The sequence below is a fragment of the Hakea prostrata genome, chromosome 7, assembly GCF_041222555.1.
Source record: "Hakea prostrata isolate BN-2017 chromosome 7, UWA_Hpros_2, whole genome shotgun sequence".
Classification (NCBI taxonomy): Eukaryota; Viridiplantae; Streptophyta; class Magnoliopsida; order Proteales; family Proteaceae; genus Hakea; species Hakea prostrata.
Window position 1 is genome coordinate 13,811,198 of NC_142606.1, and position 70,523 is coordinate 13,881,720.

Sequence of the window (70,523 nt, forward strand, 5' to 3'; positions counted from 1 at the left end):
AGAACCTGATTATGTAAGGCATGGCAATGGATTAAAAAGTTTCATTATCAATGGACTAATAACAATTATATAATCATTAAATTGTCTAAACGTATAGTCTTAGAAACTATACAGAACCAACGAATTCAATTATTTTTCTTTTGTGGGGCAGAAAGCGATTATGCTCCATTTAATTTGATTAAACTAACTAAAATTTTCGATTGCACAGTTTGAAGCAGATCTATTTGAATCTAAAACAATATTTAATAAGTGCAAAGGCATTTAAGTTGACAAGCATTTAGATTTGTTTAAATATATTTAGAACTGAGAAAAAAACATGATAATGAAAGATTACAAATTACAAATTCACTTATATATGAATCACTTTCATATACTCTGAAAAATATTTTTGTCCACTAGTTTGTATTTTTGATAGGACCTATATAATGCTCCAAAGTGCAAATCGACTTCACAGAGTGACAAAGATTTGATAGCATGCAAGATTTGTCTCACTTGTTTTGTCTTTTCCTATGATTTTTGTATTTTTGTTGCATTTGAGTTTCTCCTCATGCGTATCCAGCTTGTTTGGACCTATTCTTATTCACTTGTTTTGTCTTAATTGATTTTTTTTTCAACTTTAATGTCACTTTTCAACGTAGATATAGCACCAACCCATTTATATGTTTATTAATTTGTGGATTCTGGACTTAATTGAGCATTGCATAGCTTTTCTGAAGTTTTTCTATTAAAAATTTGATGCATTTAGAATTTAGTATCTTTGTCTTACTTCTTAAAGTTTTTTAAGATAAAATGTAAAAGGGTTTTTAAAACTAATTAAAAATAAACTATTTAAAGTTTTTTAAGATAAAATGTAAAAGGGTTTTCAAAACTAATTAAAAATAAAATATTATAGTGATCTATAAGTAAATCTCTTATTTGAAGAATTACAGAAACAAACTCCTAAGTTCTTCTATGGAAAGAGTAAGTAAGAATTGTATCTGGTTCTACTTTCATGTGTTATTAAATATCAATTATACCTCCTATCTGGTTCATTATAAATTTAAAGTCAAAGATTTTATTTTATTACAAAATATATAAATAAAATCTTTGACATTAATATTAATTACCAAAAAAAAGAAAAAATAATTGTTTTTTTTTTAATTGAATGTTGTTTCATACCAATAAAAAAATTATTTATGATTTTAAAAGCCCTTTGGTTGATCCAAACTCTTAACTTTATTCCATTTACAAGTGAGAAAAGAATTTATAAAATCACTCATTCGAAAGGAAAACAGAAAAAAGAAAAAAGAAAAAAATAATAATTAGAACTTGATTGAGCAACATAGGGCCCCGCCCACAAAGCCTCTAAATGAGTACAAGGAGCCACACATACGAAAAACCGAACAAAAATCCTTTGTTGTGCATATCACAACGCCATATCCTTCTGCTGTGCACATCAGTGCATTTTTGTACCAAATGATTGGCTAAGATTAAAAATTTAATTTTAAATTTTAAAAATCCTCAATAGTCTTGTATTCACTTTGTTTTCTTTGCCAATCATTTAGTATATATGTGCAATGTTGTGCACAACAAAAACTTGGCACAGCAGATGATGTTTTCCCATGAAAAACTTGACTTCCAAGTCCACATCTTAAATAACCTAGCTCAATCAATATGACCATAAATCAACTAGAACCTTCACTTTTATTCGATCAAATCCATATTTTTGAATTTCATTGGCAAATTGCTGGTTGGGTTTCTATTTTATTGATTGAATCAATATTTGGGTGGCCTTGAGGGATGTTCCAGCTTTTGATTAGTTTTAAGAATTTGAAAGAAATCTATGGCTTAGAATAGAAAAGCAATTATTACCAAATAATAAGAAGGCAAGTTAATTTACAAAATCTAAGCTAAATAGACCACTGTATACAGGGTAATAGAATAAAGAATGGGGCATTTGTAGCAGTGGTAGAGCTAGTACAAGAAATGAGAGGTTTCCATAAATCATGGTCATGGAGTCCTCTGTTCTCCTATTCTGATTTCTCTTCTTTTTAATGACTAAGGTTGAACTGTCAATTTGTTAGGTAATCAATCTCCATGGTCAAAACCACTTGCATCAAAACAAATCTTCTCTGATCTCGCACATTGACAGAAGCTTCTGACTCAACAACTCGCAGTTCAACCCCTGTTGATTTTCTCTGATCTGTTCGACCAAATATGAGTTTTAATTAGATTCCAACACCAATAATGAATGTGTAATTCTATCCAGAGGTATTCAAAGATTGAGAAAGAAAATATACCTGAAGATGTAGATTGTAAAACACCACTTCCTCCGATGGAGTAGAAGTAGAAACATCAACCACTCGAAGGCCCTCTTCCTCCAAATTAAGCAAAATCTCTGATAGTGAACATCTCATGTTCTTACATGCGCATGTCTGAATCATGACTTCTGTATCTTCAATTCGACTCACAGAGACAGTAGGTAATGATTTCCGAAGAATCCCATTACTCTGTTTGTTCTTACCTATGTGGGTTTGATCTTCTCTCTTGTAAATACTCGATAAGATTTCCTGTTTCCGCTGTTTCAGCTTCTCAACTTGGTTTTGCAGGTCAGGTATGTATTTTAGAACACGAGAAATCGTCACCGGAATGCTTAGTTTCCTCTGCAGATTATACCCAATTCAAGAATGTTCAGTTAGAAACTTGTAATTAAGGACTATAGCATAATCAAACGGAATTAGATTAAAGAAAAAGCTTTAGTAATTTCTTTTGCAGTACCGTTTGATCAGCCCCTGGAAGTACTGCTCTAAGCGAGGCATAAAGAGTGTTTAATTTCTTGCGTCGATCACGTTCACTGGCATTATGGTTTAGTTTCTTGATTAAGGACGGATCATTCGTGACAGCACTGGAAGGAAAAGAATCCAACTGGGGTTGTAATTGTAAAGAGGATGGTGAATCTAAAGCTTCGGTTTCTCCAGAATTGGAATTCAAGAAAGGGGCTTGGCTCATATTTTTGTCTTCCAAATAAGGCCAGCAGCCATAGGAAGCTGGATACAAAGAAGAAGGGAGGGCCAACATGATTGGATGTGTTGTTGTTAAGGGTTGAAGTTTCTGTTTTAGCTAAAAGAGGTTAGAAGATCGATGCTCTGAAATTCTCGATCCCCTGGGTGGAAGATGAGACATGGAATAGTGGATATTTATACCCTTTGATAATCAGAGATATCTATCAAACATGACGTGCTGATGATGAGAAATTTAATGGTTGAAGATGATATGTACATTGAATGTAAACAATCTGACAATGGGTTTTGGTTTTTCTTCTTGTTTAAGAGTTGGTGATGCCATGATTGACCCCACTTCATTTAGCTCTGATCTTCCAGAACCTCTTGAACTCTGAAATTGACAAATGTGTAAAAGCTGTTTTATTGCGTAACCATTTATTTGAAGCTCAATATGCCGTGTTTGATATGTAGTAGATAATTTATTAGTCTATGATCTTGGGTTGACAATCTGCTAATAAATTTTTATGAATACAGAGATCGAGACCAGATCAGGCGAAACCAGACCAGACCATACTTAACTGGGGAAAATTTCTTCTAGCTAGGGTCACTAATCCAGAAGTCAACAATGGCCTTCCAAGTTTCACCATTCTTATGAAATCCTCCTCTGCACACCATGACCAACTGGCAGTCAAAGAAATCTTATTTGACTGGTAGAGCAAAACTGCAGCTTCCCTAATCAATCCTCAAAGTGCCATATAATTAAGTAATAACCAAGATTGATGAAATGTTTTGGTTGGGAGTTTAATTTTGTTTTGTTTTGTTTGATATGCATCAGTTGTTCGTCATCTTTGTTTCATCACTGACAGTGACAGCCTCTCCTACAATACAATGTATATATAAATGTATGAGCGGCTGACTTTGCCTTCTCAATGCCAATGGGTAGCGCTACCAATTAAGAATGGATGATTAAAACGTCATTCTATGTGTAATTGCTGACATTACTCTTTCGTCCATCTCTCGCCAGCCACTAGAGAGAAGTACTATCTTTGTGCAGCCACTAGAGAGAGAAGTACTGGTATGTCCTTGTTTGTTCTCTCTCTCTCTCTCTCTCTCATTCTCATTTGGAAATTAACCATAGCATCTTCGTTGACAATGAAGAGATAAGAATCATGGAGGAGTAAATAATGATTCAAAGTCAATTTTACACATACACTTACAACCAAAGACTTAATTTCTCAATCCCAAAAAAAATTGAAGGACCAAAATGAAAAAGCATAATGGTGCTAGTAAATATTGGTCTAATTTTCTTTTGATCATACACGTAGAGTCCTCAATTCTAAAGCATGATTACCCCTAATCTGTCCATTGAGCTCTTTAAGAATGTTTTAGGTAGAAAAGATGATCACTGAACGACAAGTAAGATAGCCATATCACCACCACAAATGCACTCAACAATCATGGAGATAATAGATTGATGTATTTATTTACCAGAAAAGTTCTCTACTACGTCTATACATGATCACCTTTTTATATACGTATTTTATTTTTCTCCCCCTTGTATTTTAACCATATGAACCTCTTATTGATGTTGTCTGCTGTGCCACCATTGACATGAATGAAGTAGAAATCCATGCATGACTTAAATGTAAAACTTCAGTTATCTTTGGACAAACTAATGATCTATCACCTATAAATAGTGAGGATCAACAAGAACACATAATCAACACTAGACATTGACCTTGTGTCCAAGCATAATGGCATCCTTTCTCCTTTGTAAAATTTTCTTTGTACTTTCGATTTGTTCATTCATGTCCTTGATGAAGATTGTGCATGTCGTTTTAGTTCATTTTAATACATGGAAGTTTTAATTCTCAAATTAATGTTTCGGATCATAGATCTCTCGGCATTGCAAAGCAGAGAGACATTTATTTATTTTCTTGATAAGAGAAAATGAGATCTCTAACCTTTTCGCGAATCCAAGAGTTTATGAAACATACTAATGATAAAGATGAATAATAATAAACCCACAATTAAGTAGTATCAATCTGACTAGATATGTAAACTCTAGTGTAGAAGACAATGTTTAGGAGGGCAAGCTAAGTAAACATTAGCTGGATTGGACCACTTAAGAGTTGTTGTATTAGAAAGGACAAGCATATACATATGTATGTATCACAAGTAAACGCCCATCTTACTTCACTCAAGTTTTTTATTATATTTTAGGATCTTTACTTCCATCATTTTCCTCAGTAAAATACAAGTCTTTCCCATTAACAATTAAGAGTAAGTATCATAAGAGAATCTATATTAATGATGTTGAGATTTCATAAGCGAAGGAGATAATTCATTCTTAATTTTGAAATTAAATGCAACACTAGCATTACAGCTGCTATACTAAATAAAACACTAGCAGCTTGACAGAATAATAATAATAATATACCCAACAGTGTATCTTATATATTCACACTCTCAACATTTTGTTCTTTAGAATTAAATTAAAATTTTAAAGAATATATAGACCCTTTCATAAGTCTAAGGGTGCATAGATGACAACCTTTTTAGTGTTCTTAAGTTAAAAGAGACTTGTGATTTTTTAAATTAAAATTGGTGTCGTTATCGCCATGTCATGGTGTGTTTTAGTAAGAAATTTTGTTGTTGTTACTTATGAATAGAGATTAAAATTGATGTCATTGCCCATGTCATGTGTTAATATATATAAATAAACAGAAGAAGACAATGTCTTGTGTTGTGCGTGTGATCTGAAATTACTAGGATATTAAAAGAAATAATTATTAGGATATACTTTGATGTTAAATCTTTTAAGGATCACTTATGCAGCCTTCGAAAACAATTGGAATTATAGTTCATACAAAAAGCATTTTGAGATGATTTTATTAAAAGACCAGCAGAGATGTCAAAGAAATTATTGGATTCTAATTATTCTTTTCATCTATAAACTATGCATGGTTCATGCATAAAACATCTTATTGTAACTTAATTGATATCCTGCATTTGGTCTTTGACTTATGGTATTTTGTAACTTAAGATTTTATATGATGGAAGAATTTTTCACTGATATCCGATATAATGACATCATATAAATAAATTCCTTAATTGGAAAAACTAAAGTTAAAAAAAAAAATGATATTAATACTATTTAAACATTTAACTGCAATTATTATTTTCTTCAATTCTTAATTTTTTTTCTTTTTCTTTTTCTATGGTAAACAAATACACTTAATTTTATTAGTACAACAATTTTGAGTTGACTGTCTACTATATATATTTTAGAATATATAGATTCAATGGTTTCTATTGTAAGCAACAGCAGAAATATGGTAAAGATGTAAAATATATTAATTGAAACCATTGGAACTGTCATCTGACTCGGTGTGTAAAACAAAACATTTCAGAATCCGGAGTTTATGACACTAATGTATTAGCTGGGAAAAATTCCCGGCTTTTTTTTTTCAAATGAGAAAAGGATAACCATGTATATGTCAGGCAAACCTTGGACTAAACTTTACTAAAATGATCAATTATATATTATATAATATAATTTTTACTATATAATAAAAAATCTGGATTGCATATATTTGGACAATATGGTTATCATGGGTATTTATCCATCTTGACTTGTAATGGAAAGGAAAAATAATAAAACCACTTAAAAAACTGAAGATCTATCTATACATTGAATGTATATAATCTAGTGCTTGGTATATGGACGAAGTCACTTTATAATTTATATTATAAGGTATTAATTGATGTATTTTTAATATTTCTTCTTCGCTTAATATAATGATCCTTTTAGCGGGAAAAAAAAAACTTTTATTATAAAATTTTTTTTTGTTGTCTCTGAAATTAATAATATAATGAATAAATAAATTATTATAAAAATCAGAATAAATGGAGTTAAGAATAGGTATGGTAACAGGTAGGAGATCGTTGAGTGGAGAGTATGGCTAACACATAAAGGTGAATGAGGATATATATCGTCAGCACGAGAAGTAAGAATTTTGCCTTTCTTTGGCGAAGAACAATCGCTAGATTCTTTTATGTCTGATTGAAAATAATATTTCACCATTGAAAAATTTTCGGCTTATGAACACAAAGATTTTCCAGCGTATGTCCAAATAAGATGCAAAACAATGACTCCTTATCTTCACACTTTCATCTAAAAATATTATAGAACATTAATATAGGTGGAAATTAGATTTTGACTCCTCCATAGTTTGACGCTTCCATTAGTCCTACAGTTATAGAATATAATTCTTTTTTTTTTTTTTTAAATATATTTTTTCTTGGAAAAAAAAATACCATTAATTGTTAGAAAATAAAATGGGATAATGTATACTAATTGAACACAATGCAACCATCAATCTGACTCAGCTACTAAAACCCTACTGTAGAATACAACATTTTTGGAAGACCTAAAAAGTCTAGACTGAACAGTTGTGAATTACAAACTAACGGATCAAGAATAAGTGGTGGTGTGGAACCCCATTAGACCTTAGAAAATTTCAATCTTGAACAACCGGAAGCAAAGAAATCTGCATACAAATTGTTAGTCCTAGGAGAGTGGCGAAACTAAACTTACACGAAGTCATCAACAAGCTGCTTTTACATGCTCCAAAATCAAAGAAGTCGCCCAATCTATTTGTACTTTCGCAACATTCAACCAAGATATGATTGGTAGGCAGTTAGAGTATATAGTATCAATACAATTGAGCCTTAGGGCTAATGCAAAATGAAGAACATTACGACAAGCTTATGCTTCCATTGAGAATGCCAATAAAAAAGACCTTAATTTACACTTAGCTGCCTCAAAACCTCCAGATGGCTCTAATTTTTAAATCATGTAAATATCACAAGGAAAGATATATCTTACTTCACTTAAATGATGATCTGAGCTATATGTTGCAAATTTGTTATATTTAAGGTGTTTCACGGTTTCAAGTATCATCATGCCTACTCAAACATAAACACTTCACTTTTTTTTAACTTATACATTATATTAGATAGGTTTTTTCAATAGGAGGTTTTATATACATTTTAGTTTTCGAATTTCGCTTCAAAGCAAGAAAGGTTGTTCATATATATTAATTAATTTATTTTAATGGCTTTCTACCAATCATAAGCTCAAAGTTCGACCACCGATCCTCTATTACATCAATGTATTAAGTCATATATATTTTTCATAAAAAAAAATCATATATACTATGATGTGGCAAATAAGATAAACATTATACTTCATTGATAATGATAGGAAAAACTCCATAGTGTAACCCATTACATTTTATAAGGATTTCTGATTCTATGCATTTTATTTTATTATTAAAAAAAAAAAACTTTACTATGACATTAATATAGAAAGAGGAATCTACACATGATGTTGTAGAGAGTGCATAAAATAACTAGATCCAAGGGTCAAAACCAAAGCTAGCATGTTGTGGTCCAACCCAGTGTTATAGTTGAACATAGAGATACGATGGTCAATTAGAGTGGTTAGACCAAGCCGTATGTTGTGGTCGAACCCATAGGTACGATGGTCAACCGGAGCAAGTCGACCAAGCCGTAACCACCCAACTCGAATAGGGATAAACCGGGATAAAATCAGGTAGATTAAACATTAAGATAAGTCTCCTAATCCCAAATCATTCTAGAAGAAAGGATAAAGACGAACTATCATAAGAAGAGGAAGGAGAGTCTATAGTAGGCTCTATCTACAAAGGTCGAGAAGGATTGGGTAATTTCAAAGAGAAAGAGTCCTGATACACTTCTAAATTCAGGATGCGATAAGAAACTGACCTTCTACAGCTATATAATCGAGTAAACTCATCAATATGAGGTATGCGCTCTTAAGTTATTTTAATAACTGGGAGATTTAGTGAGAGGAGGTTGATCCTGTTTATTATGAGTGAACTAACTTATTTGTTGAAGGCGATACTCGACCACATTTTTGCAGGTTCGAGCGATTGACCAAGAGAGTCCGAATTCTAAAACAACATTAGGTATTAGTATGGGAAGTATAAGTTATAACCTTAGCTCCTAGTATGGGTAAATAAAAGCTACACAAGACACAAACAAATAGCACTTTAATTATTTCCATTAGTTTTAACAAATACGGATTTATATTTAACTTAATGCTGAGGTTGGGATGACGACCAACTTATTAGAAGAATTAAAATATCTACTTATTAATTGAAAAATGATATGTTTTTTATTCATCTATTGAGACAGAAAGCGACACTATCAACCTAATTTTACCAAATAAAACACTACCAGAGTATCTTATATGTTCAAACTCTCTACATTTGATTTTTTTTAAAAAATATATTAAACTAGATAAAATCTGACCCTTCCGTAAGTCCAAGGTCCCTGAGATTCATTATTTAATTTGGGGATGTCGCGATCACCATATCATGGTATTTTGGTAGGAAAAATTTTGTTGTTACTTATGAATCTGGCTAAATTAATTAATTAATTTCATTGCCTTTGTCGCATATAATCAGTGAATTTAATAATATGATATATATGAAGTGTATCAATGAATCAGAGGGGAAAAACAAATCTGGTTGAATCTTCTGGAAGTATTACAAACATATCATCCAGATTTTTGCAAGAGAAGATGGATGCGCTGACGCCCACACAAAGATTAAAAGAATCTACCATATAAGTTACAGAAACTATTAAAATTTAAAAGATGATTGAGTTCTTATTTTAAAAGAAAGAAAAAGTTGGATTGACCCTTCTTTGAGAAGACCCAATCTTCATAACCCACTATGATCATTTGGTCAAATTTCAATTTCTCTTGATTTCTTGAAAATTTAATTTCTAATTCAAAATCAATGTATCATTGAATATTAAAATGAATAATCTAAGAGTTTTTGCCTACATAGAACATTTAAAAATATCCCAAAAGAAAAAGAAAAAGAAAAAAGAAGAAAGATTCATTAATGACTTAAGAGAAAAAGAAACAGCTAGCGTAGGTGTGATCAAAAACCCACCCATGCATCAATTAAATTTTATCTTTCATTTCACTTATTTGATACAAGTTGAATCTCTTTGTTAGCAAGCTCCATTGGTTGTCTACTGGCAAAAATCAGTATCTAACATGTCTTCTCTCTTCCCAAACATCAAAAGCAGCTTTTGAATCAATATCTCACACTCCGTTTTTCCATTTTCTTTCATCTGTCAAAAATCCAAGGGGAAAATAAATAAATAAATGAACAAATTTATCAAAATTAATATGAGCATAAATTAAAATAAACAGGAATATATATATATATATTACCTGAAGATGAAAATTATAGAAGATGGTGTCTCCAAATGAGGCAAAACCAGAAGCATTCAAGACTTGAAAACCTTCTTCCTCTAGATATGATAATGCTTCAGAAAGTGAACTCCTGGAGTCCCTATATGTACAAATCTGGATCAAAACCTCTCTTTCATCAACTTGACTGGCCGAAACTGTTGGCAAAGATGTTCCAACAGTGGTTTGTCTTTGATTTTCATTATTAGATAGAAGTTGATCTCCTTGCCTTGAGAGAATTGATTGGATCTCTTCTTTCCTTTGTTTCAACCTTTCCACTTGTTTTCTCAGGTCTGGTATGTACTTTAGAATCCGGGAAATTGTAGCTGGAATGCTTAATTTCTTCTGCAAAATTAACACAACCCAAATAAGATCATTATCAATCTAAGCTAACTAAATCAAATAATAGCATGCAGTGACATATATAGAAGCTAGCTAGCTAGTTGATACATACCGTTTGATCTGTTGCAGGAAGTAATGACCGGAGATTAGAGTATAAGACGTTCATTTTTTTACGACGATCACGTTCACTTGCATTGTGACTAAGCTTCTTAATCACGGATGAATCAATGCGAACTGTAGTTGAAGGCATTGATGAGTCGTCAAATTCTATCTGTGGTTGTGACAAGGGAAAGCTGAGAAATGACTCCATTAATGGACCTGCTTCTCCCAGATTGCAGCTCTCAATAGAATACCCCATGGCCTGAATCCTTGAATATTGAAAAACTTGCAACTCCCACCTGAAAGGTGTTTGAACTCTGAAGATAATAGCAGTGAAGATTGGCTGAAGACAAACAAGATCATTACTTGCCTATAAATGGCTAACAAAATACCCATTTGACCTAAGGGAGACGTCATTTTATTGTTTGATTTAGTAAGAAAGAAAATGACCTTTTAGTTTTCTTCCTTTTTCTTTTTTTACCCAAATTGTTTTTTTCTTTTTCTCTTTAGATTTTTTTTTCATATCTAGGTTATGTTATACCAAAAAAAATATCTAAGTCATGTTGTGTTCTAGAGATCTAAGGGGGTATGATGTTGATGGCTCTGATATGTCCAATTCGAACTTTTGTACCTAACATCAAAGATGATAATGCATTGATATATTTTAATGGACAACCCAAATGACTCAAAATGACCCAATTTGAAATTGCCTCAAGCAATCTTCTTCTATCACTAAGCTTGTTTTTATGGGGGTGTAGAGGCACAGCCCCAAAGGTACGATCGGACTAATGGGTCAACCCATTTATCCAGTTGAAACTCTATGTTCCTCATGTTCTCTTATTGAGTCATTTTGTTGCTGGGATTTTTGCCTAAAGTCATGTTTGACCCGAAAAAATATCTAGGTCATGTTGTGTTCCAAAGATCTAAGAGGGCAAGACGTTGATTGCTCTGTTACGTGTTATACGGATTTGGCACCTAACTTCCAAAATAGACTGATACTCGCATATTTTGGTGGACAACCCAAATGACTTGATTTGTGATTAACTAAGCCCTCTCTATTTCTATCACTAATCTTGTTTTTTATAGGTGTGCAAACATAGCCCCCACGATACAGTTTGACCAAACCCAATGGATCAGCCCATTTATCCGATTGAAACTCTAAGTATATATATGAGTCACTGTAAGATTGGGGTTTCGCCTAGGGTGAATGGTGAAGTTCTTGTAACTCTGTTTCGATAATTGGTTAAGAGATCTCTATTGTAATATTTTTCCTATATAATAAAAGTTATTCTTTTTGCCCATAGAGGTAAGTTGTAACGCATCATGTTAGTGGAAATCACATTAAATCTCTATGTTGTTTCGATTTTTGTTTTATTTGTGATTTTTACTACTTTTTCCAACAGGTTATGGATGTAATCTCCGTTGATGTTACATATACAAAACCATGAATTGAACTAATAATCAAATTAAACCTAGCCATGCTATCATGGAGCTAGTTGGCCTTTATCCACTCCCTGGATTCAGAATCTTTGTAACTTTGTTTCCTCGGCTTTGCCTTAATAAATTCGTCTGGTTTCCAAAAAAAAAAATGATTGACCAAATGTTCATGCATTAAAAAATAAGAAAAAAGAGTACTCTCGGCAAGACAAAGCCTCACCTTATATTATGTAATATCCCATCGTTAATGTATAAAATCGTCTCTGCTCAAAATAAAAAATAAAAAAAATATAGTTAATATCCAAAAGAACTCTACCAATAAGAATTTAATTATATTAATTTTTAATAAGATTCTTTTTTCTCAACCTGTACACACCTACCGACATCCTCTGAAGGTAGAAAAAAAAGGGTGTATCAACAAAGTAATTTAAATAATTATGCATATTTTATTAATTATATTTATCAAAATTCATTTTGAGATGCTTTTTTCACACCCCTTGTCCACACGCATCAGGACATATGTATAAAGACAAATCCATATAAAACAAAACCCATATTTAATTTTATATAGTTTCATTACCATTTCAAGTTATGAAAATATTCTAGAAGAAATTTATCTAAATTTTCTTTAATATATATACCCCAGAGAGTTTTCCTCCTCTAATTAACCATTTCTTAATTAAGGTTTATATATATTTTTCATATAGTTGTGTCAATTTTTAAAATTTTTATTTTTTTCTCGGAAGCAATACAGGTTATGTTCATTGTATAATGATAAATGAAGCAGCTATTTTGACTTAAAAGTTACCTATAATGAAAGCAACAAGGTTAGTATGTATTAAAAGAATAACATCTTTGAGATTCTGACATCATTTTCTTTGTCAATATCTTTACAGGGGATGAAGATTCTTTGGATGCTTCAATTGGATTCTTCTATTAATGCGAAACTCCTTTTATCTGATACATTAAACCTTGATCCATTCATAATATTCGTTTGTGCTTTTTCTTGCCGTATGAATGCACGGGTTATACCCCTTTTGTTTTTGCATATTCAAGATATTTATATCTATCAATGGCCCTTTTAGAAGTTCTAGTAATTACACCCCAAAAAAATATATTGGTAATCAAGTAGAGACTAATTAATTTGCAGAGAATTGATCCCTTCTTTCTTTCTTATATCCCTGATATTCTAAAAGAATATCATCATTAAAAAAAATTAAATAGAAAAATTCATTCCCTAGCCTATAATCAAAGTTTGATTATTTATTCCATTGTTTTCTCACTAGTTTAAAAGAGTCGATCAATTTTTGCAATTTCTTCAAAAGGAATCCCCCTTTGCCTGCTATTTGAGATATCCCTCTCATTGGACAAGGCTAAATCCTTCCCCCTGGCCCACCAAGTGGCTTTATTTATTTTTCCATTGATTAATATCATAATTTGTATCAGAACATCTTGACATTGCCACAACACTCAACCAAATTGTAGAATTAACTCCTAAATCCTAAGACCTACACTTTCGTTGCATTAGGTTATTTATATTTAATGTGCAATTGTTATTTCATTTGAATCCCAAATAGAATCAACTAAAATTAGTGATGAAAAGAAAAATTTTCGGTATTATGGGGTTGTTAAAAGGTAGATAAATATCGAGCCAAATGAAGAGGCGGGATTCTTCGTCCTTTAAAAAAAAAGAAATTGTAGGTAGACTAGTTAGTTTCAGCTTATGTATAAAGCATTCGTTTTCTTTTCCTACAAATTGGTGACTCGCTCATGGACAATGTTTACCTTCTCATGTCAATTGAAGAACTTTAGTATTATCTCCATCATCTTCATCGTCTTAATCATTAAACTTTTAATATATATTTCTGATCATCTCTACTCTTTCACTCTTACATTCACTGATCGATGATCAATAGATTATTGTGATGTCAATTATGATGATCATATAAATGATGTTTGTATATCTTCTATTCATTTATTTTGAGAACATTGAAAACTTCCATTTCTATAAATAGACGACTAAGCTAGGGAATTGTAGAGTTAGATTATTTAATCCAACTTAATGTGAATTCTTCCAATCCCATCAGTCAACACACATAAACCATTGCTTCAACGTCTCATAAACTTTCCTGCTGACCTGGTTGTTTAGTTTATGACAACTTCATCTCTTAATTACCAAATCAAGTCATTGAGTTGTTCATCTACCTTCTTAGATGTGTCAAAAGGCAATATTAATAGGTCAATTCCATTTTTTTAGTACTTCTAGAACCTGATTTAGATAATTGTATTTTAAAAACTTCAACAAACCACTTAGCTAGACATAAATTTGTAAAGATACGACGCCTAACCAAATCAAATTATAAAATATTGGTATCCAACTCCTTGGAGATGTTAAAGGGCAATCATAGTAAGTCAATTATAAGACTTGTAAAGCTTCCAAATCTGATCCAAGTATAAAATATAGAAAATCCTAACAAAGAAAACCAGGAATCAATTTTCTAGATATAACTATATATATCAACCTGTCTCATCGAATTATCAAATTAGCTACATAGTTCGATGTGGACATAATCTCAATTATTATTTAATTATTTTGAGACTGGGTTTTGACACACTAATCTTTTCTTTGGGTAAATATCAGTTCATTCAGCAAAGCAAGCGAAAAACAATAGATTTGAGTCTTGAAAAAATATCATTTGTTGTACACATATCTCCACTGTGCACAGCAGTGCATTTTTGTAATTAGCTGAGATTAAAAGCTTAATTTTAAATTTTAAAAATCCTCAATAGTCTTGTATCTATTATGTTTCTCAGCCGATCATTTGGTATATATATGCACTATTGTGCACAACATAAGATGTTTTCCCCTAAGGAATTATAGTAATAGAGTTACAAAAATCAAAACCCTTTAATTTGCTAGACAAACTATATCCGGATGATGGGCTCAGCCTGATAAGAAATATCAGTATCTTGGCCCATCAAAATACAAAAGAGGCCCATAAAATCCTTATGGATGTCTACTGCAAGTAAGGCTCGAGGGTTAGTGGAATGATTAAAAACTTCACCTCACAATAGTTCACATTTAGGATAGATTATTCAAGAAATCTTTTACCCATGAGAAGCAGCTACAGAGAAACAGAGAAAAAGCAATTCATGGTTCATGCTAATCTTTGGTAATGGCAGAGGAGAGGAAAAGGGTATGTCTCCATTACTCTGTATCCATTGATTTTATCTAAGAGCTAGGAAATGAAGACAAATCAACTTGGGTCCCATTAATTGGTCAGTATTGGATAACATGAATCGTCTTATATCGGCATTTGATTTGCCTCCAATGATGGGAGAGCTCCCAATTGCTATGCTAGTTGTCAAATGCGCCTAATCATCCAAATCTTTCTGGAGTCTTCCCCTCTCTGATGCTGTACTAGATCAGGCATCTTGGCATTTTCTTAACCACCTTCTTTGTCTTTAGCCACACTGAATGATCAGTGTTCTCGTGTCTCTGAGTGGTAAAGAGTATGGAAACAGAAAAGTTCAATTTGGTTTCCTCGGTTCACCCCCTCTGGAACTGCAATGGGTTCGTTAACTCCATGGACTACAACTTCTTCGTCTTTAGCCTTACATCTTCCTACATTCAAAACATTTTCTTCGTCTAACCCTCATCAGCTTGTCTCTCGATGCCAAAGTGCCTCCAACGACCTAAATTTCGTCCTTCATGATGCTCTGGATGCCTCTGGATTTGACACAAACAATGCCAGAGTGAGTTGTTCTTAGTGGGTTTCCTTTATTTTGTTCTGTTTTGTTTATGATCTTAATAGCTTTGTTATTGGGTTGATGGAGCAGGCAGCAAGAGAAAATTTCTGTACTCAGATCGGTAGGTTAACGAGTGTGGAGATGCAAACTAGTATTTGTAACAGAGGGGTCGATTTGGGAACAACAGCTCTTCAAATTGCTGCTGAGGATCACTCCCTCCTTTCACGCTCTAACTTACCTTTCCCAGTTGACACTTTTGTCGACAGGTTAGATGATCTTTCTTTGGGTTACTTCCCGTACCACAATTCCTCTGAGTCGCCGAAAGATTTCATTGCAAATTTGGAGAAGTACTTGTATGTTCACAAGGTATATCATAATTGGCTTCTTCCTATCTAATATAAAGATAGAACCAAAGCTCCAGTTTTTTGCAAAATAGTTTTGCATTAGTGTAGTGAAAATGGTTTCTTACACGATTGGTTCTATATTATCAGGGTTTTCAGAGAAAGAATGTCACATATCAATCAGATCCTCGGACTTTGTATCTACATTCTGTATGTCTCAGACGCGTTATTTTGTTTGATTCTCTTACTGCAGAAGCAGTTATAATTTCTAGTGACATGCTCCCCTGACTGATCATATCATTCCAAACAGGCTTTAGCAAAACGTTCTGGTTCTGCTCTGATGCTTTCGCTTATCTACTCCGAAGTGCTAAAGATGCTACGGTTATGGGGTCTTTTCAATTTTGAAGTAGAGATTGACTTCCCTAATGACCTAGTTGCTCTTCCTAGAGGCTATGAAAAGAAAAACAGAAAGATGGCTGATCAACCACATATAATGACATCACAGTCGCTCTTGTCGGAGGTGATGTCTCTGTCTTTTGGGTTGTCTTTTCATCATTCATTTCTGCAGTCCAATAATGAAATATTAACCATACATGCTACAGACCTCTGGTCTAAATTCTTGTAGTGGTATTATACTCAGGAATTCCCATGGTTCACAAATAGCATGAAAATTAAGAACTAGTCGAGTAGTTCAGTTCCCTGAATTAAAATAAAGCCCAGATCATATCCCCCTCTACACTAGTCTCTGTATATTCTGGTATTTGTTACAACAAATGATTGTGACTTCGTGATCAGTATCTTTTCTTTATTTGCTGCTTCTGAGAATCCTGACTCAGAACCCTAAACCATCGTCATGGCCCCAAATTATAGTAAGCAAGTCTCTGTGCATGTCAGATTATTTGCATGCTCATTGCAAGAACACAAGTGATGTTTTGATGACTCGTACGACTCCAACTAGAAATGTTCAAGCAGTATCATTACTTCCGAAGATTCCACAAATGAACTAGTTAGTTATGTTTTTGGTGAACAGTTAAACCTTAATAATGTACACTTTAATTCAATCGATACCATTGGGAATATTGGGATCTTCATTACAGAAGTACCTTCTGCATCATTTTTGTTTAGACAAATATCAAAACCTCTTGGAGATCCTGTTCAGGACTCAAAGAAATATTTTTGTGCAGATTTTGAGAACTCAAAAAGAAGCCTTCTGGCCATTTCAGTATGACAATACCAAAAGTTTATTCCTCAGGGCAGCAGGTGCTGCTTATCACATTAATGGACCTAGCATTGATAAGGAAAGGTTGATCCAACACCTAGAACAATGTGATTGTGTACTTCACTTTTCCATATAGAAAATTTTGATATTTCTTGAAGTTACCATCTAGAAGCTGTTTAATTGGATGTTAATCTCTGTTAATCTGGCAGAAAATTTGAGATTGAATCTGCTGAGAGTGCTTCAGATAGGTCAAGACATGGAATTTGGGATAGAAGAAGTAATGGGGATATGCGGTGTGCCTTATCTGGTGCATACTCATTTCATACTCATTGTACAAGTATTCCATATTGTTGATGCAACTATTTTATTGCCTATTTATCCCCAGGAGTGACAAAATGTAGATTTGGAACCTTTATGTATGTGATGCATCAAATGAAACCCAAAATTTTCATATGCATTTGATCTGCTATTCAGTGTCATGCAAAGTTCTAATATAAGAATCATTGGTATATATGTCCTGTTTCACAGCTTGCGAACATCTTATCTTACTGGGATCCAGCCACACTGAATTAAGAGATTATGGAATTCTCCTTTATCATTGTGGGTTTTACAAAGAATCCTTGCAATACTTAAAATCCTACAAGGGCTCAAAGGCAAGATCCTGAGACCTGATTTTAACAATAGAAACAGAAGGATTGTGGTTTAAAAATAATTGTTTCATTGTTGTAGGACCCTTCCCAACAAACTGGATCTTCCAGTCCTTCCAGCAACTTGGAGGAAGATGCAGTGGATAATCTGATGCTTCGTCTCAACCTTGTTTGATGGAACGACACGTTGGGTCAGACAGTCAATTGCTTGTTGACCACTGGCTTATTTGGAGCCAAGGATCCGAGTTATCAAAAATGCTTCCAAAACGCATTCTAGACCCAGAATCTATGCCAGTAATCCAAACGAGACACAACAATTAAGTTTTCTATATGGTGGATGGATAAATGGGTAGGCCGACGATGACAACTGGAGTAGTCATTCCTCTGAGAAAAGCTGCAACTCAGCTCATGGCCACTCTACCTACTGCTCCCTGCTGCTGCTCTTTGTTGAGGTCCAAGCCACCACTCCTAGTTTTTTACTGTTGTTCCCAGTGTTTATGTTCTTGTGAACATGGTTTTAGCGTGCAGTATTTGAATGTGTATTGTTGATACAGAAATTGATACTGTATCAGTGGATGTCAGCAGTAGCAGACAGAGTCATGTTTAATATTCCTTAAAGAATGGATATTTGGACTTTTAACAAAAGCAATAACTATGCTGTGCAAATCGATAAGGTGTTGGTGAGATGCAAAACGAGTACGTACTGACTGATATGGATGATACAAAAGCAATAACTAGAGCCATGTTTTTAAGCTACAAGATACATTTGAGGCGACCTTTTCACTCATAAATGGGAGAACTTACAAATATTTGGCTCAAATATACATGCTTCGGGAAATACAAAATATGAGATACATGAGCTTTTTTAATCTGAAGTGTTGGGCCATCGTTTTTTTCTATTTTGATCAAGGCTAAGTTAGACTCTTAACCCAAATCCTGGTCGTGACAGTTAATTTTGACTTGAACCACAAAACAACAAAACAATAGGACAATACATAATTTCATATTTTTGTCGTACTTTTATCAAAATAACATATAAGATGATGGTTCAGGCTCAATTAGCTAGGAGTGGTCCTAGTCGACTCAATCAGGTCCTAGACAGACCTGGATTAGGGTTACCTTAACTGCCTATATATTTTTGCCCACGAAGGCATCTTCATTCCACGCCACAAGATTTACCGCGTAGGTACGGCTCACTGATCTGTGACCATCCACGATCAAACCCAGTGGTTGAGATTTCGACTACTCATTTGGTTTTTTTTTTTGGTTACAAGTACGAATGGTTCAAAATGTAAATGGAAAAAAAAAAATGAGTGGTGGAAGAACTTGACCTTGACCACTCACTCTCATCCAACGCAGTACACGAGCATTAATTGGGCCGATTTCTAGTTTTCATTTGATTTTGTGGGAAATTTTCAAAATACCGTTTAACGCCTAATGTCCTTGGCCTTGGCGCATTGAGATAAAATCATATCCAATTCGATTTAGCAGAATAACTGGATATATGTTTTTCTCTGCTCTTCTTCTGCGAACAATCCGTTTTCATAAAATCTGTGGTTGAAACTTGAAACACCTCTAACAATAATGAACTCGTTAACTCCATGGAGGATTGCAACAACAGCAAATTCCCAATTAATCTTCTCCTCTGCCGCCTCTTCTCTTTCTTCCAGTCACTTAAGATACCACTCGAAACGTTCGCTTTCTTGTCCTAAGCTACTCATCTGTGGATGCCAAAACTTCAACAAGGACCTCAAATTCGTTCTCCATGATGCACTTGATGATTCCGGCATCGACACTAAACATGCCAAGGTGATCTCTCTCTCCAATGACTTTTTCTATATGTGCATGCCTGGAGATTGTCTAATTAATGATTTCCTTTGTTTGAATAGCAGATGGCGAGAGAGGGTTTCTGCTGTCAAATTCGAAGGTTGTCAACTGTGGAGAGAGAAACAAGCATTTGCATTAACAGAGGGGTTGATTTGGCCGAAACCGTTCTTTACATTGATGCTGAAGATGATTCCCTCGTTTCACATTCTTCGGTGCCACTGCCTATTGATTCTTTTATTAGAAGGCTGGATGATCTTTCTATGGGTTATTGCTCTCGTTACGGTTCTTCCTTTAGATTTCCCCCACACGAATTCCTAGCCTGTCTCGAGGGATATTTATTTGTTGATAAGGTATTATTATTGGCTTTAATATTCATCTCCGTTGTTCTTTTACTAATTTTTATCAGTTTGCCTTATTTTATTTCTTTATTGTTTACTCTTGATTGCTTTCTTCTACTTTGAAATTTTAACTCACAATTTATTTAATTTATGGGTTTCACATTTTTAGGGTTTTCAGATAACTGATATCAGAAACCAGACAGAGCCATGGGCTTTATATCTACATTCGGTGTGGTTCTCCACCTTTTCTTTTGTCTTAGCCTGTTTTTCTGAAATTCTTCCCCCCACCCCCTATATTACAGTGTTGTGTGCTCCTCATTGAGTCATCCTAATTTTTGAACAGGCATTGACACATCGTTCAGGCTCTGCTCTTATGCTTTCACTTATTTACTCTGAAGTGTTAAAAATGCTACGTTTATGGGAATTTGTGAATTTTGATGTCGAGATTTACTTTCCTCACGATCTGGTCAGTCTTCCCAAAGGTTACCATAAACAAAAAAGCAAAGCTTCTGATCACCCACATATACTGACGACAGAGTCCCTTTTGGTGGCAGTAAGTATGAATTAGATTTCTGGATCTTTGTCTTTCGTCTTCGTTTGAGATGGGATGTTCATGGCTCCATTTATTTCTTCAATCTGCAAAGATTGTAAATGCCTTTTTATACCAAATTCTGTTTTAAGTCATTCTGATTATATATTTTTTAAGATACACATTTATGTTCCAGAAGGAGACTGGTATTACTTTCTGCAGAATGGTTTTGCCTGTTTATTCTATGCTGTCCGGCATGTTTTTTTCCCCTATATGTCAATTGTCTTATAATGCAGTTGATGATTGTTATGATAAGTTTATTGATCTGTTAAAAATGCAATTTCCCCTCTATATGCTACTGCTGATCTTCTGTCTAGAATCTAGATTTGGATATCCATGTTTAGGAATCCTTCAAGGATTTCAAATGCAATGTTGAATTTTGAATTTAGTTAAGGACTGCTTATGTGATTGACTAATTCAAATCAGTTTGTAACTTGTTGGATACAACAGATAGTATAGAGATATATACAAGAAACTCTCCTTGATCGTCATAACTAGGAGAAATATTCTAACTCATATTAACTCTTTACATGGTAACATGATCCACAGAATCTTCTTCGTAGACCAGCAATGTCTTCCACCAACCTTTCCTCTCTCCCATCCCAAAACTACCATCACTCCTCTCTGAAACTCACTGAAGATAACTTCCTCTTAGGGAAGACCCAACTCCTCTCTTTGCTGCATACTAATGATCTTCTTGGGTTTATAAATGTAGCAATGCCAAGGATGCATGTCACTCCTGCCTCTTCTGCATTGGCAGATCCACCTCCACCTTGTAATCCTGCTTATTCTGGCCAGAACCAAAAAGATCAATTAGTAATGACCTGGCTCTTATCATTTTTCATACCCTCGATCTTCTCCCCTGCGTTGAGGGCCTTAACACAATCTGAAGGGGAAAAGGAAATAGTGCATAACCTTTGCTTTTACATTGAACCATTTGCATTTATGCATAAGACTGGAATTTCCAGCATGGTTGTTGTAGTTCCGAAATTAGGATATTTTAGTGACTGTTAGTACATGGAAGTTTTTTAACATTTCCATGCAAAAACAAATCAGGCTTACTATTGGTATATTTCATAAACTAAGATGGTAGTTAATTTTTTTTCCATTAAATTCCTAGACCCTGAAATGGTTAAATCCATCTCTGATATGGTAAAAGAAAATACAAAGTTCTAAATGAGCAATCGAAGAAAGTCATGGACGAATAATGACTTCCACCTATTATCATATCCAATGTTACACTTACCCTCCATGTGATCTTGGAAGGAGTGAGATTTGGCCAAAACAGAAGAAAGAACGATTCTGAGATTGAGCTCTGAAATGCTAGGTTTTAAGCAGTAAACTCATGGGGAAATGCACTGAACATTTAAGGAAATTATTGACGTGTAGGAGCACTAGTGGGGCAACATCCTTTACATCACAGCAAGAATTGCAGTTGAAAAGAGACAAAGTTGATATCCCTAAGTAATAAATATGTATTAGGCTCTTCAATTCCAAACTAAGACACCAACAAATTGTCAACCCTAAATCTATATCTGATCTTCTTCAACCCTATGTAGCAAGCTCATATGTTGCATTTAAACCACACACCATTTCTGGAAGTACACCTCCAATGCTTGGAAAATATAGGATTTACAAGGGAAAAGAGGTCCAATATGGACCAATCTACCTGAAAAGGGAACACGTTTGGTTATGGGGTGATGGGGGGTTAATTATGGCTCTTCCATGTGCAATTGAACTGCAGTAACTGTTCACTGGCTGCTGGAACTCAGTTCACCGATAGCCTCTTTTTAGTACTTTGAAAGGTTGGAAATAAATATAAAAAAGTTTAATGGTTGGATTAATTCTGTGGTACAGAACAGTTGGATTCTTCATTTTCCACTTGATTGAACAACATGTTGTCTTTTCATTTCTTTGTTTCATCCAATCTCCTCTTTATCAGTCTATTGCTTCATTCTGGAGTTTGTGCTTTAGTACAGATACTGAGAAAGTTGAAAGAAGCATTCTGGCCATTCCAGTCTGATCATTCCAGGAGCTTATTCTTAAGGGCTGCATATGCTGCTAACTGCATTGATGTGCAAAGCATTGCAGAAGAGAGGTATTATTGCCCCCCTACAAAATTGCAATGCTTACCTAAATAAAACAGTCTATATTGAATACTATAGTTTGGCATCTCATATTTTTGAGTCTTTGGATTTTCCCCACTTTTCTGTACGTTTAATTTGGCAGTGGTTTTGAGCTTGCATCGGCTAAAGCTGCTCAACATAGGCTGGACCGTGGAGTCTGGACTAGTGTACGTTATGGAGATATGCGCCGTGCATTATCAGGTATACATTATTGCAGCTTTTGTTCTCTCTGTTTTGATAATTCCACATCCATTTACTTCCTGTTATTTTCACTTTGTAGTCTTTGTAAGATTTCCTACCAGTGTCACCTAGGGTGCAAAAACACACAAATATCTCACTGATGCACTATTAAATAAGTTTCCCATGAAAAAGAGGGGCATCATCTGCAGTCCGTTATCAAGGTCAAAATTTTAACAACATACTTTACATTTCTCTCTGCATGTCACTTCCTCCAAAACTAGCACCTGAATAAATCATTTACTTGATGATGAAAAAGTTTCTTCTCAAAGTATCTCGATATTTTTGTCCTCGTTCCAAGATATTGTAGGATTGCATATCAAAGTATATTTCATGTAGGAATTATTTCTTTTTCATCTTTAACAGCCTGTGAACATCTGATCTTACTGGACTTCGATTCCACTGAACTGAGAGATTACAGCATATTACTTTATCATTGCGGATTGTTTAAAGAATCACGGAATTATCTACAACAGTATCAATCCCTGAGGGTAAATTCCTTTCGCCTTCTGTGAGCTGTGGATATTTTATGCATTGATAAACTCTGAATTTCTAATATCAGGGTCATGCATGCATTCTTGCAGGACCCTTCTATAAAAGAAGGATCTTCTACTACTGTTAGCAACATGGAGAAGGAAGCCGTGGAAAAATTGATGGTTCGGCTCGACCTCATTTCTATGGAGGAAGGTTGGAGTAGACCTCCTGTTAGAAATATATTCAGTAAGAACTCGGAACCATGGTAGTGCATATCATAGTTACTCTCAGTCAGTATTTCAATGCAACCTCATTTGATGCGAGATGTTACCTGATCTTGATTAATAATTGAAGGATGTCTATAAGAAGAAGTTGTGTTATTTAATTTTTTATTTTCCTATCTACCCAATGTAAATAAGTCCACATCTGAATGAGCTTTGATTTCCCTACTTACATTGTATAATTCTGTCTGGTCACTTCTAAGTTCTTTTCAGGACTAATGAAAGAGTGTAATTTTTTTCCCTTTCTTTAATAATAATGGCTTTGGAGGAAACACCTTCAGTATTAGGTTATATTGTTAGTGGCCTTTTTTATCTTAAAATGCCAGCAAAAAGCCTTTATACATTTTTTATTTTTTGGGTAATTTCTTCAAGAACCCTGAGGTTTGGTCTATGTCATTTTAGTCCAAGAAAACTTAGACTTTGTATCTATTTCTTATGTGTTATAGAAAAAGTCAATTTTAAGGATAAATTATCACTTATTGACCAATTTGTCTTTATTCTTTTTCTTTTCTTTTTTATTTAATTTTTTTGACATACACGTCCCCACCTGCCATGAAACTCGTAACTCTATTTTTGTCCAAAAAATAAAAAAAGTCTTTAAAAGTCAAATAAAATATGACAAATATTTTTATATGTTAAAATGATTCAAGTACCCCTTAGCTTAAACACTATTTGCAAAGGGTTCAGCTATGAGCTTAGGTCTGCAAGTTCCTTCTCCATCCTATCTAACTACTAAAATGAAATGGGGTATGGGGTTTGGGATCAGGTATATTGAAGGACTTATTTGGTAAATTTATAAAAAGTTAAATATTGAATGTAAAAATTAAAAAAAAAATTTTTTTTGTAACACACCCATTAGGTTGATTTTCAACCGTTAGATTATATTGTGATGACGTAGCATCATCAATACCCTTGGCAGCTAAAAATCCATCAAGGATGATAGGCCTCTATATATACTAAGATCCCAACCCAAGTAGGTACGTACCTACAGGCTACAGATACCAGAAACAAACGTTTTTACTTTTTAGGTAGCCATGACCTAGTGATTAATATAGTATGTAGCTCAGGCATGTGATTCTGTGAAGCTTATGTTGTAAATTCCGCCCGGAGCCCATTAAAGAATCCAATTCTGCTCCAGCATGACGGACGATACAGTATAGCAGGTCCAAACATTAGAAAAGCCCGTACATTCCCCTCCAAATGCCTAAATTACATTGTTATATTTATAAATATAGAAGCTTCATAGAATTACAAACCTGAGCACAGAATGCACAATAGTTATTTGGCCGGTGGCCCCATCTAGTAATGGTGGAAACTGGAAACTATTGTATTTTGGTCTTAGAGTGAAGCCCACACCCAAGGCTTAGCCCATCCCCATTTTAGGCTCCCCACTTAGCTTTTATAGCTACTATAAGTTAGTTACATTAAATTACCTTTTAGTATTCTGAAGTGATGTCCAAACCAGGAAGTCCTGAAAAATTACATACTATTATTAGCAACGAGTGAATTCAGAATTCCAATAGAGACAGGGCGGAAATTCGGGTCGGATTCAAGATGAACCCAACTCGTCAAAAGGGCAAATCCTGTTCATATTTACAGAGAGAGCAGAGTGTGAGTGTAGTCTTTGTCTTCCACAGCTTCGTTCACAAACCCCAGAAAAGGCAGATTTTCCGGATCAGATTAAGGACAAGGATAAATTGAGATCCACGGCAAGACCCGAATGGGGGGGGGGGGGGGAGAATAAACACCAAACGTGTCGACACGTGTCAAGAACTACAGCTAATAGAAGCCAGAAGGTGTAGAGTAGAGTAGAGTAGAGTAGAGTAGAGTAGAGTGGAGAGCTGGCTTACCGACAGTAGTAGGGATTAAACCTAGACCGACCTCTGTGTTACACTTTTATGCCAACTGACGATAACTACTGGACAACAACAATAATAAACATTAAAAGAGAGAGAGAGAGAGAAGCTGGCTGGCTGGCTGGCTGTTAAGGCGTCAAGTGATCTGATAGATCACTCAGATGTCGAGGTTGGCCTCGAGCCCCTCAAACCCTCAAACGAACCCAGGGAGCTGTCTCTCTCTCTCTCTCTTTCTCTCGTACTTTTTGTTGTTTTTAACGCGACCAGAGCCCCACGCCCCCACCACCACCGCCACCGCCACCGGCAGTCCGGCCGCACCTCCAGCACTGCCACCACCACGAGAAGACGTCCTTAACCTCAACTCCCAAACCCTCTCATTCAATCAGTCTATGTATCTTTTTCCCTAAAAAATATTTAATGATTATGAATGAATGAATGAATGAATAAATTATAAATGAAACGCTTCCGGTTACTTTGCGGTTGCATACTTGCATGCATGAGATATCAAATCAAAACGCAGACAGCTTTCTGATGGTACAAGTACTAAAAGTGTACAACCATGCGCAAAATCGATTGTTGTTTTGACCTTTAGATTCGAACCTCTACCGTCACTCTTCCAAAAAAGTGAATTCTTATCCAACGATACGGATGAGTTATTAATTACTTATTAGTAAATATCCAAAAATTGCTAATCAATCAGGTACTTTGGGTACTATACTTGTATTACCCGCCACTAATTAAAAATAGTGATAAAATGAAGATAGAGGGAACTTTTTCATCTGCAACTACATAAACCGCTTGGTTTAACAAAAATTAAATATAAAAAAATCAAGCACCGCTTTCTTTTCATTCGATGATTTCTGATGATCTTGGCATGAAAGAAAAAATGATTCACGGGATGATCCATCCAACATATTAGAATCTCACATTTTAAGTAATATATTCCATCATAGTAACCACGACTTTGTTTGCATGCTAATTGTAGAGAATGAATCAAGTAGAAGATACCATTCATGCCTTTTTTTTCATTATGATTTTGCCAAATTAGTTTGGAGAGCATCTTCATTGAAAATTGATATAGGTGAGTTAGGGTTTTAGTATCCATGATTGAATGGATTTTATGGTTAACAAATTCAAAAGCTCTGACCAAATTAAATTAGTGTATTATATAATGTGTAGTACGTGAACTTTACTAGGTTATTTGACATACTCAAAATGTTTTTCTCTTTCAAGGTGCTTAGATGTTTCTAACTAATTCTCTTTCTTGATTTTCTAAACTTATATGTGAACTCCAATCAATCCAACAAAGTGAAAGTATGGGGGTCACACAAGCACATCAAACTGACTTCATAGCAATATTAGAGCAAGGCAGGAATTGGGTCAAAGTATTTTGTAATGCTGCGAGAGACTCTAATACAAAGCAAGGAGGTCATAGCAGTGTAATTTGAAATTTAAGGGGCAATGTTCGTTGTAGCAAAGGCAACATCATCTTTTGGTTATTCAGCTCTATTTTTAGAGTTTGAGGCTATTAAAAAAGACCTTTATTTACGTATGACATTAACATTAGACAAGTGGTATTATTTTCTGATTACTTAGTCGTTGTGTAGGCACTTAATACTTAATGCTCAAGTCCAATCTCTTGATTGGCCTAGTTCTAGCTTCTTAAAAGAGATTCTCAAGATCTCTACTAATAGGTTCCATTTATTTGTGATTTGTTTTGTGCCCAAGTCAAACAATGCTCAATACATAGGTAAAGGATCAAAGAAATTCAAGTTAAATAGAGTTTGGTGGCATTCTCCACCGCTCTCTTTGTAAACAATAATTTTTGTGTCACTAGCATTTATTAAGAATGTGAATCATTGCTTGACAAAAAGGAAGAAGAAAAAAAAGCTGAAGAGGATAGAATATATAGCTACAGAGCTCGCACACCACCTGTTCGATGTTAATCAAACGCTGATATATGTTGTCCAACTTGGGTCATTGACCAATGCCATTGTTGGTGAACCTGAACACTAGAGGAAAGAGGAGAGAGCTCATTGGTCCACCATGAATGAGTAGTACCGTGTGGAAACAGAGTTCTAAGCTCCTTTGACATATTTAACAAGTGTACATGTCACAGACAATTGCTGCATTGAAAGTTTATTATTAATTTTCTTTCCCCCTCTTTTGGTAGCAACTGGCATAGAAGTTGCGCAAGAAAACTTGCAAATCCATTGTTCATCATTGCTGTGTGCGGACAATAAGGTAAAGTCGAAGACTTCTCCTCCAATTTACACATTGGGTGAGCAAAGACCAATTAAAGTAGCTGGAAGTGGTTCCTTCGATCACTGTCAATTGATATAATATGTTTCTAATAACTTCCTAAGTTGGTTTGTTTAGCTGACAGTTTTAGGTTAAGAATTCGAATCTTTTGAATTACTGGAAGCAGTCCCAATATAAATTTAAATCATTATAGATATTCTTTCTATTTTTTTCTAATAAAAAGAGTGGAGGCAATGAGGAGCAACGGGATTAAAAAGGAGTCGGGTGGACAATGGACCTCAAACAACTAGCCGGGCGACCGAACAGGAACCACCACCGAATGAAAATTCCCGCGGACAATCTAATTATAATTTTTTGGGGTTTGCATGAAAACAACATGTGGCTTTCATCAAATGGATTTGATAGCTAGGGAATAGGGATAATGCTCTATAAAAGGATCACTGATAAGTTTAGTATTAAGACTAATTTATTCTACTTAGGCGAATAATTTTTGCGTTTAAAGGTTTCCAATACACAAAGCTGACAATGATAAATTGATGAACTATTCAATTGATGAGGACTTATAACTATAATTCCCTCAAGTTCATGCACCCTCATTCAAAACCTATCAAAGCATTGAAATTCTTGCCATAAATTATAAACAAATAAAAGCGAATAAAGTTTAGATATCTTCAAGACTTCAAAATATGTTAATTTACCTAGATGTCCACTTGTAGCATTTTTTTTTTCCGCCCTTCATTTAAATTCCACATAAGCTTTTTGAGCATTAATCTTATTTCAACAATATTTAGGTTTTACTTTTTCTTCCTTTAAGCTTTAATCTATTCTAGTACATGCTTTTGATAGTTTTATAGTCTTTATTCGCAAAATCAATTCACTTAATCCATAGCATCCAAAATGGTTGGTTGTTACTAAATTTTGTTTTTTAGGCAATCCTTGAAATGCCCGAGAACCCTTAATTGTCGCTTATTGGATATGCTTTTATTTTATGGGTAATTTAATTTGGACCCATTAAAGTTTGATTGGAGTCGCTAGTAATTAAAAAAAAGATGATACTTTACATTTGCCTCTTCTTTAATATCTAATGACACATCAAATATTTGAACCAAAATACCTTTATTAGGCAACAGTCAAGGTTATACCACATTTGCCTATTTCGATTCAACCATTTATATTAAAATGGTAAACTATATTTGTAACTATCATTTTTTCTACTTTATATTCAAGGATCTTAAAATTTTAGATTAACAAAATTATACGCTTAGTTGAAACTGGATGAAAACCCCTTATTCTCGTTAAAAAATAAAAATAAAAACTCTAATTTAAATAATATCCAAAAACGAAAGGGAGTGCATTTATACCACTTGGTGAAATAGAAATGAAATCTACCATCTCTTTGTTTATTTCATGATAGGTAAGTGAATCATTTCAAAAGGGGAGTATGTATTTATATCCTCTACCTACTACATGTATATGTATATGTATATGTATATGTTGAAAATGGTCGAAAACAAAATTAATGATGGGAATTTGGAACACTGAAATAGAGGACATGGATTTCAATGGTACAACACGTTTTCCTAGTGTAGTGTAGGTGTAGGTGTAGGTGTGAAGATTGGATCCCAATCTCATCAATTACATGAAGAAGATCTTTGAAGGACTACTTCGTCTCCGTTAACATTTTTTCAAACTGAGCATTTAAATCATTTTTATATTTATCATTTTTATGGCATGACATGTTTTACAAGCGACATTAGTATTGTTTTCCGTTTAAAATAATAAAAAAAAAGAAAGAAAGTGAAACATTAATTAGTTTGTTGATCCTGGCAAAGTCATCTTTGGAAGACGTCAGGATTTATAAATCCATGATTCTCTTCATGTCTCCTTAGAAGGTAATGTGTAAATTTTGACAACTTAACTTTTCACATGATGAAGTAAAATACCCAAAATTTGATATGAGAAATTTTAAAGGAGAAGAAACCTGGGATTGCTATTTCTATTTGTATTTGGAGTGTCATTGATGATCAAGGTATAAAGAAAAAAAAGGAAAGGAAAGGAGAATGACGACATATTTAAATGAAAATCCATTTGAGATATAATTGGTGAGTTTTTTCTCGTGAGATATTGTCGCTCCTGCCATCCTTTAATTTCATGTATACAGTATGACACCCACGTACATAACATAATCTGAATATCTGATGAAGGTATGAGTGTATGACCGTATGACTGTATGAGCAAGAGTCACACACTCACACTCACACGGTCACACCCAAGGAATACCTCTACCGACTACCGCTCTACGAAAGAAAGTGGGGCCGGCCAAGCTGGGGATTGACGACTTGACGTGACGGAGGGAGACAAGGTCGCCGTGGTCGGTGATTTGTTATTGAGTACTTGACTTTAGAAGGACAAGCAACCCTAAGGGTGCACGCACGTGATAAGTCTCGTTTGTTATCTCTCTCTCTCTCTCTCCTCAGTCCTCACTCTCTGTTTAGTGTCTTTTTAGTCTTTCCTTCCTGCTTTGTTAATTAAAGAGAAAAAGTTGGGTAATCATTACCATCCATCCATCAATCGACTCCATCCATCAGTCGACTCCATCCAATCCAATCCAATCCAATCCAATCCAATCTACGGATGGATGGATGGTGGATGGATGGATAGTTGGTTGGGCCCCACTCCTTGTGATTAGAAGAATTTAAATTCATCATTAATTAATTAATAAAAAGTAAAAGAGAGAGAGAAGGAAGGAAGGAACAGCTCGGTGCTCAAGAAACAAATTCTTCCTCATAATTCAACCTAAATTTACGGAACGTAGCGTGGTGGTAAGTGTTAAGTGGTAAGTGGTAAGACGCCGAACATTTGTGGGTCCCGCTCTCCCTCCCGGATCCCTAGTGAGAACCACTTCCCCTACGGGCTTACCGGCTACGGCCAGTAACAGGGGGCATGTAGGGACTAGGGCTGGCACCACAACACCTACACCTACACCTACGCCCCTGCCAAAGTTAGTTGGATTTTTGGATTTGAATCCCTTTTGCTTTTGCCCACCATTAATCTTTTCAGTTCCCGGCCTCCTCTGCTGCTGCAGTGCTGCTGCGAGCGAAAGGTCAAGGTCGAATTCGATCACAACCATAACATAAGCGACACTTGCTGTACATATTTAATGCTTACCATTCAAATTCAAATTCAAATTCTCAATCTTTTTTTTTTTTTTTCCTCTTTAAATGAGAGAGAGAGAGATAAAGGATACGGGTTCTGTCAAGTTGGTAACCAAGCTGGGTTTCCTTGCTGCATGAACATCGATTTTCCTATGCTAGTACCTTTGATTGTGATGGCACATGTGGTGTGCAATTGTTGGATGAACACCACATGAATTTTACTCAATCTCAGTACCTCCTCAAACATAATTTGGTTAGATTAAAGAAAAAATCACTTTAAGTTAATCTTAGCTGCACATAAAGAAGAAAAATGAATTTTTTTGAATTAGTTTTGGGAAAACATCATAAGCTCATGTAAACATGTCAACATTGAGCTCAAAACAAATAATCGATAAAAACCTACATTTCTGACCCAATTTATTAGTATTTTGTTTCCATTAATACTTTTCATTCTTTTATATATGATGAAAACTGGAAAACATCACCTTCATTTGACAAAATACATGCAATGGATCTCTAGACTTGCACTATTAATTTTCTTATGTCTGAAGAACCCTCAAAGGCAGCCAGCCTCACTAGGTATCCAATCAATCAGTGGTTAACAACATTCTAACTTTGAGCCCAAGTTTTGTTTTGTTGTTAGAAAAAAAGCCAATTTTATGGTTGTGGCTAATTACCTAGCGAAAGTGGAATTTTCTAGACTATATACGACAACATAGCTAAATACCGCCCAATCGCTCATGTTCCTTATGTAATGAACTAACCTGTACCACAAACACATCCAAATTTCTTTTCTCTTCTTCTTTAAATTAATTTTATATTTTTCAATAAAAATAACAAGAAATGATATCTGTGTCCATAACAGCCACCAGAAATTTTGTTTAACGATCATAACCGTCCACGTCTACGTAAGACAATACTTATACCTACTACTGCATCAACCTCTCTCTCTCTCTCTCTCATAAAGCAGAATAAGCTATTGCAAGCCAAACGGCCCATAGGCTTGACTTCACAAATTTAGTTTAACGATCATAACCGTCCACCTCCAACCATCTGATTCAAATTGGGCCCACCCAAATGAACTGTTAACTGCTGCCACATAGGGAAACTGAAAATAGATTTTATTTATTTGACTTCACCACCAACGATGCAATGTGTAGACACTAAATGTACCTCGCTTACTTTTTATATGTTCCACTCCAAAATAGCATACTTAAGCTAATTAAAAAGAAGGTGCATGACAAGCAAATAAACAAATCTTCATGTATTATTTTGGAATGGCAACACTTATCATACAAATAATTTCAAAACTAGTTAGAAGATCTGTTACTAGATCAGTTATATATTAAGTGACTATGCCAAATTCAAATGATTTTTAATTTTGACCCACATACCCCTTTTATCCCACTCAAAAGAGAGGAAAAGACTTAAAAATGTATATGATCCTACTCAAACAATACTAAAATGTAGAGGCCTTGTATGTATTGAATATGTTGAATGTGCTTTAAGTATTTCTATATTGTCAATCAAATGACCAGGGCAATCTAAAAGGACAAAGGAATGACCTAATATATTCATATTTGATTTGATTTAATTTGGTGATGTTCTGATATATTACTAAAAAAGAACCATGTAATATGTGTTTTATGACTTTTGTAACGGAGACATATTTTTGTGTAGAACCCTTTTCATATGTTTATATGTTGAAAGATTGTTTCTTTGCTAGAAATAGGCGTTTCATAAATTCACTATAGAATGTTAACCAAAAAAAATATATATAAAAATCACTATAGAATTAGTTCAATTAGGGTCTAAAATACAAGAAATCTAGTTTTTTGAGCTACAACATGGGATAGGATGGAAACATAAAGGGGTTCGCAGGTAGAGTTGGGGATGGCAATGGCGATGGTAATGAGAGACTTTCATCGGCATCATCATTTATCAAGTTTCTCTACCTCCAAGAGATCATTTCTTTCATATTTCATAAGCAAGGTTTAAAGTATCAGTATCGATTATTATATCGATTTTGTGGGTTATTTTTAGCAAACTATTGATTTAAGAGATGCATTATTTTGTATGGAGTACTGTACTATACTAGCTAATATATTATAATGTGTGTCATTTGAAGGGAAAAAAAGAACAAGAAAGAAATGTATCGATATGTATGTATCTTTTGTATACCATATAAATATGAATTGACTAGTATTGTATTATATTATAGGAATACTTTAAATATTGTTATGACCACTACTTTCTTGATCCATTTCTTTAAGACCAAAAGAATGCCAAGATTATCTTGCGAAATTCGAATGAAACATTGGTAATTAATAGGTCAAATGGCTAGTGAACTAAACAGTTCTTGACTCAACTTGTTTGAGTTGCTACTCAGTCCCCACCGGATTCAAATCCTTTACAATTAGCATCATCTACAATTCTTGTAATTTGTATTTAGGATTGTAATACGTGGCAGTTAATTAGCCAACGGTTACAATTAAGACCCGAATTCAATGAATTCATAAAGTTTCTCGGATTCATCTCTTACCATTGAATAATTAAGAACTGTAGATATTAATTACAAAGAAATACACGGGTGGAAATTGTGGAGAATGTAATTCCGTCCCCACCCCCTCCCAGATGTAGAAAAAACCCAAAACACATTTCCTCTTCTCAAGAGAAAAAAGAGTGGTTAACCCAAAAAAAAAAAAAAAGAAAAAAAAAAAAGAGTGAATGATTGGTAATACTTAGCGGAAGACAGCAAGCAAGTTTCGCTTTTGAGTGTTGGTAGCGTACCAAAACTCTGGCCTCATCTTAACAAGCCTATCTCTGATTTAATTTAACAAAAAAAAAAAAAAAATTCCCAAAGCAGCAGTAGAATAGGACTGTAGGAGAACAGTTTCTGATTTGCTGACTGTAATAGCCGGGAGTGAAAAATAGGTCTGGGACATACCGAGAAAGTTCGCTGGCAGCAGCAGCAGCAGCACTCGAAGGAAGAAAAGAGAAGATAGATAGGGTCGTTATTGCTTCATACATTATCTCGCTCTCTGTGTCTGTGTCTGTGTCTGAGTGTCTGTCTCTCTGCGGGGGGCTGAAGCCAAGTACTTACTTCTTTGCAGAGGATAGGGGGCGCCGAAGACTTTTGTTGTATAAAAAGTCAGTGGCAGAAGCTACAGTAGCAGAAGCGTTAGTGGTAATAAGTAGCAAGAAAGAAGAAAACCAACATAAGAAGATCTCTTACACTCGTTTTTTCTCCTTCTCTCAAGTGCAAAGCACAGATAAACGAAGGAATTTCAGAGTCCCCACCATAGATATAAACATAGATGGGTTTAGGTTGTTAGATTGAGGTCACCACTCACCAGAAGAAATTGAGGACAAATTTCTCTTTTTCGATTTTCTTTTTTTCTTTTCTCTTTTGGGTAGGGTAGTGCTGCTGTGGCTTTGATAGTAAGTAAATACGGGAAAATTTTATCAAAATTAGAGTTTTGATTTTTCATCAGAAATCAGCAGTTGTGGCTACTACAAGAAGGTTCCCTTCAGATTCCGGAGCTTTCGCAGACTGGGTAGGTTCATCTTCGTCCACTGCAGGCCGGGCAGATGATCTCTCCCTCGGCTTCAATGCACTACCGACAGGTGGGGGTGGTGGAGGTGCAGCAACTGCCACCGCTGCTGCTGCAGCTGCACCATGGTCCTCCGCCTCTCGACACCAAATCAATTACGGTCTCCCACCAGAGATGGGCATGGTGGGTGTTCGTGACGTTTTCTTTGTTGCTCCGGCATCGTCCTTTCATCACAACATACAACATCAAGAACCCACTGTAATCTCCGATCACTACCATCATCATCACCACCAGGTTAGCAATTCCAACGCTTCAACTGCTCTTGGCGTTGGTGTCGGTGTGGGCGTTATACCTCTCATCTCTACCTCCCCTTGTCTCGCTTCTTCTGGTAACGTTGGAATCGACGACCATGATAATCATAACAACATCAACAACACTCGTAATAGCTCTAGTGGTAGTAAAATTCAGTTATGGCAGAACCACCAAAATAACTTCCTTCGAAAGCCCATGTTCGAACACGCGAATTCTGCCAGTTTTCTCAACACTGGAGGCGGCTTAGGTACTGCTGATGCAACCAGTAGCGGCGGTGAAGTTGGGATTTCGGGCTCTTCTTCGTCGACAACTACATGTCAGGACTGTGGAAACCAAGCCAAGAAAGACTGCAACCACCGCCGCTGTAGAACTTGTTGCAGAAGCCGTGGTCTTGATTGCTCAACTCACGTTAAGAGCACGTGGGTTCCAGCAGCTCGCCGGCGTGAGCGTCAGTTATCCGCGACAGCCATAACAGCCACCGCCGGTTCTTCTGGGTCTACTTCGGGCGTCAAGAAGCCCAGACTCATTGCTTCACAGACCACGACAACTTCACATACCTCTACATCCAATAACACTCCTCCAAGAAGCTTGGACACTATCTCAAGCCATCAAGGTCTGAACTTTTCCAACTTATGTTAATTTTGATGCATTTATATGCTGAAATTTAACTGGGTTTTTGTTTCTCTCCTTGGGGGCTGGATAGATGCGAGCTTCAGGGAGGCATTACCAAGGCAGATACGGGCGCCTGCAGTTTTTAAGTGTGTTAGGGTTACTGCCATTGAAGATGGTGACGACGAGTTTGCTTATCAGGCCGTTGTGAAGATTGGTGGGCATCTGTTTAAAGGGTTTTTATATGACCAAGGAGTCGAAGGGAGAGATGGGTTTCCTAATCTTTCTGAGTTGCACTTAGGGGGTGGGGGTGGGGGTGAAAGAAATGGTAGTTCTCCTTCGCCAGTTATTGATGCTTCGAATGTTTATGCGGCCTCTGCAGCTGGTGGATTGCTTGGAGGTACGGCTTATGGTAACCCAATAAATTGAAGGGCTTGGAGGGGATAATTCAATGTTTTGTCCAACTCATCTGTCAGAACAATATATATAGCTATTAATAGTGTTTGTCGTTCTTCTTTTATGTATTTATTATCTGTAGATGTTTACTCTCTCAATTGATTTCAAAAGCTTCTTCACTATTGCTTTAATTTATTTATTTTTTTTCTTCAATTTAGTCAGTTTCTTTTTTCTCTTGTTAACCTTGTGCTATCTAGAGTATGCTTGAAACATGAAGAATGCTAGTTGGTAGGGATTCTTACTTTTTGAATTCTTGGAATGAAAAATTTTCGATTGAAGTGATTGCTATTACTATACTCTCTCATGCCAATAGAGTGTGTTTGTTCTGAAGTGATTTCTAGTTGCTATTTATCAGTTAAAGTTTAAGTGTCTTACTGTTCAACTGTGCTGTATGATGAGACCATCTTTCTTGAAATGTATTTGATTATTACTTGAATAGCCATTGTTTCAAAAGGTAGGCGAGTCTCAAATGAGCATGTAACTTATGAGTGAGTTTGATGGTTTTCCATTTATGGAATTTTTTATGGTGGAAGCTTTTGACGGGTTATAATTGTGATGTCTTCCCCTATCTAGGTGCTCTATGATTAATCATATACTTAGTGATCTTCACCGGCAGCATTATGGTGTTTAAAGTGTTACTGTCATATTAGGCTTAAAGAAGTAATTGCAGCTCTCATTCCTTGCGATACAGTAATATTCTTGAGCTTTCTGCAAAACACAAGGGGCACTGCAAGGGCAAGCAAAGGAAGCATGTATATATACTTAATGTCCTTGCTTTAGCTATTGCACACGTGTTTTAAATTTAATATTTATGGCTTATTTCTTGATTATTAATTTTGTCCTTGACAACTCATATCTACTCAACTAGGACAAAGTAGATTTTGTTAATTCAAAATGTTCTATGCTGTGTCTTTGCCTTATCAGATGGTTGCTGTTGCTGTACATGTACCCTTATCCAATGCTGGAACCTGTTTCCTTTTGCATCTTTGTTCATAATTTTTAAGTTTGTCGATCCCATCCATTCAATGCCTGAAAAACTGGAAATCACATTTTTTTCCTCCCTAGGGTTGGGATCGATATGTATCTCTTTAATTGTTTTATTTATAAGTTACAACTAAGGCAGACGCCTGTGGTGATTCAAGATTCCACGTAGTGCTACACTGTTTATCTGAACTTTTCTTTAATATATTGTTTCTGTTCATTGGAGTTAAACATTGAATGTCTACAATCCAGCATGTGCCTCTCTGATTTGTTTCCCTTCTTCATTGGATGCATTTCTTCAAAAAATGATTCTTTATTTCTTCGAAGGTGCAAAAGGAGAAAACTGGGATGTCTTTTATATGAGATTTTTTGATAGATGCTGTGTACCTTGGATTAACAATGTTCTCTCTGGTATTTCTTTATATTGCTTTTTGAATTCAATGGTCTATCAAGCTGCTCACATGATCAGATGACTATCTATTCTGAGGCGATGATTTCTATGAAAATTGTAACCTTCACAGTTCTGCCAAGTGCTTACCTGGATTGCAGTTTTCTAGACAATGTTGTCTACTTTGTGGATTTTGGGATTTGTTAGAATGGTTTTATTAATTATTTTTTTTATATGTTTCTGACATATGTACAAGTTTTAAGTTTGGGTAGCTTCTGAAAACAAATCTTCAACAGATAACACTGGAAGAATGCAATTTTTGGTGAGAAAAGTCAAAACTGAAAATTATATATATATCACTTGTGTTTATTTGATTAATAATGTTATATAAATAAGGTAGGAAGTTTGAGATAAGTTGCACTGTTGCTTTTAGTACTCATTGCCCAATAGGGGAGGAAGGAAATTTAGATTGAAAAGGAAACTGACTTTATTTGGGCGGGTTTGAGGTAACTCAAAAGAGGAGCTTTTTTAATTTTTTAAATTTTATTTCTTCCTGCAGTTGACTATTTTCGATGTGTATGTTCAATTAGGATTACAAAGCAAGAAATATTATGCCAAGGGAAGGTTGATTCATGTTCATAGATACATATACTTAGGCAAGGCTTTAAGTAATCCTTCCATGTCCTTTGCTGATACCAACTTAATTTTCTCTTGTATTCATGTTGCCAACAATGCCTAATACAAATTTGGTCTTATTGGTTATTACTAATGGTGTTTTATGGTGTTGAATCGTATTTTGATGTGTTTCTCACCTATTTTCATTCATATATTAGTATATCTTGCATCTCTCCACTATGATATATATTCTTTACTTTTAACTTATATTGTTTTATGCTGCAAAATCATATTTTGCATATGCTTGCATTTTGATAGGCTTCTTGACTATTTATATACAAATTTTAGTATACGTTGCACTCTTGAGAATGATATGATGTCTTTATCAAAAAAAGACATGATGTCTCTTGATATCTCCCTTATATTATTATCCAATGCAGATACTTAAAACCTTTTTGCAACATTGAGGTTGCTCCAACATGACCAAGTGATCACAATTAATTGCGAGTCTAGGAACAACCCATATGTTAGAGCAGATGTAAGGCTCTATTTATTGTCACACCCCCCTCCCTCCCAGAATGGTAGAACCAGCAGTGGTGGGAACATTGTACACTAGGTATCCCTTTATATGTAGCTATAATTTTTTACATTCCATGATGGTAGTCAAAGGAAAATATCTAAAATCAAGTGAATGCTGTTAAGTGCACAAAGATTGTCACCACCCTGCAACACGGGGAAGGAGAATGGAATCTCTAATCTCCTTACATAAAGGGAAAGATGGCATCTTGGGTATCTTTTGTTCAAGATTTGCAGTGTTATATGTATAGTTGTCCTACAAACTTCTAAGATTTTCAAGTCATATCGATTGTTATGCATCCTTATCTGATATTGCTTAATTGGACTAGTTTTAGGTGCTAAATTTCGGCTTGTTGGAGTAGTGTTATGTGCTTAATAGGGCCCAATTTGGTGTATGGTCACTAGATCGGGCCAGCCTAGTATGAGATCGGTTAAGGGGCTTGACTTAACTCATTCCATCAGCTTTGGAGCTTTTGGCACGTCATTTAAGTACCTAACAAGCAGATAGCAGCTTGTAACTTTCTTGTGTTCATCTTATGCATTTTTTGAACCTTTTCAAATCTACATGCTATGGAACTTTTAAATAGTGCAAGAACAGGTAAGACTTGATTTTTTCAGTTTGCAAAACCTTGGTTGTGTCAGTCGATTAATTCATCATGTAAGAATTAGTTTTCGTACTTGTTTGTATTATTTAAAATCTTATTGCTGGATTGATGAAGTTCCATTCCCGTATGAGGTGATGCACGAAGCTTCCACCAGGGCATACATACTCTTTATCTGAAGTTAAGAAGTTGGAAGGAATGTTATTTCAACCTTCTGAGACCGTATTTCATAGGTACAGTAGCTGAGGATGGAATTTATACCATTAAATTGTCATTGTAGTTCCTTTTTTTAAATGAATGGTTATGTCAATGTATTATCATGGTTACTGTTATATGAATATGTGAAAGATCTCCATGAGATGCATTTTTGCGTATTATTTACTAAGATGTGGTATTATGAATCACCCATGTTTTATGTTTATGAATTTATTCAAATAATTTTCACTGTGAAAGCTCAATGAGCTGGCCTTTGGGCTCAGGGAGATTTCATTCTGTTGATGATATGTTGGTACTTTTAGAATTAATTTTGTTTTATTATCCCCCCCCCCCCCCCCCCCCAGAACGCCCATTTGTGTTTCGGATAGCACTAATAATGTTCCCCAAGGTTTTTGTATTCTTGAACATTGTACGATCAATGGTTACTACTTGGTGAGCAATTGGCAAACATTTGGCTGGACAACATAGTCTTAGAAGCTACCTCATTGATTGTATTGTTCAGAATTGCCACCCTAATGAGAATTCTAAATCAGTTCAGAAGACAGTATTTCCAAAGATTAAGTTCATAATGTGGTTTATGGTGTTCTTATAATTTTGTAGCTTTGATGAGGCATAGAGTGATTCCCTATTTTATCAGCCAGGGGTACACTTGATCAGTTGTCAGGTGGGATCCTTATATGTCTGTGGGGGAGGTGCATGCACATAAGAATATATATGACAGGCATTCGGGTGACGAAAAACAGAAATCTTTGAGTATTGTTAAAGAAGATTCATGTATATATATATATATATATATTCTCTTATAAATCAGTTCTGGGTTCTGGTATCATGTATGTGATCATGCTTTTGTTGGTACATGGATGCATGAATATATGCTAACTATTTAATGAACTTGTATGGTTTGTAGTCCTTCTGAACCCTTTTTTTTTTGTGGGTAGGAGTCCTTTGCTGAACTTGGGGAACATTTTTCCTGGTTCTGTGATTTGCTGGCCATATTCATCATTTTCTTTGTCCTCCGACCAGTGGGTCTGTTTGTTATTTGGAATTTTCTGATGGTTCCTACTGTTGTGCGTGTGATCGTTTTGGCATGTTTCGAGTGGGGTCTTTGTGCTTTGGTTGTATATAGATAGATAGATAAATAGATTTGGAATTGTCGGTGGAGGATGTTAGGTCTGAGTCGAACACCACCTTAAAATACATGAGTTAATGGGGCTCGACTACAGTCGGCAAACAGTCGATATTGAAATTGTTAAGATGTCAACTGTTCTTTGTAGGTATTGCACATTAATTACGCAGCAACCAAACAAAATCTGAGTTAATGAGATATAACCTCACTCTTTTGTTTTGTCGAATCCATTCGTAGCTTTTTCTGTGGATAACATGCATGGGACCCTAACTCTGACCCGAGTCCATATTCTTGCGGGGCTGTTTTCTTCAAATTTTAAAAATCCCAACCCAAACTTTAATTCCTTTCCATGCCCAAGCCCAATTAGGGCTGAGGCATTTCAGTGCAGGCCCAACCCAATCTGGCCCTTTTGCTATGATTTGATCCTGGCATTTACATTTTATGCCATTTGGCTTATCTTAATCTCAAGCATCAGAAGGCAGTTTTAGTTGTCACTATTTGTAACAGAAAAGAGGTTGGATCTTCTGAATGTCCTTAGTGGAATATAATAAATTGTGGGTCAGCCCTGAACCTGACTTGTCAAATAGAAGACATTTTACATTATTTTTCCATGGGAAAACATATAAAACAAGAACAATTACAATACATTTTTTTTCAACTAAATGGAGGTGGTTACATGGTACTTGCCTTAATTAGAGTGCTACTGAGGCTATAGTAGATCCAAGGTCTAAATCATGTGTATCTTTTCACAGCGCTGGAGATACACTAAAATAAAATCTGATTTAGACTGCAGTAGAAGAGTGGTGATTAAGGCTTGAATGCTGAAAATGCTACAACAGCGTTGTGCCCTCCAAAGCCAAAAGAATTGGAAATTGCTGCAAATGAAGACAAAACATATTTATAATGTTTGGTAAATGTCAAATTTTTTTTTTTAATCAAATATATAAGTCTACATGCAAGGCATGATTCAGCAAAAAAAGAGGAAGACGCAGGGCAAGTGGTCATTGATAAAGAAATTATTTAACGTGGTTCATAAAGACCGAAAGACCATTGCTTTCATCATAAATCTCACAAATCTAGTTGACTATAAAAATATATTGATGTGGATCACCTCACACATAAATGGATGAAAAAGACAGGTTATGAAACTCACCTACAGTCACTGCATGTTGCTTCTTTTTGTTTGCTACTGTATCAAGTTGCATAGAAGGCTCAATATTCTGTAGTTGCTCAAGGAAATGGTTAAGTGTTAAACTAGAGCTAACAGAAATGGCAGATATGGAAATAAAAGATGGAGGCCTTAAAATTGAGGATTGAAGGAGTACATACAAATTGATTTATTGTTGGATGCAGCCACCCCATGTTTATGGCTTTTAAAGTAGCAATGGCTTCAAGGGCTCCAGCAGCGCCAAAACTGTGGCCTATCATAGACTGGTCACAACCAAAAGCAAAAGAATAAATATGATTCCATCAACAAAGACTAGAAACTTAATCTTTATTACGCCATAAGCTGTCTCTGTCATTACCAGTTACCACAAACAACACAGACAGAGAGGGAGAGAGAGAGAGAGAGAGAAGAACCTTGGTAGCATTTATTTTGATCTCTGACGTATCTTTAAATACTTGATTCAAGGCATTCACCTCTGCTTGGTCACCAACAATTGTGGAAATTGCATGTGCATTTATGAAGTTAACCTGTCATTTGAAAGGGAAAAAAAAAATATGGTGACTTGATTTATAAAGTTTGCCGAACCTCTGTGTTGTTAATTGTTGCATAGACTTTGTTGCTCAAAGTCATCTACCAAGTTATACTTATATGGAGACCACTCCCAAGTCCCAAACTTGTGGTCCAGGGAGGGCCCATTGTTTGTTTTCCATTACTTGGTTTTGATGGAAGAAAGCTTTAAAAAAGCTTTTCAAATATAAAAAATTAGACACTAAACAAAGTGAAATTTATTAGGAATGACAACTTTGTTAGGTACTATTTTTAAGAAATTTGTAAACCAAACCCAGAAGTTACAGTTACCTCCTCTGGTGATACACCAGCATGTTGTAAGCATCTTCGGATGCATAATGAAATACCATATCCATCTATTCTGGGATCAGTCATATGGTGTGCATCAAAGTTAACTGCACCCCCCAAGTATTCAGCAATAATAGGTGCTCCACGCTTCATTGCGTGATCCAAGCTCTCCATTACCTAGTTGCAATAAACAAAGTTAACCAAATTTTTATCATTTCTGCTTCCAGCTTGCTGTGGCTTCACTTAGCAACTTGAAATACCCACTTGGTACTTCAATAAAAAAAGTATATATAATTTGATATGATATGAAATGAAGGAGTAGTGTGATGACATACCAAAACTCCAGCACCTTCCCCTAAAACAAGGCCATCTCGTTCTTTATCCCAAGGCCTAGAAGCAGTTTGTGGATCACCATTTCTTTGAGACAAGACACCATTAGATATAAAACCTCCAAGGCAAACAGGAACAATTGGGGCATCAGTTCCACCAGCAAGAACTAAATCAGCATTACCTTCCCTGATGTGGTTAGCAGCAGCATAGAAGCAATGATTTGCAGTAGAACAAGCAGTTGAAAGAGAATAGGTTGGACCCATAAAACCCAAATCAATAGCAAGTAAGGCAGGGGTCATGTTTGTAATAGAGTTAATAACTAGATATGGAGTTAGCCTTTTATGGCCTTTCTCCATTAGAGTTGGAACATATTCGTTAATCGCTGCAGAACCACCGAAGGCTGTCCCAATAATCACACCGGCTCGTTCTTTGTTGATCTGCAAATAGAATACGAGAAAAATATTAAACTCACTCTGTTTTTGGAACTTGAACAGGGGAACTCACAATATAACTGCATAAGAAGCAACACCTTTGAAAGGTTATGATTGCCCAGGTCTGCATCTTCCAGAGCCTTCATGCCTGCAACAATGCCGTATTGATGATGATTCTCAAGTTGGCGTTCTTGCTTCTTGGTGATATAATCTTCAGAGGAGAAGTCATGGATTTGGCCGGCGAATTGCGTATGGAAGTCAGAAACGTCGAAGCGGTCGATGGCAGTGATTCCATTCTTGCCTTCAAGAAGGCAATTATAGTAAGTATCTACATCGTTTCCAAACACAGAGACCACACCCATCCCTGTAATAACCACTCGCTTCTTTGGGTCTTTCTCCCTTCTGGGAGCAGAGGATTTTCTAGGAACAACGACTGATGCTGATATGGGCATCCAAGAACTCAACTTCTTCTTCTTCTTCTTCATGTGCCATTTCTTTGTTTCAGCATACAACTTTTGGGATCCTCCAAGCAGGGAGGATTCAATGGGAGACACATGGAAGGCTGGTGAATGAAGGGACTGCATTTTGGCTTCAGTCACCAAGCTGGTTGGTTGCTTGTGAGTAATATAGTAAGAGTAATGTGGGAATGGTTCGAGGCTTTATTTAGAATCCTTCTTCAATTCCTATGTCATCAGGTCTCACGGGGTCATGCTTGTGCAGCACAAGCAGCATATGTCAAGATCTCGGCCGTCTATCTCGCAAAAGTGTATTTTAACATTACTTAAAAATAGTCACTCAACATTAAAATTTGGGTTGAAATCGAGATCTGTAGGCTATAAATGCTACGCATTAATTAAGCAGCATCAAAAACCGCCCCTTGTCATTCTTAATTCCCTTTACTTTTTTTAATTTTTGAATTATAAAATCCAAGCTGTTTTTGGTAACAATGTAAAAGCAAAGTTGACTCTAACCAGGGTTTCTCTGTTAATGTCAACCCAAAATATAATTCTGATAGAGGATCAAAGGCATTTCATGGGTACGATTTGAGGTTAACACAAGTATAAAAAGTATCAAAATTTATGAGTTTGAGCAAAAATTTGTATTAAATTTTAGTAATCAAGGATCCATTTAATAACTCATCATCTAGTGTTTTCTTGCTTCTAAAAGTAAAAAATTTCAGCGAAAAAGCTGTTTGATTAACTCATTTCGTTTCTCATGATTATTACAACATAAATTGAAATTTATGAATTTTTTTACTTCAAGAAAGACTTTCAATGTTGTTAGACGTTTTTAGAAGTGTATTCATGGGATTTAACGCTCTAAATATAATAATGTGCAAAATTTTATTGAGTTCAACTTTGCTTTTAACTCCAAATAGTTTCGAAATCTTCATATCATACCATATGACTTTGATCAACTACCCCTTGAGGTTGTTTTTAATTGTTAGAAAAGCTCCACATGTATGGTTGACGAGTTTCTTTTAATCAACTATTAGTTAAATAATAAAAGATTGAAATTTTATTTAGAAAAATAAATAAATAAATTTGAAACGACGACAATTTTATTTATCCAAAGCTTGATCGTTACCACGTAAGTCTCCACTTAAACAGAATTATCTGACTCATATTTAATTTCTATGGATTTTAATCAAATAAATTTTCTTGAATTTATTGTACGAAAATGGCAAGGACTGTAATTACTCTTATGCAACTGGACGTTAGGAACAAAGAGATGCTTTACTTGGGTATTACAAAAACTTCATGACCACATAGTATTAATAATGTCTAATAAATAAATTGTTAAAAAAAATAAAGAAAAATGAGAAATTATTACGGGTTCATTACTCTTTAGGTTCTTTTAGACCGTTGATTTAAAATAACAAAATGATTTTATTTTATATTATATCATGTTACTATTATAAAAACATGAACTCAAATAAAGGACATGACTATATTTTTTTAATTTTCTAGTTATTAATATGGTTGACACAAATAATTTATGTTTATAATTGTAATTTTACATGACGTCTGCAATTGTAATTTTACATGTAATATGTCATGAACTAAGATTAATAAAATTTTATAATAATTATTATTATATATGATAAATGATAATGAAAAACTCAATCAAATCAAATATATTATAAATATTGATACGTTATGTTAGTATTCTTTTTTTATTTAAGGGTAAGAAGTTAAAGACTTCATTTAAAAATTCATAAGAAAATACATACACACACCAAACAAAAGAAAAAAAATACAAAACATAGATCCATGAAATCACAAGGTTCAATCCGATAATTAAAAAAGTGATATTTCATAGCCTCAATCGACCATCAACTAAATAAATAAAACGATACAAATTATAAACCTTACTTATTTGAAAAACTATGTGTTCTCGATATTTACCCCTACCTATTTGAAATTTCAATATATAATGTGAAATCTATAATTGAAAAATTGATGCTCCATATCTTCAATCAACATCATTAAACATTACAGTTTCCTATTTAAATATTGAAACGTTATAATTTCTTATTTCATCACATTTCTTCTTTATCAATTCAAACAATAATAAATATTGAAACTTTATAATTTTTTATTGAGTTTATTACGTGTGGGTCTCTTTAGTGGATCATAAATTAATATTGAATCTCTTTAATGCAATATATTATGTGGGTTTCAAATAGACTAATACCATTAACCGCCATTAAGTATATTTAAATTTTAAATGTGAAGGGACCAAAGTGCTATATTTAAATTTCAAAATGCCCATCAAATTATTTAATACATTGTGTTATTTTATATAAAATTATTTAATACATTGTGTTATTTTATATATATAAAATAACACAATGTATTAAATAATTTGATGGACATTTTGAAAACTCCTTCTTATTTGATAACATAATCACATTTTCTCTTTCTCAAATCAAACAATAATAAATATTTGAAACGTTACAGTTTTCTATTCTAACCCATTCAACAAAAAACGTTATGGTTTTTATTATATATTTTTTTAAATCTCTTAACTAAAATAAAATCCTAGTTCTTTTGAGACAATTAATAGTTGTTGAGGCTATTACCCATGGGTGTAATTGGATAACTGAAATTTACTTCCTCATCCGTTTAAGGGTATTCGAATCCGTCTGATTACTAATAGAATGCGGATATGGTATATTCATTTCTTACCGATTATTATCCATCCGACAAAATTATTGGATTAAGTTACTTATTTAGATTTATTTTTCTTATTTTATAAATTTTTTACCTATGATATGTGACTATTTTACTAGATTTTCTACTAAAATAGCTATCAAAGTTGTTAAATTCTTAAATTTTAAACCTAACCCTCACAAACAAAATGGTAAACATGTGAACAAGTAGTCAAAATTTTGTATTCAATTTGTATTCATGCTCATTTAGAAAAATCTACTTAAGAAAATAATTATCCGATTATCATCCGAATCTGACTGAATCTATTTGAAAATCAATAGGATATTATCAAAATTCGTCCGAATATAATAGGATGTGGATATGATATTACCACTATCTTATCCGAATCCGGTCTATTTACACCCCTTTTACCCTCTAGAAAAGTAGTTAAAAAAAAAAAAAAAAACCTGCTTGTCCCACATTTGTTAATTTGTTAATCCGTTTAATTTCAACTGGTTTTCTTAATTTCTTTTTTTGAGTAGTGAATAAAGAAATAAATAAATGAAGAGATTAAGAAATTAAGAAGAATGTTTGATGCCCCCTTCTCGTCATTGGGCCTTTGAAAGAGCTAGAGAATGCGGCCCATTATGGAATGTGCCATGTGACCCAATCCACATTTGCAGAAACGTTTTTTCGACAACCCAAAGCCTCAGCTGGGCATAAGCGGCTCACCTAAAAACTTGTGTTGGCCCACCCTACTGGTTGCATATCCCGGCCCAGGCCCATCATGAAAACAGTGTAGGACTTGGGCTTGTTGGGTCAACCTTGTGTCCCTAAATAATTGTAGTTTCCTAATTAAAGCTATATTAATGGTATGACAATTATAAACTAAGTGTCAACTACACTTCCGATAAATTATTAGCAAACTATTCAATTTTTATTTTTTATTTTTTATTTTTTTATTGGTACAAAGCCACAAAGGGGCTTTATTAAACCGGGGGATTGGGATATCAATATGCTTCAACGAGAGTCGAACCCACGGCCTCTTATTTATTATTGTTTCAATATAGAATGGATTAGAATGAGTAAATATAAATTAATAGGTCAATGGGATGTGATAGGAAACTCTAATATTTCAATATGAAATGGATTAAGATAGGAAACTATAATGTTTAAGGATGATTGATTGAGGCTATGGAGCATCAAATTTTCAATTATTGGAATACTAATATTTCAATATTTATTATTGTTTGATTTGATTGAGTTTTTCATTTATCATTTATCACGAACAAATATAATATAAAATAAAATAAAAAGAAAATGAGATGAGATGAGATAGGAAACTATAACGTTTCAATATGGAATGGGTTGGCTTTGATTATGATAAATGGAATGAGATAGGAAACTGTAAAGTTTCAATATGGAATGAGATAAAATAGGAAACTGTAACGTTTATTATGATTGATTGAGGCTATGAATTAAGTATCAAATTTTCAATTAAAAAGTATCATTATTGAGTTTCCATTATATATTGAAATTTCAAATAGGTAGGGGTAAATACCAAGGATACATAGTTTTTTAAATATGTAGGGGTGCATTGAATGTCATTTATTTCTTTGTTATGTAAATCATTTATTTGATGATTGATTGAGGCTATGAAGTATTAATTTTTCTAATTACTGAAATTACAATTGTAGACATCATCTAAAATTATAATTGTTAACATCATTTGTTTGTTGGATGTCAACTATGTTGATAACTAAGGACTTTTAAGAAAAGAAAAAAGAATGTAATCATGTCCCTTGAGTTTATGCTTTTATAATAGTAGTATGACATGCCAATTTTGTGCTAGACATTGTGACATTTCGAGAGTTACTAGATACATCAGTCTAGGTCATGCTGATTCCGTAGACCCTGTGATCTACCCATCTTTATGCTGAACATTATGATTGATGAGGCCATGTTATTTGTCTTCTTCCCTACAACAATAAAATATAGGCACATTCATCATTTCGGCTCCTAAGGCTCCCAAAAACCTAACCAACCCACTGCATTGGGAGTTCTGATGTTTTTTCACCACACACATTGTGTGAGGTTCATGTGAGATTCATTAGAGTCTCACTTTTAAGTTAGCATACCATATTCATATGAAAACTCCACACAATTTGTATGGTGAAAGCAGGGAAGGGAGCCAACTCTTCATACCATAGGCATAGCTAACTTGGGTTGGATTCTCCGACCCAAGACCCAAAATCCGAACCCGTTGGGTCCAGGAAAAGGACTTGACTTGTAAAGGAAGATAAGTATCTATATAAATAAACCCCAAAGATAGTTTAAAGTTTGTAATGATAGCAAATCTCTCCTTAAACCAATGATAACACAATAATAAAGACTAAGGCGTTGTGCCCTCCAACTAACTAAAACACCTCTCCTCGTATTGAGATTTGAGAGGGAAGGTCAAACCAAGGCCCCACCACCACCACCACCACCTTCTCAGAACTGAGAAGCAAAAACAAAAACAAACCAAAACAGAAAGAAGCAGCCGGCACGACCTACACAGTGCAACGCGGTTCATAATTAATTAATGACCTCAGAGTCTCAAACCCTCCAACACCAACTTCAAATAAAATTTAATATCAGAAAATCCAGTTAGTGGTAGACTTGTTATACATACCATACCCTGCCTGATACCCACTTCTCCTCATCAAATGCCAGAGCTTCTCTCGGCTCCCATGAATCATGAATGCATTATGCATGAATGAGAGAATATAATAAATGAATCTTAAATTCTGAAATCCAATCCCCATGATCTGAAAATATCAAATATGATATCGTTATCTATCTATCCATTCTAACTAATCTGTCTCTTCTCTGTCTGAATCCCTTAAAATAGCACACTCCATTAACGCACCTTGCCGTTTTTGATTCATTGATTGTCCCTCCCTCCAAATGGTAGGGTTGACAGTAGTTCTAGGAGATGAACCCGGAGCTTGACCGATGCGTTGAAAAATTTAAAATAATTCAAATTTAAAGAAAATAATTTACGAAAAATAAAAGGAAAAATCTTACACAATTCTCAGACGTTTGTTTGTCTGTCTGTCTATTGGTTCCAAAAGAAAAAGCCACCTCTTGGTTCCATTCCACTTTTTGCTTTCCCGTTAATCAAAACAACATCAACAACAACAACACAATTCGTACGAACAATTTGAGATGCCCAGAGACTCAAAAACACAGAATGGAGTTCTGAAACAATATTCAATGCAAACAGAAACAAAGCAAAGGGAAACGGGGAAAGACAACAAGGGGAGAAGAGGTTTACAGCAGACTCTCATTCTGATTCTGATCCTGATTCTTTCATCAATGTTGCATTGTTAGAATCTATTTCTGAGTTGGGTTTCTTCCCCTGATTTCGTTCACTGATTTTCTTTGCCCTTCGAGTTGGGTGATTGGAGAAGGGATTCAGTGAATGTAATGAAATGACTGTGTGACGAGAGGCAGCAGCGATAAGTGGGTATTTGAAACAATGAGCAAAGAAGGCGCTGGCGTGAAGGCCTGGGAAGCAACGGTTAGGAAATCACAAGCGGCTGTGAGAAGGCGAGGAACGAGCTTTTTCACAGCAATGTCAGTAGCCCATGTCGACGACGACGACGACGACGATGGAGGCGGAGGTGATGGCCCCCCCGGCGAGGTATACCACGCAGAGCGCGTCTTCTCTAATGGCGACTTCTACACGGGCCAGTGGCTAGACAATCTCCCTCACGGCCATGGCAAATACTTATGGACCGATGGGTGCATGTACGTTGGCGAATGGTGCAGAGGCAAAACCATGGGGAAAGGCAAATTTAGTTGGCCTTCTGGGGCTACCTATGAAGGCGAATTCAAGAGCGGATACATGGACGGGAAAGGCACCTACACGGGCTCGAGCGGTGACACCTATAGAGGTTCATGGGTCATGAACCTCAAGCATGGCCAAGGAACCAAGAATTACGCCAATGGCGATTACTATGACGGTGAGTGGCGCCGTGGCCAACAAGACGGCCATGGCAGGTATCAATGGAAGAATGGCAACCATTATATTGGGCAGTGGAAGAATGGTGCAATCAATGGCAATGGAACTCTCATTTGGGCTCATGGCAATCGATATGATGGGTTTTGGGAAGATGGCTTGCCTAAAGGGAATGGCACTTTTAGGTGGACTGATGGGAGCTTCTATGTGGGTACATGGAGTAGGGACCCAAAAGAACAGAGCGGAACTTATTATCCTTCCGCAGCCTCACCGACCGGGAATTTCGATTGGGATCCTCAGAATGTGTTTTCTGTTGATTTAAGTGATTGTAAGATTTGTCCAAGTGAGAGGGTTTTGATTTTGCCGTCCCAGAAGGTGCTGAATTGGGCTGGAATTGAGCCGGATCTCTTGCAGAAGCAACCAACATGGAAGTCAAAAAATTTCGATGCAGCAGGCAAGATAAGGAGGATGTCCGTCGATGGCAGGATCAATAATGTCGGCGGGGAAAAGGGGTTTGATAGGTTCTGCATTTGGGAATCAGATGGAGACATTACTTGTGATATTATTGATGCAAATCAGACGGGAGGGAGAGAAGTGGAGGATGGACTGGGGGTTCTCCAGCTCGAAGATGCAGAGGCATGGGGAGCAAAGCAACAGACTCCGAGGTTCTTACCCAGGGAGACCAAGAAGCAGGGTCATACAATTTCTAAGGGGCATAAGAACTATGAGCTCATGCTCAATCTCCAGTTGGGGATCAGGTATTAACTCATTCAATAACACCTTTTTTATCCCCCTTTTTCCTTTGGAATCTCTTTAGAAAATCCTGTATTTCCTGTTCTATCACTTCCTTTTCCTTTTACTTACTTAACCTTCTGTTACATTGCAAGCTTTGATTTTTGTAGCCTTTTAAATTGTAAGCTTTGATATCTGCTGTCTTTCTGTTCTGCATTTGTTCTCGGACTGTTTTGGGCCTATGCCATTTTTAAAGAGGAATTCTAGTGGATGTTGATGGAATAACTAAAACCATCATCAATAAGATTTCCCTTCTCATCTGCTAGTCGAAAATGGTTCTGTTTGTTTGCCCATGCGACCTAGTATGGAGAATTGAGGAAGACCTGGATATATTCCGTCAATTCATTCCCCTGTTTCGTGAGTGAATAAGTTCTACTAATCTGACGTCCTCTTTTTCTACCAAAAAAAAAAAAAAATCAGATGTCCTCTTTCTTTTCTTTGTGCCTTGAAGTCATAAATTATTTTCCTACTCCTTGTTTTCTTCCTTCATGTTGGCCTGGGAAGTACTATTCATTGCTCGTTTCCTTTGTTCACATGACACTAATTGTTGGAATGCCTTATCTGATTGTCCATCTTTTTGCTTGTTTTCTCTTGTTTCCTGATCAGAAGGAATAATGCTTTCACACGTGTAATATTTTGATTTTTCATCGGCCTTCAGAAAAGATTATGATCATTCTACTGATAATGTAACTTTTTTTTTAATCCAAATATTCTTAGTCTTCCTTATCATGGATACAGTATCACGAGAACAAACAAGGGTAGCTATAATTTCTTCGAGCTTCTAGTATTACGTTTACATCAGTACAGTTCAGAACTGACATAACAGAAATTTTGGAGGTTGGCGTGCATCCCTGGCCTCCCTCCTAATAATTTGGTTTTGGAATTGAGAATTTTTATGATGTTGAGCATTTCTGAACTCTAAGATAATACCTAGGGGTCCTAATTTTTCTCCTGATTCCTATTTTCTGACATGCTAAAAAATTGTTTTTTTATAATCTATACCCTTCTAGTGGTTCTCCAGTTTTCAGGCTGTTCCAATAAGTTCTTGCTATAAGTTGTTTTTGTAGAGATTATCCTTAGTAGTCTGTCCTTGGGTAACTTTAGCAATCAGTAGCTCATAGAGTTTACCTAGTTCCCAGGCATCCAACATAGCTCAACAGCAAATAAGGCAGACAGAAATTCACTGAAGGATCAACCACTTTAACAAGTGTTAAGGAGTTATATTTGTAGAGGAATTTAATATTTTTTATTTTCACTCTCAGGCTTTCTAATTATCCTATTAGTTTATAGCAGATGTCTCTGCTATCTTTCTTATTTGATCACTCTCTTTGTAACATTAATGTGATTGAACAGGCATTCTGTGGGAAGAGCTGCACCAGCTACAACACTTGATCTGAAAGCTTCTGCATTTGACCCCAAGGAAAAAGTCTGGACAAAGTTTCCTCCTGAGGGAAGCAAACAGACACCACCACACCAATCTTCTGAATTCAAATGGAAAGATTATTGTCCTTTGGTTTTCCGGTAGGTCTGGCCATTGACATTTCTTGTTGGAACTACTTGATCAGCTTTTAAATGTGGAGACTTGAGCTTGATGTTCTTGCCATTAAATGTTAAAAGCAATCATATTAACTTGTACGTAGGACTCTGCGGAAGTTGTTTAAGGTGGATGCGGCTGATTACATGCTATCTATATGTGGAAATGATGCACTCCGGGAACTTTCTTCACCTGGTAAAAGTGGAAGCTTCTTTTATTTGACTAATGATGACCGTTACATGATAAAGACAATGAAGAAGTCAGAAGTAAAGGTGTGCTCTACATCTTGTGTCATTTTCTGGCTTCAAAACATGGATAATAAGCACTGAACTGAGACTGCTGTTTCATTTACTGTTATGGTACAGGTACTTCTGAGGATGCTTCCTGCCTACTATAATCATGTTAGGGCTTTTGAAAATACTTTAGTCACCAAATTTTATGGTTTGCATTGTGTAAAGTTAACTGGGGCTACGCAGAAGAAGGTAAGAACATGGATAAGAAATCCCAGCTTTGAGTCTAGTTCTTCTTCAGAGATTTGGAATTTTCAGCTACTAATATCTTGTAAGCATATGAATGGCTGATGAAGCAGGTTCGCTTCGTTATAATGGGAAATCTTTTCTGTTCTGAGTATACAATTCATAGGCGCTTTGACTTGAAAGGGTCTTCCCATGGTCGTATAACAGATAAACCGGAGGCAGAGATCGATGCAAATACAACTCTCAAGGACCTGGATCTTAACTTTATATTTCGACTTCAGAAATCATGGTACCAAGAACTACACAGGTGAATTCAGGATCCGCTGAAATCTGCAATCCCTTAATGTTTGGTGACTCAGTGATTTTCTTTTCACCCCCATATTTTTGCCATTTAACATAAAATGCTGCTCATTGCAGGCAAGTGGATAGGGACTGTGAGTTTCTTGAACAGGAAAGGATTATGGATTATAGTCTCTTGGTGGGTCTTCATTTCAGAGATACAGCATCATACTCTAGGGAGCAAGTAAACGAGGGTTGTCTCTCAGAAGTTCGAACCCCTACTGGTTATTTTCTATCCCTGCAAATCACTGCCCTAAATCTCATATTAAACTTCTTTTGAACAGAGTGGAAACATTTTGACCCTCTTGTACAGGTAGTGGTGACACCGATGGTGAGTATGGAGCTCCCCGTCTTTCGAGAGTAGATATGGATCAACTTCTCTTAGATCCAAGCCGGTACAATTTACTTATACATGGCCTTTATTTAGTCCAGACCAATTCTTCCTCTTCTTTTGGAGGATGCTTGTTTCAATTTTCAGTCTTATGGACATTATTTTCGTTTTGAGTACTGTCAGGTGGGCAACAATCAGATTGGGTTTGAACATGCCAGCAAGGGTTGAACAGACGAAACGAACTGATTTTGAAACCCTGGTTGGAGAGCCAACTGGAGAGTTCTATGATGTAGTCTTGTACTTTGGTGTCATTGACATACTACAAGACTATGATATCAGCAAGAAGCTTGAGCATGCATACAAATCCTTCCAGTACGATCCAACTTCAATATCAGCTGTTGACCCACGCCAATATTCAAAACGTTTCCGTGATTTTATATTCAAGATATTCACAGAAGATACTTGAAGAGTCAGCTGAAAGCAGCTAGCAAACTTTGTATCTGTATTGGTTAGGTGCCTCCTTTTACAAGACGGGGTACGCCAAGTGCTTGTGCTTGATGGTCAATGTATAGTCAGTGTTAGTGACAATCCACTCACAGCCAAAAGGTTGCCTTTGTGGCCATTGAGATGGCCCTTGGAGGATCAGTTGTGGCCGCCAGAGTTGCATGCTGGATCATTTGTCAATGCTTCTGCCCTTCACTCCCTCTATATTATTCTGGTATGTAGTATGTTTTGGTAAAGGTATAGATTTAACTTCATAACCTTGAACTATGCAAGCCAATTCAAGTTGTAAATGAATATACCTGAGGGTAAACTTGTACTGGGAGATATTCTTTTTGTACCAAATTTTTTATTTTGGTCTCAGAAGATGTAGAGGAGTCTCTGGGATTTTGTACTCAATAAAAATGTACAGAGGAGAATTGGAATTCAACTCTTTTTTTGCTACTGCACCCGTGTATTTATCTTCAATGAAATCATTTCTGGATTAGAATCAATTAGTAGTTGTTGACAAATTCAGTTGGTAATGAACAGTATATCATCAAGACTGACAGTTGGTGAAATGAGGAAATCTACATCTCAGGCATGATTGTCAAATTAAATCTGTACACAATACCTATGGTGTTAATACACCCCTAGCAGTTCGATGGCTGGGAAATTTTCAACAGTTACTTCCCCCACCTCAGAGAAGAAGGAAAAAAAGACCCTACCTGTGAATAAGTTGGTGAAATTTGAATGCTTGTGGATGTAGAAAAGAAATCATGAGCAGGGATTATATTTTTCGATCCACACTCTGGGGAAGTGAATTGATGTCCCAGTCGATCAAAGTGATATCGACAGGAGGATGGAATATGATTGCAGAGTATCAGGAAGTAATGTAGAAGGATGTTCATTGAAAGTCCGGGTTGAAGAAAATAATCTATATTTCCTCAAAACCTCATAAGAAGGAAATAATCTGAGAAAAATTACACTAAAGGGTTTCAACAGCAACACAAATTCTGTTTCTGACTGGAATATGTTATAGTGACTTAATGGCAATCATGAACTTCTTTACCCGTTATTGTTTATGGTCAAGAAGATAAGGATACTTTAGAAGAATTATAATCAAAATCAAAAGGTTTCTTGATGGTCGAAGTTAGCTAATAAGCAATTTTCAGACTCTATTTCTGCTTCCTGAGGGAAGACACACTTCCTTTTAACTACTTCTGGGCGATATGATCACTGTCTAGTGAACTCGTCCATCAGCAACAAAACCATGCTCCATCTGGTAGACCAGGCCATCATGGACAATAGGCTGGTATGAAGGGAGGACCAATATATTGCCAGCTGACTGGTTCTTGTCTTCGCAGAATCTGGGTCGATTCTAGTTCCATCCTTGCTCTTGACGACTAAAACTTTGGAAGCACATCCTGATATTTAGGTCCAAGTAATTGAAACTTGAAAGTTAAAACGAAACCATTTAGTCTTGGCTAGTGAAACTGTGATCCTTAGTCCTTACAGTGTCAATTAATCATCAAATTCAACACGAGGAGTCATGCGTAGAGAGAGAGAGAGAGAGAGAGAGAGAGAGAGAGAGATTAATTGTGACTGACACCGAGTGCGACTGAAAAAGAAAAAGAGATAATCAGAGAGAAGGGTTGCATATGTCAAAGAAGCCCAAAATGGCTTTGGATGTGAAGTCAATCAATGTGCATGAGAAAAACAGCGAGAGTGAACGCTAGGAGCTATTGATCCTTAACTACACGTTGTCGTCTACATTGAGAACCGTGAATGGAATCACGAGTTCAGTATGGAAGAGGAAGTGAATGACAGCATAACCAAACATGGGAGGCAAATTAAGATGGGTCTTCGCTTTTATCTGCAACTCTGCAAGTCTCTCCCTCTATGCTTCTACGCATGAAACCATTAATGCCAGGGCCACACACCACACGTCCAACCACCCAGAGAGAAAGAAGGGATGGGCTCTTGGCCTCTTGGGTACCTGGCATGCAGAGAGTACAGCACGTTCGAGTGGAGTGGAGTGTCGGTGGTAATCAATGAAAAAGTAATGGGTGTAACTTTAAACTGTTATGCTGTCTGCGCAGAAAGAAACTCTCAGGCTCAGTTTTTGGTTATGTTGGGTTGTGGAGCTAGTTGAATGATCATCGAGTTGACTACACAATACCCATAAAGGTCGGCCAGTCATTCCATAGCAACGCCTCGGCCTAGCTCCATATTAAGGGGCAGAGCTGCGACCTAGGGGTCTCAGACTTGGAATGATGAAATCATGTTTCATGCTAAAACATTAAAGATTCATGTAGTCAAAATAGCATTATCTAACATAGCAGATGGTGCATCTGTAATTGTCTCATGCCAAGCCCCAACGGCCCAACCCTTGTGTTAGCCACATATCCAGGGTTTAATGATTTATCTCATGCTGTGAACTAGTCATCTCTCAATCATCATCTATTGATGGGATTGATGATTCATAACATTGCGGAGAATGGTTCGTGGCCACCTTTCTTGGCACAAGAAGCAGAAGCGGGGGGGATCCGGATTCAACTTGAAATGAGCCAACCCGTGATTGGCCAAAAGATCAGGGAAAAACAATGAGCTCAAGTGACTGGAACTATGAAACTCCAATTATCCTATTGATCGGGATTGATGCGCATGAACAGCAGAGAGGTATGAGCTTTGCTGTCTTTACAGAGTCACAAGAAGCAGAAGCAAGGGGATTTCGACAACTTAAAATGAGCCAAGTGATTGGCCAAAAGAAAAAAAAATGAGCCAAGTGACTGGAATATGAAACCATTATCCTTTGGATCGACAGTCATGCGCTGGAAAGCGGGGGAAGATCCGGATGCGTCTGTACAAGGTCCTGGGAACAGGTCTCTTTGCGTTTGGAAATAAATAGTAAATACCCTGCTTATGTCAGTTTCCTTTGGTTCGATGATCGAGCTGAACAGAATGCTAATATCAGTTGGACACAGGCCTGCTAATAAAGCCACCTCCAGAAAACACAGGGGACTCTGTCAAGAGGATTTAAACTCTGATCTACTCTGCTTAACTAGTTTTATTACAAATTTTCCTTTAGCACCAAAAAGTGCTTCTCATCCCTCTCATTCTAAATCATTTTCATGTTTGTATGGAACTTTGCAAATAGAGTTGGAACCATCCATTCATTTGTTTCAATGCCACAAAGGGCCCATTGAGAAATATGATAATCAAAATAAGGAAATTCTAATTCATGTTCAAAAACAATGCATTTCACCCGAACCAAGAGAAGGTTCCACAAAAAATAGGAAGAAAATGGGCTGATTCATGGAAAAACCCCATGCAGAAGCTGGATTTATCTGTTGCAACCCCATTAACAGACACAACATTGGGAACTCACTATAAGTAATCCCCCGCATACCACACCAGGAGAGGACTAATATACAGCAACAGCCACTAGCCTTATTCCTACAGGATTGGTCTAATATGCATATAAAAATAGCAGACGATGAAAAGCAACAGCATTTAGTAATCTTCCCAAGTATTCACACCTTGGGGAGCTCCATAGCATGGCACAATTGTAGTGGCAGCATCAAGAACCTCTGCATGGCTCACAGCTTGATCAGAGTATTCTCCTAGCTAGTCAAATGTAAAGTCGAGTATGGTAGATCTATATCTTTATCAGGGATTGAATGACATGCAAAATCATGAAGGTAACAACAGATCTATTGAGCTGTGATACTAGTAGAATTGAATTTTTAACCACCTGAAAATGAAAGAGTTGTCAATTAACTCTTAAGGTGAACCACCACAGAGTATTTGAAAATAGGAGCTGCTACAATGTTGAGGAGATTGCAGTAAGGCGGCATTTTTATTCCTTCTTCCAGGTCGGCAAGCACTGATATCCTTCACCTCAAAAGGCGCCAAAGTTTGTATGGATTTATTACAAGAAATAAAATACTGCAAGTTAAAAAGCTTGGCAATTGTAAGGCTGCATCACAAAGGGATCCACCCGAAATTTTCAGCAAATTCCATCTGAAATTCTGAATCTCTGATAGATTGAATCACTCTGAGATGTGGTGTCGTGGTATGGTTGCTTATTAGCAGTCTAACACAATGAAGGTCTGCCCCCAGCGTGCCCAAATTTATTCACCCTAAAAAAAGAAAAATAGTAGTAATAATACATTAAATCATGGTTGAGAACATGAAAATTATGAAACATACAAAGAGGGCAAAAAGAATCGTGGAATATGATTCGAATCAAGTTCAGATAATAGAGTGAAAGTAGGTCATTTATTAATCAATTACATAAATGTATTTTCTTAGCTGGATGTGAAAAAAAAATTACACAGCAAATGTGTAAATAAATATATTTAGCAGATTTATATACCTTTTGAAATGGTTAACACATAACCAACCATAAATCCTCAAGCTCTGAACATGATGGGGTAGTCTATCCTTGATCAAGAAGGAAACTTACGTACAATGGAGCCCTCTTTTTAAGGGCTAGCTACTAGGTGAGCCTTCAAGGTCATCAAACATCATGCCTGCAATGCTGCCAGAAAAGGAACTGAATGAGGTCAACAAGGTGAACTTATTGTCTACTGAGCCTACCAAGGACATTTATCCCCTTAGCAGAAGATGAGGTTGTGAAAGATCCTCTTGCAATTAAAATTGTTTCATACCAAGCATTTGTTCTTCCTACCAGATTTCATGACAAGGACATCTGCCAAACAAAAAAGTAATTGCATTCATGCACTGTAGAACAAAAAACATGTAACAGAGAAGAGGTTCAGCTAAGAACTACCCTACTTTAAAAGCTGCAGCAGGTCATTGATAATGGAAGCAAATCAGATTCATAAGGTTAGATGATATATTGAAAACCAGTGGGAGTTTTGATTCCAAACAAGGATCAAGTGTAGGCCCTGTGGAGTTGATATGCAGCAAGTTTGGAGAGATTTTGATGGGCCGAAGGTAAAGAAAGAAGTTATGGTGCTGGAACAATTTAAAAAGCAAAATAGGCCAAATTTGGGATCAAGCAAGGGCTTTAATGAATGTTATGTCCTCCAAATCAGTTGAAACAGAGACCAGATTGCAGTGATCTAGTGACTTGAAGTTGCTAGGAACTGAGCAAGACATTGGTTCTGCAGAGATGCTTTTATCCTTCTGTGATGATGATCAGCAGCAGTGGACTTAACAGCAATTAATGTTTGATTTAGGTCTTCAAAGAGAGTAGTAGCAGCAACAAATTGAAGCTTCGTAGTGGCAGAAAGCCAGAAACAATGGGAATTCAAATGGATTGAAAGACAAAATAGAAGACGAAAATTAAAATTTTCGCAGGTTTAACTTTCTAATGCAATGAAAGGACCTATTTATAGCTTGGCAAAAGCTCCACAAGAAAAGAAATTTCAAAAATTGAAAATAATCTGAAGTTAGAAACTCAAGATTAGCAGCCTAATAGATACAGCAACTTCCAATTAGTAGAACAATACTTTCAACCAACACAAGAACAAAAATTAGAAACAATTTGATATCATCACCATTAAAGGGTGCAAAAATATGAACTAAACTCCTAAAACCCCAACCAATCTGAAGATCAACCCATAGATCTTCTAGAGTTCTAGGAATATTCCACCTAATCAAAATACATGAGTGTGATCTGTTCACATGAACGATGTTTTGACATCTTTTTGGCCCTTGTAGAAGACCTGCTAGGCTAGGTTGACCTGATCCAGTTCCAGTCCATCTGGATCTTGTTTGGTGGACCTTTTTTTTTTCCATTTCTGTCCAGGATCAACATTAACGTGATAACTGAATTCTTGCCCACTGACCTGTGCCTGCTGTATTTTTATGGATGTGATGGAGTGGGTTCCCCATTATAGGTTTAACAGAACTCAACCACGTATATACAAATAGAAGGTGGGCAGTGGAGTCTAGCAAAAAATGTCAGCATTTGTCATAGGCTGAGTATTGATAGGTGTCATTACTCGGACTCAGATTCGGACTCTCTCCCCGAAAGGTGGTCAAAGCATTTTGGTCTGACCCTTCTACAGAAGTTGAGGTTTTTTTTCGAACTGAAGAAGAATAATGCAGGCTTGGTCGAGTTTTGGTTTTATTTTGCTAGTACTCGACTTTGACCTTTTGTTTTGAGTGCATACATTTGTAATAGGTAAATTATAAACCTAGGTTGCAGGTATATGGGATGTGCATCAGGATACTTAGTAGCTAAACAGAATTCCATGTCGAGCCTTGATTAATGTGTAATCAGTATTTAAGTACACAAGGTTACTTAGTGGTTCTCCTATCACATACACAGTTTCAACACTTAAGAATGAAACAGATACTAAATTTGATACTCTTACTGCCACTATCAATTCTACAAAGACAATAATGGAATCTATGCAAGCATTTATTGATCAATTAAAAGCTTCAGATAAGGGAAAGTGCCCCATGCTACTTGGAAATTCTTTTATCCCTGACCCTCCTCATGGTGCACCACTAAGGTCACCAACCCTTCAACTAGCACCACCACCACCCCCACCCCCACCTCATGGAGCTGGCTGTTATGATGATTGTTTAGTTGATAGAGCAGCAAGGTTGGATGTTCCATAATTTTACAGGGACAATAATCTAGAACAGTACCTTGACTAGATTCATAGTTTAGATACCTTTTTCAGATGGTATGGGTTGACTGAGGGCAGAAAAATATTATTTGTATAAGCTAAACTGAAAGGCATAGCTTGAGTATGGTGGATCAAGCAACAACCACAAAATTGATCCCAAGGCATTGGCGGCATTACTTGTTACTTGAGCTGAAATGCATGAACTTATGAACAAAAGGTTCTTGCCTATTGATTATGAGCAACACATGCACCTCAGGTTCTCACATGAAACAAGAGAACCAACCATTGAAGAGTACATTGATAAATTTTATTACTGTGCTACCCGTTTTGATTTTGATTGGGATGAAGAAGTATCGGTGGCACAATTTTGTAATGGATTGCATCCTCAGATTAGTGTTGCACATGCTTCCAGTCAACTCCTCACAATGGAAGACGTTGTACAGGTTGCATATCAGGTAGAAGAGAGTTTGAAATAACCATACTCAGAGGACTTTTTCAGATACCCCTCCGAGGGGTAACAGTTACAATCAGCCATGACATGTTTCTTAAGAGAAGTTCTTCAACAATACCCATAAAACAACAAATTTGGTTGAAACTTGCAAAATTCCGACCGAAATTTTCCATTTTTAGAACCTTAAAACAAAAAACTAGGGGACCGGGAAAAAAAATCCCAAGTTTTGATCAAAATTGTCGAAATTTCGTTGAAACTTGGTTTGTTCGACCTAAGTGGACCAGCTGGTTCATGAGGGAAAAAAATCCCAAATTTGTGGGAAACAAGGAAATTTTGTGGAAACCTGAGACTTTTTCCTGCAAGTCTCGTAGATTTTCCAAATTTTCAATTTTTTTGTTTCTTTCATAATTTCCCCAAATACCACGGCAAATACCCCCTCCATCAGGACTTCCCTATCCAAATTGTGTATTCCTTCAGATTGGTTATCTTAGGCATGTTGATGACCAGACTTATAAAGTTACAGTTGTCGATTATCTTGACAACCATAGACATAAAATGTCATGGGATGTCAATTTTCGTTGGTTGGAGGAGAGGATGTTATAGGCATAATACTACTCAGCTCATAGGATGGATCCACTGAGGTACTCCTCTTGGCACTGAGTTGTACTTTCCTTTCATTGTCAGTTACTTTGATTTTGATGTTTTGAAGTTAGAAATTATATATTAAATGGTTTATACTTAAGTAGTTAAGTTTATAGTGTACTTCTCGGACAACTCTACATTGATGTTATGTACATTGAATGGCATACCTACATTGACTTTTTTAGCAAAATACAACAAATGTGTTATTTATACTCTAATTAGCTTAAATGCAGAGTCCCACCCTAAAATACTCCCTAAAACCGGTCGAAACTTCATGTCAAAACTTGCAAAAAAAATCATAAATTTACTCGAAATTTCCCAATATCCCAACTAGGTTTCCCATTTTCACCTGGTCGAAACTTGAGTTTCCCTCGAATTTTTTTTCTATGAACAGACCATAGGCATTTGGATCAACAGTGCCACCCTCACTGCCTAATCGATTATATTCCTCCATCTTGGTGTGGTTTCCAAAACCCTTCTGTCCTTCAGTGCTTCGTGCATAAAGGATATGGACATAAGAGATTTCAATGCCCTAATCGACTGGTGTCCTACATTAACAAGGACAAAATAATTTATGAACCAAAGGATTACCCACCAACAGGAACAACCAATCTGGTGGCTGAAAGTGAACTAGAGCTTCTTGGCTACAAATAAGTTCCTGATGAGGAAGAAAAAGATTGGCATTGGAATAACATTTTCGCTGAAGATGTTGTTGAAATAAGTTCCTATGTTATATGGTTATCAACCTAGGTAGTTACACTAATGTTGCCGCTGAAGATGTTGTTCGAAAGTTGCGCTTGAAGATGGAATCACAGCCTAACCCTTACATGGTTGCACTGCCACATTCTTCTAGGATGCCCTTGGTTGTGTACCAGGAAAGCCAAGCACTGTGGTTATGAGAACACATATTCCTTCCAGCATCGTGGACCACAGATAAAATTCCTCCAAGTAGAAGATCTTCCATCTATTAAGCTGAAGAAGACTGTTGGAACCCTATAAACCCTAACCCTATTTCACTTAGATCTTTCAAATTCTTCAAATGAACCCTATTTAATTCATCATCCCCTACCCCCTCCTTCACCTTCGACCTTAACCCTGATGTGAACACAAAGAACACCCTGGCTGAAACCCTAAGTAGGGCCCAAAGGAAGGATCTAAGAAGCCACCATGAAGTAGCTAAACGCTACAGGAGGGGTATTTTGGGCACTTCAGCCCTCAATCTACTCCTAAAATTAAATTAGGATTTATTTCAGAATTTCAATAAGTCAGTCTGATTCCAATTTGGAATTGTTTGGAGTCTTTGATTTTGAGTTGAAGTTGTGTTTTGAAGAAGTCCAGTTTGGTGTCAAGTTGGTCATTTGAGTCCTAGGTTATCTAATTAGCATGTGCTATTAAAGATAACTTAAGAGTTAAGATCCCAATTCAAGGGTTGAGATCTTATAGTAATTTGATTCCCTTTAAGTTTGGATAAGAGTCCAGTTTGATATGTAACAGGATCCCATCAATTAAAGGGATCCCAGTTTGAGTCAGAGTCCTTGTTTCATGCTACTAATAGCATTTTCATTGTAAGTTATTTTCAGATTTGATGAATTAAAACTTTGAATGTCTAACTGTCTGAGTGTGGCAGGGTACCTTTGAGGGAGACCTTGCAGTTGTCTTTGTGAGTGATCTTAAATTGAATTCTAGCATTCAAGCAGCTAATACTCGAGTTCAGAAGGTTAACATCAAGTCCAGCAAGCTACTTCAAGTTTCCAGCAAGCATCCAACAGCCCCCTCCCCATCCCCAGCTCCCCTACTCTGTCCACAGGCCTTCTCCACCCCTCCATTCACTGCCGCAGCCTCCAGACCCCCTCCCCCTCTGCTTCAGACCTAGAAAACCATCCCCTCCCCATCACAAGTAGGCCCTGCCGCTTACCCATTAATCCCCTGCAGTTTCAGCCCCTTCCCCTAGCACCTGAGACCCTTCCCTTCTCCTTCTTCCCACGGCTTTCAGATCCTAACCCAAATAGGATTGTCCCACTCCCTGCTCAGTTCTAGCCCATTCAACCCCTATAAGTTGCAATAACCTGTAGAATCAAGTCCTCACCTCCATTTCCCTATACCAATCCTCTTTTCTGAGTTTTGAAATTTCTGCACTTCAGTTTCTCTAATTGAAAGTTGCAGAATTTTGAGAAATTCCAGAAAATTTCTAAAACACCTTAAACCCATCCCTACATACCTGAGTTAATTCTGAACTGCAGAATAGTACCTCCTTAGTGCAAAACTGCAGCACAACAGCCCAAATCCTCAAAACCCCTAGCCCTAGCTGAATCCTAGTCGACATAGGACTAGAGTTTCAAATCCGAATTTCAGTCTCTAAAGGAAGTCAGATCTGAAACCCACTCTATACAAGGCCGACTTGCTTTAAAAACCCTAACAGAACCCTCTACTTATTGCTGGAATACTCTTGGGAAGCCACATTCTAGGGAGATTGCAACCTCAACCCTAACCCTAGACCTGTGGTTATATTATTTGGTAGCAGAGCTGGGTTCCAGCAACTCTCCAGAGATTCAAGGCACCATGGGTGAACCATACACAAGACTGCAACTTGAGCACCTCTTGAAGCTCCAGCAAGTTTTGCTTCTACAGATGACAGAGATGAACACAAGCGTTACCAATTTGGAACTAGCAAGGATACAGACCGTGCGCAAACTCCACCACCACCACCACCAATCAGAGTTCAATTTCAGGTCTATACACCACATGGTGAAGGAACAGGTGCAGCCAGGAGATACAGAGATGAAGAGCCAGAGCCATACGGCCCATACCTCCCTAGATAGTCTAAAGACAGAAATGGCCACACTAGGGAGTCTAGGTATGAAAACATAATCAATGATAGATATGAGCCACATGGTGGGCAACAGAGAAGGCAGACAACCACCAACAGACATTCAAAGAGTACATGAGAGCCTACTTCACTAAAGGCCAAGAACCAAGGAGAGGCACAAACCACCACAAGGTAAAACTGTAGCTAAAAGAGTTTTTTGGGTCCCTTGACCCTCAAGTTTTCTAGACTGGAGGGCAGCCCTAGATGATTACTTCAAATGATATGACGTGTCAAAAGAGAGAAAGATGCAGTTAGCCAAGACTAAACTGATTGGGGCAGCCAGAGAATGGTGGAACATTATGTCTCGAGAGCTCTATTATGAAGGAAGAGAACCCACTACTTGGGACCAGATGAGAAGGGAGCTTACAGAAAGGTACCTTCCCGAACACTACAAAACCAAACTCCAGGAGCAGTTTCATACACTAAAACAAGGTAATTTGTTAGTAGCTGATTAAATTCAGCTGTTTGATACGTTGGCCTCTAGAACTAGTAGAAAGGAGAGCAAACTCCAGACCATGACTAGGTTCAAACTTGGGCTAAAACCAGATATACAATTGGCACTGAGGGTAATTGATATTGTTGACTTAAGGGATCTGTTTGACAAAGCACTAAGGGCTGAAACACTGTTAACCCAAAAGAAGCAGTCCATCCAGGACTATTGGAGAGATCCACCCCTTCCCAAGCCCCAACCTCACTACTACTGTAACACCAGCCAAAGCAGAAAACCGTGGGCTTATATTTAGCAATAATCCGGGGATATGTTTCTTCTTAATGAGAGAGGGCACTTTGCCAGAGAGCATCCTAAGAGAAGGGGATTAACAGTCTTAGAGGCACCTCCACCAGACCCCACCACCAAAGAGACCCATAAGTGTCCACTGCTAGATCTCGAAGATGATGAATACAGTGAAAACAGGATAGATCCAGCAGCTTATCTAAACGTGATCTCCAAAATTCTGATGTCGGTCACTACTATGGAAGAAGAAGACTAGAAGAGAAACACCATCTTCCATATCAGCATTATGGCAAGAGGACTCAAAGCCCTAGCCATTGTGAACAGTGGCAGCAGCATAAATGCAGTAGCAGGAGACTTCCTAGAGAAGGCAGGACTCACGATAGAAAAGCATCCAAAACCCTACAAAGTAGCACTTTTGAATGATTCCAGGTTGGACGAAACTACCAGATGCCTCATCCCAGTCAGTCTACACTCCTACTCAGATGCCATTTGGTGCGATGTTATCCTTATGAAGGCCATTGATATTATACTTGGAAGACCATGGCTGTTTGATAAAGATGTCACCATTCCTTGCAAGGAGAATAGTGCATCTACAAACATGAAGGGCAGAAAATTGTACCACTCCCGCTAAACATAGCTGAAGAAACTAAGAAGAGACAAGCCATGCGAACCAGCCAGGAGAGTCCTAATCAGAACTAGACAGTGATGATGAACCAATTTAGCAAGGCTCCATCAAGGCCCAGTGAGAAGACAGAAAAACATACAGAGTCCCAACAAAAGGCAACCATTCATTGAGGATGAATGCTTTCAAGAGGGGGGAATTGATGTGAACACAAAGACCCCCAGGCCAAAACCCTAAGTGGGGTCCACATGAAGGATCTAAGAAGCCACCATGAAGTACCCAAACCCTACAAAAGGGGTATTTTGGGCACTTCAACACTCAATTTACTCTTGAAAATAAATTAGGATTTAATTTCAGAATTTCAGTAAGTCAGTCTGAGTCCAATTTGGAATTGCTTGGAGTCTTTGATTGTGAGCTGAAGTTGTGCTTTGAAGAAGTCCAGTTTGTTGTTAAGTTGGTTATTTGAATCTTAGGTTATCTAATTAGCATGTGCTATTAAAGATAAAAGTGTGAGATCCCAATCCAAGGGTTGAGATCTCGTAGTAATTTGGTTCCCTTTTAAGGTTTAGATAAGAGTCCAATTGATATGTAATAGGATCCCATCAGTTAAAAGGATCTCAGTTTGAGTCAGAATCCTTTGTTTAAGCTATAAATAGCCTTCTCATTGTAAGTTATTTTCAGATTTGATGAACTAAAACTTTGAATGTTTAATCACCTGAGTGTGGCAGGGTTCCTTTGAGGGGGACCCTGCAGCTGTCTTTGTGAGTGATCTTAAATTGATTTCCAGCAGTCAAGCAGCTCATACTCGAGCTAAGAAGGTTAAATCATCAAGTCCAACAAGCTACTTCAAGTTTCCAGCAAGCATCCAAGTAAATCCAAGAGCCCCCTCCCCATTCCCAGCACCCCTACTCCGTCCGTAGGCCTTCTCCACCCCTCCATTCACTGCCACAGACTCCACACCCCCTCCCCCTCTGCTTCAGACCTAGAAAACCCTCCCCTCCCCATCACAGCTAGTCCCTGCCCCTTCCCCCTTAATCCCCTGCAGTTTCAGCCCCTTCCCCTGGCACCCAAGACCCTCCCCTTCTTCTTCCCACGACTTTCAGTTCCTAACCCAAGCAGGACCCCCCCCACTCCCTGCTCAGTTCTAGCCCATTCAACCCCTATTAGTCCTAACCTCTTTTTCCCTAGACCAGTCCTCTTTTATGAGTTTTGAAATTTCTGCACTTCATCTTCTCCAATTGAAAATTGCAGAATTTTGAGAAATTCCAGAAAAATTCTAAAACATCTTAAACCCCATCCCTACATACCTGAGTATGTTCTGAACTGCAGAATAGTACCTTCTTGTGCTAAACTGCAGCACAGCAGCCCAAATCCTCAAAAGCCCTAGCCGAATCATAGTTGACATAGGACTGGAGTTTCAAATCTGAGTTTTAGTCACTAAAGGAAGTCAAATCTGAATCCCAGTCTATACAAGGCCAACTTCCTTTAAAAACCCTAACAAACCCCTCTACCTACTGCTGGAATACTCCAGGGCAGCCAACCTAAACCCTAACCCTAGATCCGTGGTTGCATTAAACCCTAACCTGAGCCCCATTAGAAACCCTAATCTTCCTAAACCCTAGACTTGGAGTTTACAAATCTGATAAATTACAGCAAGGTTCAGACTTGAATTCCATTAAACCTAGCCCTTCTAACCCAAGCCGAACTCTGAGTTCCCCTTTTTTGAAATCTAAAACACCCAATTCAGCCCTAATCCCACAGCCGTAGGGTTGTTAGATGCTAATTTTACTGCTGATTGACTTGATTTGATCCTGAAGACTAACCCTCAAATGGGGCCTACATCAAGTCAACGGTGACAGAGCAGACACTGGATTTGATATTTTATATGCTTGTTGTTCTATCACCTTGTAAACAATGGCAAGATCTTGAGAATGAAGAAAATGATACTGAAGAAGCTGTCCATGAGGATAAAGAGGGATCCCCTGAAGATTCTTCTTAAAAAGATTGTAGATATTGGCAGTCGTTGGGGTAAAATATAAGGCTGCAATGTGTAAGGACAATGAAGAAATTATCATGCATGAAGATTTGAATGAATTATTCTGGGATTTGGCACAGTAAATAAAATGCAGGATGAGGATGCTCAGAAAAGTTGTATGGCGATTCCAGAAAAGGGTGGCACTTGTGGAGGATGCAGAGGTGGGTACACCGTACAGTGGGGAGGGTGGAGAATGGGGTATGCTGGTAGAACAATAAAATTGGACGAGGGCATGGACAGCGCCGACAGACGGCAACCACAGAAGGCAGCAACCTGGTCTTCATTTGGAGGGTTGCATCAGTTCCTTCAACTGAGGCTTTGGTGACAAATGGAATGCACAGAAAATTCAAAGCCATTGAATTGGACAGCGGCAAGGGACACCAATTGCGTGTTTGAAGAGGGTCTATTATTGGGCCTCTAAGAATGTTCCTGAATTGGCATGATTGTGCAGCAAACAAGTGAAGAACAAGCTTCTGCTCTTACTTCACCTTGAGGACAAGGTGAAATTCAAAGGGAGTGATCAGTGGTGATGTTAGGACCATGGTAGGACGCCATGGGGATGAGAAATTGGGGTTGACTTAACCAACTGCCCTGGTGGGCTGTACAAAAGGGGAGAAGGTGTGAGGAAAGGTTATCGGAAGTTTTGTCTGAGGTTTGGGCAGCCTTTGGCTGAGGGCAGCGTAGCTGTAGGGGTTGACTGATACCATCAAAACCAGTGTATCTTTCATATTTTCAGTGTTTCTTTTCATGCTTTGTTAGTCCAGATAGGAGGTTCCTATCATGAGGTCAAGCACTTAATAGGAGTTTCCAAAATTGCATTCCTAAAATAGATATTTTTTTAGGAGGGAACAAAAGCATCCTCCCCTGTTTATTTATTATTGCTGCCATTGCTTTCCTACTGCATATTTTTTATACTTCTGGAAGAAATGATTGTGACAACATTTTGATACATCAAAATTCATCCAAGACGGACCTCAGGACACATTAAATTTGCCCCAAAATGAAGTAGCTGCCCCGAGTTTGAGGTGGGCAAGAGCCCCTCCAGTAGGTGAGGTGGGGTTAAGGCTGCATATAATATGACCCTCCCCAGACCACACAGCAGCAACCAGCAAGAACCCAGTGCACTGGGAACTTCCTTTATGTTGCTTCATCTGTTTCGCAGCCGACTGATCATATTTTAGAATCAAATGCATGAATGAAGTAGTCAAACAAATGGAGACTATGTTCACAGTTAATCATCTCCTTCAATTTGTCGCAACAGTAAGCTCCTATATTATTTCAAGAAGCATCTTCCTGCATCAATTATTTTCTTGTGCAACAGAGCCAACACTATGTTGTTTCAAATCTACCAACTTCAAGCAAAAGGTACACCTGATGTTGTAACCCATATATGAGTTTGGAAAGACAGTTCTAGCTATTGCGAGCCTAAGTTATTAAAGCAGTGCAGTTTTGTAGTTTCATATCAAACTTTTGTTCCTTAATATCAAACTTTTTTCTCCTAAATTTACATCACATGCTTTGCAAAGTTTCTAGATGATGAGGGCATGGCAACTACATGAATAAGAAGAGCAAAAACAAAAAAATATTGTGAACCAGAACACCAATAAGCACTAATAACATAATTAAGATAACACTAACAAGGAACAAAAAAAGATTATATATATAATATATTCTAAAAAGAAAGCTTATTAAAATAAAATAAAAACTATGTGTGGTACCTCAGGCATTGAGTCCAACCATTCAGGTGCAATCATCTACTCGCTGATTGCTGCACCACCTAGCTCCACTGGTAGTCTCCGAATGTGGACCATTGGAGCTATTCCTTTCAAAACCAATGATCCATTTGCTTCAAAGTAATTCCAGAAGGGAGAAATGTTAAGAAAATGTTTCTGAAATGTATTTGCCATAATCAGAGAATTTTAGCAGTGAGATGCAGGCAATCCTCTTGGCCA

The 70,523-nt window shown here is 36.5% G+C and overlaps 8 protein-coding genes across 11 annotated transcripts in view; 4 read left to right on the forward strand and 4 right to left on the reverse strand.

Moving 5' to 3' along the window:
- Positions 1-1,935: 1,935 nt before the first annotated feature.
- LOC149009969 (transcription factor ORG2-like) lies at positions 1,936-3,128 on the reverse strand. Its single transcript, XM_089163017.1, has 3 exons — positions 2,758-3,128; positions 2,280-2,642; positions 1,936-2,182 (listed from the first exon to the last, which is right to left on the reverse strand). The coding sequence occupies exons 1-3, from the start codon at positions 3,055-3,057 to the stop codon at positions 2,096-2,098; spliced, it is 750 nt and encodes a 249-aa protein (XP_089019143.1). The 5' UTR covers positions 3,058-3,128; the 3' UTR covers positions 1,936-2,095.
- A 6,945-nt stretch (positions 3,129-10,073) lies between these two features.
- On the reverse strand, positions 10,074-10,996 carry LOC149009970 (transcription factor bHLH100-like). Its single transcript, XM_089162388.1, has 3 exons — positions 10,751-10,996; positions 10,279-10,641; positions 10,074-10,175 (listed from the first exon to the last, which is right to left on the reverse strand). The coding sequence occupies exons 1-3, from the start codon at positions 10,994-10,996 to the stop codon at positions 10,074-10,076; spliced, it is 711 nt and encodes a 236-aa protein (XP_089018514.1).
- A 4,529-nt stretch (positions 10,997-15,525) lies between these two features.
- On the forward strand, positions 15,526-18,762 carry LOC149009971 (uncharacterized). The gene is made up of 8 exons (XM_089163015.1): positions 15,526-15,930; positions 16,015-16,290; positions 16,416-16,475; positions 16,576-16,785; positions 17,450-17,568; positions 17,694-17,791; positions 18,013-18,137; positions 18,214-18,762. Exons 1-8 carry the CDS (start codon positions 15,745-15,747, stop codon positions 18,304-18,306), a joined length of 1,167 nt encoding a protein of 388 aa, XP_089019141.1. The 5' UTR covers positions 15,526-15,744; the 3' UTR covers positions 18,307-18,762.
- Positions 18,763-19,552: 790 nt separating this feature from the next.
- On the forward strand, positions 19,553-24,303 carry LOC149009972 (uncharacterized). The gene is made up of 8 exons (XM_089163014.1): positions 19,553-19,940; positions 20,024-20,308; positions 20,466-20,525; positions 20,640-20,849; positions 22,865-22,983; positions 23,115-23,212; positions 23,615-23,739; positions 23,833-24,303. The coding sequence occupies exons 1-8, from the start codon at positions 19,716-19,718 to the stop codon at positions 23,989-23,991; spliced, it is 1,281 nt and encodes a 426-aa protein (XP_089019140.1). The 5' UTR covers positions 19,553-19,715; the 3' UTR covers positions 23,992-24,303.
- Positions 24,304-34,736: 10,433 nt separating this feature from the next.
- On the forward strand, positions 34,737-39,899 carry LOC149009973 (protein LATERAL ROOT PRIMORDIUM 1-like). Its single transcript, XM_089163016.1, has 2 exons — positions 34,737-35,755; positions 35,846-39,899. Exons 1-2 carry the CDS (start codon positions 35,005-35,007, stop codon positions 36,178-36,180), a joined length of 1,086 nt encoding a protein of 361 aa, XP_089019142.1. The 5' UTR covers positions 34,737-35,004; the 3' UTR covers positions 36,181-39,899.
- A 1,542-nt stretch (positions 39,900-41,441) lies between these two features.
- On the reverse strand, positions 41,442-44,130 carry LOC149009974 (3-oxoacyl-[acyl-carrier-protein] synthase I, chloroplastic-like). Its single transcript, XM_089163012.1, has 7 exons — positions 43,594-44,130; positions 43,070-43,501; positions 42,738-42,911; positions 42,293-42,406; positions 42,041-42,142; positions 41,865-41,931; positions 41,442-41,586 (listed from the first exon to the last, which is right to left on the reverse strand). Exons 1-7 carry the CDS (start codon positions 44,077-44,079, stop codon positions 41,519-41,521), a joined length of 1,443 nt encoding a protein of 480 aa, XP_089019138.1. The 5' UTR covers positions 44,080-44,130; the 3' UTR covers positions 41,442-41,518.
- Positions 44,131-49,714: 5,584 nt separating this feature from the next.
- LOC149009975 (phosphatidylinositol 4-phosphate 5-kinase 6-like) lies at positions 49,715-55,075 on the forward strand. Of its 2 annotated transcripts, none has more exons than XM_089163002.1 (8): positions 49,715-51,414; positions 52,802-52,969; positions 53,089-53,254; positions 53,348-53,464; positions 53,572-53,765; positions 53,876-54,054; positions 54,099-54,192; positions 54,312-55,075. In XM_089163002.1, the coding sequence occupies exons 1-8, from the start codon at positions 50,174-50,176 to the stop codon at positions 54,592-54,594; spliced, it is 2,442 nt and encodes an 813-aa protein (XP_089019128.1). In that variant the 5' UTR covers positions 49,715-50,173; the 3' UTR covers positions 54,595-55,075. The 2 variants fall into 2 exon arrangements, with proteins under 2 accessions (XP_089019128.1, XP_089019127.1); XM_089163001.1 differs by having other exon boundaries at positions 53,876-54,021; positions 54,111-54,192.
- A 2,574-nt stretch (positions 55,076-57,649) lies between these two features.
- LOC149009976 (Pentatricopeptide repeat (PPR) superfamily protein) overlaps positions 57,650-70,523 on the reverse strand; it is a 15,512-nt gene continuing 2,638 nt past the window's right edge. The window contains exons 1-3 of one of the 3 annotated variants that reach the window (XM_089163009.1): positions 70,290-70,523; positions 59,080-59,154; positions 57,650-58,753 (exon numbers count right to left, since the gene is read on the reverse strand). The exon at positions 70,290-70,523 is cut by the window's right edge and continues 2,638 nt beyond it. The gene's annotated coding sequence lies outside the window, so the exon portion shown is untranslated. The other 2 variants (XM_089163008.1, XM_089163010.1) reach the window with 2 other exon arrangements.

Coding starts and splice junctions, on each gene's coding strand:
- LOC149009969 (XM_089163017.1), bottom strand. CDS start 3,057: ATGTTGGCCCTCCCTTCTTCTTTGTATCCAGCTTCCTATGGCTGCTGG. Junction 2,643..2,757: donor TTCCAGGGGCTGATCAAACG/GTACTGCAAAAG, acceptor TATAATCTGCAG/AGGAAACTAAGCATTCCGGT. Junction 2,183..2,279: donor TTTACAATCTACATCTTCAG/GTATATTTTCTT, acceptor TTGGTCGAACAG/ATCAGAGAAAATCAACAGGG.
- LOC149009970 (XM_089162388.1), bottom strand. CDS start 10,996: ATGGGGTATTCTATTGAGAGCTGCAATCTGGGAGAAGCAGGTCCATTA. Junction 10,642..10,750: donor TTCCTGCAACAGATCAAACG/GTATGTATCAAC, acceptor TTAATTTTGCAG/AAGAAATTAAGCATTCCAGC. Junction 10,176..10,278: donor TCTATAATTTTCATCTTCAG/GTAATATATATA, acceptor GATTTTTGACAG/ATGAAAGAAAATGGAAAAAC.
- LOC149009971 (XM_089163015.1), top strand. CDS start 15,745: ATGGGTTCGTTAACTCCATGGACTACAACTTCTTCGTCTTTAGCCTTA. Junction 16,476..16,575: donor GGACTTTGTATCTACATTCT/GTATGTCTCAGA, acceptor CATTCCAAACAG/GCTTTAGCAAAACGTTCTGG. Junction 17,792..18,012: donor TATGCGGTGTGCCTTATCTG/GTGCATACTCAT, acceptor CCTGTTTCACAG/CTTGCGAACATCTTATCTTA.
- LOC149009972 (XM_089163014.1), top strand. CDS start 19,716: ATGAACTCGTTAACTCCATGGAGGATTGCAACAACAGCAAATTCCCAA. Junction 20,526..20,639: donor GGGCTTTATATCTACATTCG/GTGTGGTTCTCC, acceptor ATTTTTGAACAG/GCATTGACACATCGTTCAGG. Junction 23,740..23,832: donor AACAGTATCAATCCCTGAGG/GTAAATTCCTTT, acceptor GCATTCTTGCAG/GACCCTTCTATAAAAGAAGG.
- LOC149009973 (XM_089163016.1), top strand. CDS start 35,005: ATGGGCATGGTGGGTGTTCGTGACGTTTTCTTTGTTGCTCCGGCATCG. Junction 35,756..35,845: donor CACTATCTCAAGCCATCAAG/GTCTGAACTTTT, acceptor GGGGCTGGATAG/ATGCGAGCTTCAGGGAGGCA.
- LOC149009974 (XM_089163012.1), bottom strand. CDS start 44,079: ATGCAGTCCCTTCATTCACCAGCCTTCCATGTGTCTCCCATTGAATCC. Junction 42,912..43,069: donor GGGAAGGTGCTGGAGTTTTG/GTATGTCATCAC, acceptor TATTGCAACTAG/GTAATGGAGAGCTTGGATCA. Junction 41,587..41,864: donor GCAACATGCAGTGACTGTAG/GTGAGTTTCATA, acceptor CTTCATTTGCAG/CAATTTCCAATTCTTTTGGC.
- LOC149009975 (XM_089163002.1), top strand. CDS start 50,174: ATGAGCAAAGAAGGCGCTGGCGTGAAGGCCTGGGAAGCAACGGTTAGG. Junction 52,970..53,088: donor TATTGTCCTTTGGTTTTCCG/GTAGGTCTGGCC, acceptor ACTTGTACGTAG/GACTCTGCGGAAGTTGTTTA. Junction 53,255..53,347: donor TGAAGAAGTCAGAAGTAAAG/GTGTGCTCTACA, acceptor GTTATGGTACAG/GTACTTCTGAGGATGCTTCC.